The sequence below is a fragment of the Sceloporus occidentalis genome, unplaced genomic scaffold, assembly GCF_023333645.1.
Source record: "Sceloporus occidentalis isolate IW3139 unplaced genomic scaffold, rSceOcc1.0.p SCAF_59, whole genome shotgun sequence".
Taxonomy (NCBI): Eukaryota; Metazoa; Chordata; class Lepidosauria; order Squamata; family Phrynosomatidae; genus Sceloporus; species Sceloporus occidentalis.
Window position 1 is genome coordinate 4,063,934 of NW_028317039.1, and position 60,474 is coordinate 4,124,407.

At 41.7% G+C, this 60,474-nt stretch overlaps 2 protein-coding genes across 3 annotated transcripts; one reads left to right on the plus strand and one right to left on the minus strand.

Moving 5' to 3' along the window:
* Positions 1-25,478: 25,478 nt before the first annotated feature.
* LOC149287572 (ribosome biogenesis protein wdr12) lies at positions 25,479-40,883 on the minus strand. 2 transcript variants are annotated; one of them, XM_089492687.1, is made up of 13 exons: positions 40,843-40,883; positions 39,543-39,637; positions 38,839-38,933; positions 38,254-38,360; positions 38,015-38,130; positions 37,269-37,423; positions 36,507-36,552; positions 35,177-35,262; positions 27,542-27,682; positions 26,789-26,894; positions 26,503-26,635; positions 25,944-26,016; positions 25,479-25,556 (listed from the first exon to the last, which is right to left on the minus strand). In XM_089492687.1, exons 1-13 carry the CDS (start codon positions 40,881-40,883, stop codon positions 25,479-25,481), a joined length of 1,272 nt encoding a protein of 423 aa, XP_089348813.1. The 2 variants fall into 2 exon arrangements, with proteins under 2 accessions (XP_089348813.1, XP_089348814.1); XM_089492688.1 differs by lacking the exons at positions 38,015-38,130; positions 38,839-38,933; positions 39,543-39,637; positions 40,843-40,883 and having other exon boundaries at positions 38,254-38,293.
* Positions 40,884-45,111: 4,228 nt separating this feature from the next.
* Positions 45,112-59,780, plus strand: CARF (calcium responsive transcription factor). Its single transcript, XM_089492767.1, has 14 exons — positions 45,112-45,195; positions 48,158-48,269; positions 49,520-49,643; positions 49,973-50,057; positions 50,388-50,577; positions 52,135-52,255; positions 52,723-52,866; positions 53,334-53,564; positions 53,797-53,959; positions 54,757-54,847; positions 55,588-55,697; positions 58,901-59,018; positions 59,064-59,285; positions 59,659-59,780. The coding sequence occupies exons 1-14, from the start codon at positions 45,193-45,195 to the stop codon at positions 59,778-59,780; spliced, it is 1,836 nt and encodes a 611-aa protein (XP_089348893.1). The 5' UTR covers positions 45,112-45,192.
* Positions 59,781-60,474: the final 694 nt, after the last annotated feature.

Genomic DNA, 60,474 nt, shown 5'->3' on the forward strand with positions numbered 1-60,474 from the left:
TTGTTTGGGATTTGTTTTAAAACACATTTATTAAACAGGTTTACTTGTTTATTTAATTGCCTGATTTGGAAACCACACTATACCTCTATGTCATTTTAATTTATTTTAGTTTGCAATTTTTCTTAAGAAATAAAACCATAGACCTAACCCTATCTAACAAATTCCCAACTAATTACAAAATATTAAAAAAAATATAAATAATTATATATATATATATATATATATATAAATATATAAAATAACCCCTTAGGGTAAAATAAACATAAAATGCATTTTTTTCCTGGGCCTCGGTACTCTCTAGCTCATGATCACAGTGAGAAGGAGAGAGACAAAGGAAAGAGACAAATGCAGTCATGTCACTATATTTGTGCACGTGGTTGGTTGCAGAAATGATCATGTGCAAAGAAGTGCAGGAGATCTGCTGTAGATCAACCACTCGGGTCACGGAGTGGTCAGGATCAGCTGTGTCCCCATGAACAAAGCATTGTAGTAGCATTTTTAAACTGCCCCCCCCTCCAGCTCCTAGGCTTGCAGGAGATGCAGCTTGGTACTTTGAAAGCTCCACCTATTTCCGGGTGGTAAATAAATGGAACAGAATCCCAGCAGAAGTGGTAAAAGACAATACAGAGTTCCCAGGTATGCTTATATGACATTAATAAAAAAAGCACATTGCAGCACCCCCCAAACCAAGGCCTTAATCAGACAATTCAAAGATGCCATGTGTCAAGAAGAGTACTGTTTTGTTGCAAAGAGATGCAGCAAGTGTGCCAAGAAATCTTTTTTGCTAACCTCTTTTATCCAGCATTCCAGTGGTGAAATGTATTAGTAGGATGGACAATAGCAGCCTTTGAATACCCATCAGCAGCTGTCATGTTTACACCACCCCTCATGCATAAATGATTAACCATTATGTTGTTGAATCTCCATCACAATGACCAAACCATCAAACTTGCCAGATTTAAAGCATAGTAATCAAAGGTACAAAAAGTGTCAGTGAAAGTTAATCTTACATACAGGCATTTAGGGCAATACATATCACAAAACCTTCTATTGCTTATTCATGGTGGTAATTACCATAAACCCTGTGATATGTAAATATTGACTAGAAAATTCCTAATTCTAAAGAAAATGGCCAACTCTTGGCAACGTGTGGGACACTATCATCCTGCAGTAGCCACAGCCAAAACAGCCGTATTTGTTTGAATGAATAGACCTTAGACATCAGTATACAGTATTTGTGATCAAGCAAATCAAGCAGTATTTGTGATCAAGCAAGGTCTTTAAAATGGCACTAACTGAAAAAGAAGTAGAGACAGAGCTTGCCTTTGTCTCAAGATGGCCGCGTTTTGATAAAGCTCTCACCACCAGGCCCACAAACAACGCCCAGATCAAAATCATTTCTCTAACTTGAATGAACTTAGGAATCATATCAGGAAAGTTATGTTTGAGGGGATATCGAAGGCAATACTTTTGGACTAAACAGCTTTGGTATGACAAAGCAAATAAGTCATACTCTCTACTCGGACAGGACACATAAATACGGATCCTACAGTCATATTGGACATATTCCAAAACTATTGCCATACAAACACCCTCCGGATACACACTATGCTAATACTCAATTAAAGTCGGCTATAAACAACTAAAATCAATCTCCCCGTTCTCTCAGGCGAGGCACAAGAACTCTTGAACAGGGACCTCACTTAGGAAAAAAAATAGATGTAGATCTTAAAAAACCTGTTGCTCCGGAAGGCCCAACCCCCCTTTATGCTTCGGGAATCTTAAGGTTGTCATGGCCAATCGTGGCCTTTTGCCCAACTTTTGACGGCTTTTAAGGCGTCTGAACGGCCCCGTTGGATGGAACTGGAGTCTGCCTTCTTGGTACCTTACCATCTCACTGAACTGCTGTGGTTTCCTCCTTCCATGATCCCTAAGTTGCCGTTGGCTCTCCCTAGCACTAAATGGTCCCTACGACTGTGGAGGGATATTATGTCTAGATTGTTACCTTTCCCATCTGCCCTTCCTAGTGCCCCTTTATCGATATTGGCTCATTTTTCTAGAAATCTCCCACTTCAGTCTTGGATTCGCAGGGGTATCTATACGGTCAAGCACCTCATGGCAAAAACTAGATTATACACATTTCCAGAACTCCAAACTCGCTATGGTCTTCCTCTTTCAGACGAATATACTTATTTCAGAATCTCTAGCATTTTACATAAAGTTTTTTCCAATCCAGATCTGGGGGGAGATCGTAGGCTCCTTACCTTTCTGCGATCTGCGAGATCTCCCAGGCACGCTATTTCAATTTGTTATGAATCCTTGATTACCCTTTCTTGTCCAGATAAGTTACCGTATATGAGGGCATGGGAGAGGGAGCTAGGTACAGAATTTTCAAGCCATTTGTGGTCAGTCGCGATATCTAACTTTATTGGTATTTCTCGTTGCTCCAATCATTTTGAGGCAAATAGGAAGGTATTATTTAGGTGGTACATGGTCCCGGCGAAGCTGGCCGCTATTTTCCCAACCTGCCCCATTGTATGCTGGAGATGTTTGAAAGCCCCTGGGACGATGAGTCACATATGGTGGCATTGTCCTGTTCTTCAGCGGTTTTGGAGGATGGTTTTTGCTCTTCTCAACTCATTTATAGTCCCCGGATTACTCCCATCCATCCAGATAGGTTTACTAGACATGCTACCTAAGAGCGCTACCCCCTGCTCTAAACCTCTGGTCTTACACATTCTTGCCTCAGCAAAACGGCTTATAGCACGTCATTGGAAATCCGCTAGCTCCCCATCTATATCACAACTTAAAGAAGATTTGCTCTTCGTGGAAACTATGGAAGCCATGTTTTACGAACGCTGTAACCGCTTAACAACTCACATGAAAATGTGGTCACTCTGGCGCCTCACTGCTTTGCCATTCTTGAATGAGTCGTTACTGGGGCTTGACTAGGTTCGTTATTCCATGGTACTCCACGATATTTCTGTGTTTGCTATTTCATCTATGCCCTGGAGTCACCACTTGGGTCGATGACGGGAGGCGCCGGGGGTGGAGATGACACTTTCGCCCTGACACATATGTAGCGCTTCATATTTGTTTTTTTTCGTTTTTTTCTTTCTTGTTTTGTTTTATTATTGTTTTGATGTTCTATGCACCTACACGAACTGATATTTTGTATGGAGACTTTCTACACTACCATTCCACAACTTTACATACTTGCTATGTCTCTAACCGCGTTTCTCTCTGCTCCTGGTATCTGTATATTTTGTTGCAGGGCAACCTGCTGCACCTCACCCAGAACATTACATATATTGATATGTATATTTTGAATGTATGCAGAATAGGTTGCGCATTTTCTAACTGCGTTCTTCTCCTTTGTTTCTGTTTTTGATTCCTATTAACATGCACAGGGACATTTCACGGTCAGCCTAGTGTATGACATTGTCGCCTGAATCCCCACATATTGATCTGTTTTAAGCTCTTGGGTGAGCTTTTTTTTCTTTTCTTTTTGTTTTCTGTTTCTGTTACACTTTGTGAAAATGGTGGTCTACTTAATTGTACATTTATGTGCTGACTTCAATAAACACCCTTTAACACACAAAAAAAAAAAAAAAACAAAAAACCTGTTGCTGATGGCTTCTCTGCTCTGTACTAAAATGCACTCTTATTCCTTACCTAGGTTCAATGCTCCAATACATACTGAAGAGAGGTACATTCCCCAGAGATATGGTGCCTACCAATTTCGTAAGTGCTATTAATACCTTGTGTGTCCCCTTTCTCTTTGAAAACACACAATAGGATCAGACAGGGATGTCCTCTGTCCCCTCTTCTGTTTGTGATCTGTCTCAAACCCCTACTACAATCTGTGAATATCTGGAGCTCTGTAAGGTTGTGGTGAAAGTAAAAAGTTGCAACACATTCGGATAGTACATGTTGACTCTTACCTGTTCCCTCACTTCTCTCTCCAACCTCTTTAAAATCATAGGGGAATACTCAGGTTTCAAAATAACTTTTCCCCAGTCTAAAGCCCTTCCTATCCACTTCGCTACACATCGGATAAAATTGCTTTTCCTTCCTTGGATCACTTTTAATAGGTACTGGCCGCTGCAGACCAGGAACACCCCATAAGAGCTGCAAATTTGGAAATGCCCTGACCCAGTCGTCTAGCCATCACTATTTGGCCCTTGTCAAAGTCGCTCAGATCCTTACTCTTGCCCATTTTTCCTGCTTCTAACACAAATCAACTTTGAGCAAAATGTTTACTTGCTGCCTAACATATCCCACCTACTGACAGGTGCCATGATAACAAGATTATATATACATGTTTGGTGGTCCTGCCCTAAGATTATAACGCTGTGGTGTTCAGTTAATTCACTGATATCCAGTTTACTAGGGAAACCTGTTTCCTGGTCCTACTTACTACCTAAACCCATTTCTGTGCACACTCTCTTGGCAACAACCATGAGTTTTCCTGACATATTGCAATATTTGATCTCCCCATGGCATTGTACTTCTATTTATTGGATTTGTGTATTTTCCTTTGAATTGCATAAGATTGAAGATTTGTCATTGTATCATCATATTCTTACAAAAATTAAACAATCAAAAAAGGGTGCTAACTGCATTAAACACGCTTCTCAAATCTAAAAATAATTTTTACTATGCTATTTCTTGTTAGAAAAAGTATTTCAGTATATTAAATGCCAGCAGGACAATAACCCACCACATATAAAGAAATACACAAAATTGCTTATTCCTAGAGCTGCCCATCTCAGCCTCAGAAGAATCACAGCCGTCAATCACATTATTAAGGTGTGATCTCATGAACAGAACCAATTGAAAGGTCGCAGCCTTCAGTTAGCATTAAAATGATGTCAACCTATCAGGCATTTACTGTATCTTCACTTTAGATGAAGGCTACTGCTTAATTGTGGCTGCTATTGCTAAATATGGAAACCCTGCAGCCCAAACGTTAGCATTAGCCTATATGGCAATATACACATAAGATTAACACAATGAGCCCAATGAAACATGCAGAATATAAAATGCAAGCAATTAAGTAAAATCAGTGAAAACAATAATTACCTTACATAAGAAACTGCATGTGTAGGCACGTTTTTTTATTTAACAGAACTCTAATAAAGCGAGTTTAAATAGATGTTCTTATTGTTGCAGTTCATTGCTATTTAACCAGAAATAAACAAAACACCAGATGCTGGTTAACGAAAAACTGCTTTTACATCACATCCCTGCTTCTTTAGCAGTTACCATGACAACAAAAAATGTACCAGCCGCTGGTGGACGCTGGCAGTTGCTGATAAAACAGCACAAGCACGGGGGGGTCGTACCTGGATAAACCGGAGGGAGAAGGTCAGGGGGCCGCGGCACGATTCAGCTATCACAGTAAGGGCAAAGGAGGACCAAGCAATGGACCAGTGTAGTGCGCATGCGCAAAGCTTATCACGCAGCCATTTTTTTTTCAAAGCAGGAAGTATCGTAACCCATAGCAACAGGAAGGCGCCGTATCTTTTGAGAGGAGGGGCTGTAGACTATAATTTCCTGTGACCACCGCCTTCTTTATGTCCCTGCAAAATTATACTATATGCACAAGAGTCATATTCAATCATTTAGCATGTTTTTATATATAATTACATATAAAGTACAGTGAAATGAGAATGATTTAAGTGTAATTATTTGTAATAAGCAACTTTTATTGGATGGGTTAGGATAGGTGCTCTGTACACTAGACTTGCTTAGACAGTTAGCTTTAAATATATGGAAGGAAAAAACATGGGGGCTGAATGTACGGTGGCATCACAACCATGTGATGTGGAAGGAGGGTCAGACCACAACAATGGATGCTGTCCATGTATTGCTGTTTGGTACTGTTCTACACAATAGGTTAGTATTCAAACTGAAAGAAATTGGTCTGGATGCAAATTATTGTTCTTGGGTAGAACGTTGGCTTAGAGATAGAGTACAGAGAGTTGTCATAAATGGAACGTTTTCAAGCTGGACAGAAGTGGTAAGTGGTGTCCCTCAGGGTTCTTTTCTGAGACAAATTTTATTCAACATATTTATAAACGACCTCGCAATAGTCGTTGAAAGTCATGTTTCCGTGTTTGCAGATGACACTAAACTGTAAAGTAGTAAAATGTGAGCAGGATATTACTTTGCTGCAGAGGGATTTAGATAGACTGGGGGACTGGGTACACAAATGACAGATGAAAAGTTATGCACTGGGTTAGGAATGCACAAGCAATTTATAGCCTAAAAAGTAGTGAATTAGGGATAACAACAAATGAGAAGGGTTTGGGAATTGTTATAGACAACAAACTAGGAAACAATGTGCAATGTCCGTAAGCAGTTGCCAAGGCCAGTAAGGTATTGTCATGTATAAAAAGGGGCATCAACTCACGAGATAAAAATATAATTTTGCCCCTTTATAAATCAATGGTAAGACCACAACTTGAATATGCTGTGCAATTTTGGGCACCTATTGTAAGGGTCCCGGGGTTTGGCACCTACCGGGACGCCCGCCCGTCCGGTCCGGCAGGCCCTCCTCCTCCATTCGCGGTACGCCATCTGCTAGACGCGCGGGCGCATCACAACAAAACTTTATGCGTCTGAGTGATGTCACGCACGTAGGCGAGGTGTTCATGAGCGGGCAATTCAAAAACTGAGCACTGAGACTCATTCAGTGCTCAGTTATTGTGCTGTGCAGTTGGTGAGTTTCTCTCCTTTCGTTCCTGATTTAACCTTTCGTGTACCAGACCCGGCTTGTTCAAGATTAACCATTTGTGTACCAGACCCGGCTTTGTATGAGATTGACCCTTTGTGTACCAGACCCGGCTTGTATGAGATTGACCCTTTGTTTACCAGACCCGGCCTGTTCAAGATTAACCCTTAGTGTACCAGACCCGGCTCCTGTTCCTCAGCCTGCTTCCTGCGTTCCTCCACCTGTATTTTTTGAGGAATTCCTCTAGGGTTCCCTACACCTATTCTTAAGAAGGATATTATAGCACTGGAAAAGGTGCAGAGGCAGGCTACAAAAATAATAAAAGGAATGGAACACTTTAGTTATGAAGAAAGGTTAATTAATTTAAATCTCTTTAGTTTAGAAAAACTGCACCTCAGAGGGGATATGATAGCATTATACAAATATATTCGGGGCCAATACAAACCATTGTGTGGAAATCTATTCATAAACAGGACTATGCATAGGACACGTGGTCACGCATTTAGACTGGAAGAAAGGAGATTTAGTCTAAGGCGAAGGAAAGGGAAATATAAAGATGTGAAAGTATCTGCCTGCAGAGGTAGTTTTTTTGGATGAATACTTGCAAAAAACATAATATTCAGGGATACAATATTTAAATTATGGGGAAACAACTTCTTGAGCCAAGAAGAGATCTGACTGCCATTCTGGGGTCAAGAAGGATTTTTTTTCCCTAGTTTGTGTTTTTTTTTGCCTTCTTTTGGATCAACAGCAAGAAATAAGCAGATATGGGAAAGGCTGAACTTGATGGACCATGTCTTTTTTCAGCCTAACTACAGATGGGTTAGCATGTTAATGGTTATAGCAACTTAACTAGTAAAATACAAGTAGCGGGGTGCAAAGCAACTGGTGCCCTCAAATTTAAAACTAAAGAAATTATTTTTAAGAGGGACATAATAAAAAAAAGGGGAGGTCATTAGTGATGGGTTAGTCAAACCTCAACCCTAACATGGTGCTCTATGCAAACATCTAATCTACCTATCCATAAGATGCAAGAATGTATTTCATTTTTATTAAAAATCCTTATGACTGATAGTCAAGTTAAATGTGTAATATGTAAACCCTTCAGTGCCAGGTCTATGGGTTTTATAGATGTCCAATTCACTAATTCTTCTTTCAACTGAAAGGGTTGTCATGCAGCTTGCCCACCATTCTGTCAAGATTTACATATTTATTTAAAAGTGAGGATTCCCTTATACTATCCCTTTGTCTATTTTAAATTGGTATTGCAGTTACTATCAGCCCTGGTACTACTGGCGACAGTGACAGGCTTATCCAGCTAGGACCACATAGACCTGGAGAGTAACCCCAGCCCTGCACAGCTGTTCCTCATTCGTAAACCATTTTTGCTTTGTGGTATGTAAGGTTTCCCAGCAGAACATTGCCCAAAGCACACTGGTTCCACTGCCTTGCCTTCTTCCCATAGTGCATCCTGGTGCCATGTGTTGTCCAGGTAAGCAACGCACACAGCCATCCACGTGATGTAAAAGATACTGTGATTCATCAAACCAGGCCGACTTCTTCCATTGTAGGCACTTTCAGCAGCGGACAAAGGTCAGCATGGGCACCCCGATTGGTCTGCGGCTACGCAGCCCCATATGCAGCAAACTGTGATGCACTGTGTATTCCAACACCTTTTTATCAGAACCAGCATTAACTTTTTCAGCAATTTGAGCTACAGTAGCTCATCTGTTGGATTTGACCACATGGGCCAGTCCTCTCTCCCCATGTGCATCAATGAGCTTTGGCCGCCCATGGCCCTGTCGCCGGTTCTGTCAGGACTCAGGTGATCAGGTCGGGTAGGAGCCCATGCGCAGGGGATACTTGGGGTTCAGTCTGTAACCCATGGTGCATGATTATGCAAACAAAGACACCACAAGCAGAAATCCAGGTAATGCAGTGTAATATATAATATATATATATGTCACAGGACCAGCAAATAAGGGTAATACACTAAGCAAGAAACCGGACGTACGGCAAAATAAAATACCGGTAATAAGTCTTTTGGCAGGGAGCCCGCTTGGAAGGGTACGAAAGGCACACAGCCCGCTTGGAAGGACACAAAGCAGGGAGTCCACTTGGAAGGATCGAAAGCAGGGAACCAGGAACAGTGCAGGTGCAGGTGCAGGTGCAGGTGCAGGTGCAGGTGCAGGTGCAGGTGCAGGTGCAGGTGCAGGTGCAGGTGCAGGTGCAGGTGCAGGTGCAGAGCCACAGCAGGAAGGTCAATACAAAGACCCTGACTGAAAGGCAGGGCAGGTTCATAAAGGCAGGGTAATCCAGGTAACAAGGCCCAGCTGGATGTATTGACGAGGGCTCAACCCAGGTAACAAGGCACACCTGAGTTCTGAGTGCTCCGGAGGGCGGCCACTAGTGGTAGCAGATTTAAACGCCACAGGTATAAAAAAGCCATGGTTCAGGCAACGAAAAAGTGGTTCCTGACAGGTTCACTGCTTTTCCTTCCTTGGATCACTTTTAATAGGTATTGGCCACTGCAGACAAGGAACACCCCATAAGAGCTGCAAATTTGGAGATGCCCTGACCCAGTCATCTAGCCATCACTATTTGGCCCTTGTCAAAGTCGCTCAGATCCTTACTCTTGCCCATTTTTCCTGCTTCTAACACAAATCAACTTTGAGCAAAATTTTTACTTGCTGCCTAACATATCCCACCTACTGACAGGTGCCATGATAACAAGATTATACCTGGTCATACCATAGGTCACCGGTAGGGCTGCAACTAACGATTATTTTAATAATCGATTAGTTGGCCGATTATTTTTTCGATTAATCGATTAATCGGATAAAAAAAACAATATGCAAATTTTTAGTTTATTTTAAATAATTTCATGAATTGGATGTTAAAAAACAACTTAAAATTACATTAACATTCTTATTTTGTTATGATGTAATAAAAAAACAATATTTTCAAAGTACAAAAACCCAAACACAATATTTATGAAACAAAATAACCCCAAACATTCTGACTATTACTGTTCAAGAAACTTTGCCCCAGCCCTGGCACTTTGCACCCAGCACTTTGCACCCAGCCCTGGCACTTTGCACCCAGAACTTTGCACCCAGCCCTGGCACTTTGCACCCAGCACTGGCACTTTGCACCCAGAACTTTGCACCCAGCCCTGGCACTTTGCACCCAGCACTTTGCCCCACCCCTGGCACTTTGCACCCAGCACTTTGCACCCGGCACTTTGCACCCAGTCCTGGCACTTTGCACTCAGCACTTTGCCGCAGCCCTGGCACTTTGCACCCAGCACTTTGCACCCAGCCCTGGCACTTTGCACCCAGAACTTTGCACCCAGCCCTGGCACTTTGCACCCAGCCCTGGCACTTTGCACCCAGCCCTGGCACTTTGCACCCAGCACTGTGCCCCTGCACCCAGTCTCCAACTCTGCCCTGCACCCAGCCCTGCCCCCACATTCTGCCCTGCCCCCACACTCACACCCTGCACCCACTCTGCCCTGCACCCACACTCACACCCTGCCCTGCATCCACACCCCCACTCTGCCCTGCACCCAGTCTCCCACTCTGCCCTGCACCCCCACCCCCGCCCTGCACCCAGTCTCCTGCCCTGCCCCCACACTCACACCCTGCCCTGCATCCCCACCCCCACTCTGCCCTGCACTCAGTCTCCTACCCTGGCCTGCCCCCCCACCCCCACTCTGCCCTGCATCCCCTGAAACCCCACCCCCACCCCCGCGAACCGCTCTGTGCGAACGGAGCCACTCGCACAGAGCGATTCGCACAGACATGAAGAATATTTACCTCCGGAACGCGTCACATCCGTCACGGAACTAAAAGAAGGCGGAGAGTGCAGAGCGTGTAGCGGAAGCGGGGAACGCTCGCGGAGGTAAGTAAAAGGAGCCAACAACGAATCGATCACTCGATTAATTGATAACGGAAATCGTCGACAACGATTTCCGTTATCGATTATTATCGATTTTATCGATTCGTTGTTTCAGCTCTAGTCACCGGTAGACCCGGACGTACCAGGTACGTCGCCGCCAATAAGCGGTCCCGTGTCACACTGGAATCGTGAAGGGCTGGCTGCTGCTGACCGCTGGGCGACCCCAACGATCGTGTAGCAGTCAATCGCCGTCATTGCTTTAAAAGCGAATCACTTGCATGCTTTTGAATATTGACAGATACAATGTTTGTAAACATTGTATCTGCCTATATTACCCTGTCTCCCTCCTCCTCACTCGTGGTTGTGAGTTGGAGAGAGACAGAAAACATTGTTGAAGAGTGTGCTGAGCGATTTGTGTTAAAAAAAAAAATATTTATTTTTTTTCACTGGTGATCATTGTTCTGATCAGCAGTATTTGACCCTAAGGGGTTAATTCTTTTTTTTTCTCTTAAAATTGTGGGTGGGTGGCTGTGGGTAGGTTAGTTAGTGGAAATTTATCAGTTAGTGGGGAATTGATTAGGTAGGGATTAGGGTTAGGGTCTAGGGTTAGGTAGGGCTAAAAAAAAATATATGTATATTTTTTTAAAATGGATAGGTTTTATACGGTGGAAGAGGCATATAAAATGTTGGCGTCAGACTCTGCCACTGACACTGCGTCAGATTTTGATGTGGGCCAGTTTACCAGTAGCTCTGATGATGATGCTGTACCCCCAGTTAAAAGGAGCCGTGTTGCTTCTACTACTCCTGATCCCTCTGATGAGTGGATCCCTGCAGCTGGCACTTTTCCAGATGTTCCCCCCCTTCACTGCCAATTCTGGCATTCATCCTGATGTCACAAAATTTACCCCATGCCAGTTTATGGAGCTGTTCATGGGCAATTACTTTTGGGAGGCGTTAGCTTACCAAACTAACTTGTACGCTGCCCAGGAATTTAGCAATAAAGCCAAAGCAAACAAGCAAAAGGCATGGACTCCCACTGATGTGTGCGAGTTAAAAACATTCTGGGCACTCACCATGATAATGGGGATAATAAAAAAGCCCACTTTAAAGTCCTACTGGAGCACAGACCCCATTATTTCAACCCCAATTTTCTCCAACACCATAAACAGGGGAAGGTATGCACTCCTCTGCTTTTTACATTCCAGTGACAATACCCAGTGCATTCCCAAAGATGACCCCAAATATGACATGCTTTTTAAAATTCGCCCCCTTATTTCTCACTTCCAAACCAAATTTGCTGCAGTTTATACCGCCAAGCGAGAAATTAGTATTGATGAGTCCCTAATGAAATTTAAAGGCCGGTTAGGGTTCAAGCAATATATTCCCTCTAAACGCTCCCGGTATGGGGTAAAATTTTATATATTATGTGAGAGCAGTAGTGGCTACACATATTCCTTCCTGGTTTATGAGGGGAAAGATGCCAAGCTTGACCTACCAGGTTGCTCAGGTGAACCTTGTTTGCCCCTTACTGAACAAAGGGTTCCACTTGTACATGGACAACTATTACACAAGTGTCCCATTGTTCAAGTTGTTGTTTTGCATGGACACCTTGGCCTGTGGGACCATAAGGCAGAACAGAATAGGGCTCCCAAAACAGATTAGGGAAACCAAATTAAAAATTGGGGCATCCTTAGCTTTACGCCAAGAAGAACTTTTGGCTGTAAAATATAGGGACAAGAAGGATGTGTGCATGTAAAGCACAATTTATGATGATGCTCCTGTTCCTGTCCGGGGCAAAACACAGGTCCAGAGAAAGATTTATTTAATGCAGATTGCAACTCACAATGCCTTCTTACTTTTTTAAAAAAAATACACCCTGCCAAAAAAACACATTTTTATCTTTTCAGTTTATGTTACTCAAGGAAATCTTGGCTCCAGCTGAACAAGGCCCTTCAGTGATAATTCAGGAAGAACATTTTCCTTTTAAATTTCCTCCAACCTCCAAAAAATGTAAAACGCAGAAACGGTGCAGGGTGTGTTATGCCAAAGGACACAGGAAGGACACAGTATTTTACTGTTCTGGTTGCCCTGATAAGCCGGTCTGTGCATTGGCAACTGTTTTAAGGAATTTCATACAGTTGCCAGTTACAAAAAATAATTTCATTTTTTCTTAATCTTAATCTTTCTTAATCGTTCTTAATCTTTCTTAATCTACTGTTCATAAATATATACTATTATGGGGTAATTTACATTGGGGGGCTTCCAAAATGTCCCAAATGGTATATGGGCCCAGTAAACCAATTTCTGAAAATTTGTGCATGTTCCAGTTATGGCCTCATGGCTTCCTTAAAAAATGCATGAATGTGGTGTTTTCTTCCACTGTTGCACTTATGGTGTGCAAGAAATTCAATGCAGGGGGCGGGGCCGGCGCCGATCCAAGATGGCTGCATAAGACCGCAGCTCCGTCCACCGTCTCGGGACTAGCCGCATTTAATTTACGCTGCCGCGACCATGGGGAAGTCGAATCGCTCGGCCGGCACTCCTAAAGCCCCCAGCACTCGGGAGGGACCACTGGCGCCTTCGGTGAGGCACTTCTTTCAGGGCTCCCAAGACTCCGAATCTCGAGGCCATGCGTCCAAGATGGCGCCCTCTCCCTCGAGTCGGGCGAGCGAATGCTCCGACGACGCCTCGCTAGACCAGGACGCCACGCTTCCAGATCCTCCGGCGGTGTCACTTACCTGGCAAGACGCCCTGAAGCAGCTGCCCACGAAGGCGGATCTGGTCTCGGTGATCGATGCCGCCTTGGACCAGGCCTTACAAGGTGTTCGGGCTGATCTCACCGCGATCAAGCAAGATGTTCAACATATTGGTGACCGTGTTGCTACGCTGGAGGAAGACCATATCAAGACCTGCGAGGCGGTCGATGCCTTGTCTGCTATGCACCGAGATCACTCGGAACTTTTTACTTTTGTGTAAGAAACGCATTATTCTGCTAACAGGGAATTCCCTCTTTCAAATAGACACCTCATTCACTCATTTCTTTCCAGCTCCCCTTCCTCCAAAACCAAGGGGGTGGCTATCCTCATACATAAGGGCATTCGCTTCCGACCCTCCGAGACGTGGAAGGATGCTGAGGGAAGGGCTATCTTTGTTAAGGGCTTTGTGGGCTCTCATAAAGTCACTATGGCAAATATATATGCCCCTAATAGTAACCAAGCACGTTTTGTTACCTCGATCCTGTCCAAACTGGCTGATTTCCAGGAGGGTATTACCATCTTGGGGGGAGACTTTAATATGGTGTTGGACCCTAAAATTGACACTTCCTCAGGGAGCTCCCATGTTCCTTTTTCAATGATTCGTAAAGTGAACCACCAATTGCGATTAAACCAGATGGTGGATGCGTGGAGAGCCCTCCATCCTACTGTGAGGGATTATACCTATTTTTCCCCTAGCCACTGTAAATATTCGCGCATAGACGCCTTTTTTCTGTCCCACTTCCATTTGTCGCTCCTGCGTTCGGCTAGCATTGGTGTGGCTACAGTTAGCGATCATGCTCCGGTTTTCATGAAACTTACTCTCTCGGGCCTCCCCAGGACCAATTGGCATTGGCGTCTCAATGAGAATTTATTGAGTGACCCCCACCACGTCTCCCAACTGTCCTCTCACATTAAACATTATTTTGCAGAGAACGTCACCCCCGACGTTTCGCAACCGATGATTTGGGAAGCCCATAAGGCGGTCTTGCGGGGCCACCTGATAAAGTTGGGCGCTTCCGTTAAAAGGAACCGCGTGGCCACTATCTTAGATCTTACGCAACAAATAGCACGTCTGGATGCCCGCCACAAGTTAACCCTCCTTCCCTCCACCCAGGTGGAGCTCTCTGCCTTACGCACGTGGTTGGCGGCCCTCCTAGATGATAGGACTAAGCGTAACTATCTTTTGGTACGGCGTCAGTTCTACGAATTTGGTGACAAACCCGGCAGGCTCCTAGCTCGGGCGCTGAGGGCGAAGAGGGCACAAACCAATATTCCACGTATTAGGGACCCTGCGGGTTGACTTCGCTTCCGTTCGGAGGAGGTTGCTGACTGTTTTCGACAGTATTATACTTCCTTGTATAATTTGCTGCGCCCGGGGACTCCCCCCTCTGAGTCGGAGGAGGCCCTCACAGTTTATTTATCGGAATTCATCACCAAAACTCTGCCACCCGACGCCAGGGCTCTCCTCGACCAACCAATCTCCTTGGCTGAGGTTGCTGAGGTCGTGAAAACTTCCCCAGCCGGCAAGAGTCCCGGCCCGGATGGTTTTACCATTTCCTATTATAAGAAGTTCCTTTCTGTTCTTGGCCCTCACATGGTTTCGTTTTTTAATGCAATCGCCCAAGGTGCTCCATTTGCCCCGCAGGCTTTGTCCGCGCATATCGTGGTCATCCCTAAACCAGACAAAAACTTAGATTTATGTAGTAGTTTTCGCCCTATTTCTCTGATCAATGTTGATTTGAAGTTATTCTCCAAAATTTTAGCGAATCACCTGTTGCCCTTTTTGTCCCATCTTATACATTCCGATCAGGTGGGGTTCGTCCCCGGGCGCGAGGCCAGAGACAACACTATCAAGGTAGTCAACATAATAGCCCATGCCCAGTCTCGTAGCCTTCCGTTGATCGTGGCCTTGATGGATGCCGAGAAGGCGTTCGACCGGGTGTCCTGGTCCTTTCTTTTTGGGGTGCTCTCAAGAATTGGTGTCGGTCTTCGCTTCTTAAGGCTTTATATGACTCTCCGACCGCACGGGTGGCCGTTAATGGTTTGTTGTCTGATCCGTTCACGTTGGCGAACGGTACGCGGCAGGGATGCCCCCTTTCCCCCCTTTTGTTTCTTTTAGTACTCGAACCCTTTGCGAATGCCATCCGGGCCCACCCGGATATTGCAGGAGTCCAGATTGGACCCCGTTCTTACGCTTTATCGTTATTTGTGGATGACATCCTCTTGACTAACCCGGTTCGGTCTCTCTCGGCTGTCCTGTCGGAGCTTGCCAGGTTCCAGGAATTTTCCAATTATAAAATTAATTTATCCAAATCGGAGATCCTGGGGTTTCACATTCCGGCGCAAATTTGTAACCACATTCGGACTGGGTTCCCCTTTAAATGGAGGGATGATTCTATTAAATATCTGGGTCTGCTTATTCCCGCGGATCTCTCGAAGTTGCGTACTCTTAATTTTGAGCCCCTGTTGTCTACTCTAGAATCGGACTTACGTAAATGGGCATATCCTTATATATCCTGGTTTGGGAGGGTGGGGGTCATAAAGATGAATCTTCTCCCCAGATTCCTTTACTTTTTTCAGACGCTGCCCATAGCTCTACCGAGGTCTTTTTTCCAGAGATGCCAGAGGACCTTCTTGCGCTATGTCTGGAGGAGTAGGCCGTCCCGCTTGGCGTTCTCCTACCTGATTAGGCGGCGTTTACAGGGGGGGGGTAGGTCTCCCGAGTTTGGAGCTTTATTGGCAGGCGTCTCACTTGCGCCGCGTTATCGAATGGTCTGTCGACTCGGCTAAGCAATGGGTATCTGTGGAGGGGTCCTTCCTGACGTGCCTGGTGTCTGCGCTACCGTGGATTCGCGACCCTGCGGGTTGCGTCACGTTTTCTGCCCACCCTTTCCTTCTACCTACCCTGCGGGTCTTTCGTAGACTGCTGCGGGATGGTACAGTTGCTAGGGTTCCCGGCCCACTGACTCCCTTGGTGGGGAACCCGGACTTTCCCCCGGGCCGCTCGGGTGGTGGTTTGCAGGCTTTTCTCCAACCAGGGATGCGCACCTTGCGCCTGTGCCATGTGGTTACTGGGGCAGCTCTGAAGCCTTTAGAGGCCCTGTCGGGTCCGGGACCCTGCCCCTTTTCCCTCCAGTTCCTTTACCATCAACTTAGGCATTTCGTGTCTTCCTTTGCGGTCCTGCCGCATATGGAACGACCGCTTTCACAATTGGAGAGGTTTTGCCTTGAACTGAAGGAGCCACCCCATCTCTTATCTAAATTGTATGCGCTATTGCTTTCCCCTGAGCCGGTTGCCAAGCCATATTATTTTAACCTATGGGAGAGGGACCTGGCCTGCTCGTTCGAACCGGAGGACTGGTCCAAGATCCTCTCTATCGTCCACAAGGGATCGGTGTCTAGTCGAATGCAGGAGACATCTTTCAAGATACTTACGAGATGGTACAGAGCTCCCCTTGACATTCACAGATTCGCCCCCCAGGTACCCCCAACCTGCTGGAGGTGCGGTGCCCATCCCGGCTCCCTGTTGCATATTTGGTGGTCCTGTCCAGATATTAGACCCTTTTGGGATTCCGTTACGACGGTGATCCGTGATGTAGCCAATCCCGATTTCCTGGCTTCTCCTGAGGCCATTCTGCTCCATCACACACAGACTTCTTTTTCTAGCTACAAGCGGTCCTTGACGTTTCATCTGAGTAATGCAGCCAACACGGTCCTCCCCCGCCACTGGAAGTCAGCCACCCCTCCCTCTTTTATGGCCTGGGTTAATCAGGTCGAATTCATTTACCAGATGGAAGTTCTAGTGTGGTCAGCTAGGGGTGCGGGTCATAAAGTTGAACTTAAGTGGTTTCACTGGAGGTCGTTTGTCACGTCCCTGGAACATCGTCCTTTACCTGTTTCCTTCTAGGTGTCCCTGCTACTCTCCTACTGGGTGTATAGTCCTCGAGACGGTTCTTTCCCGCGTCTCTTTCTGTTTACTTTTATGTTAGTACCTTTGGTTGGTATGACTATGTAGTGGAGCTACCTGCTGGACCCTGGGACAGACATGTTTTATTCTGTTTTTGTTTCCTTTTGTTTTACACATTGTTTTATGGCACTGTAATATTGGGTACCTTTCTGCCTACCTGCCTCATTCCGTCCTCCCCCCTAGAGGGTGGCTTTATTCCATAGATCTACCTGATTTGTTTCACTAATGTTCTCAATGTCTTATGTTTTCTCTGCTATTTCGATCTGTATTTAATTTTTTCGTGTGCAGTATCCTCCTATGCTGTATTTGTAAACTGATCAGATGATGTGACTCTGTACTCGATACTTTGTGCCCTGTCTATGTTAACATACGTGAAATAAACTGAGAATTGAGAAAAAAAAAAAAGAAATTCAATGCAACATTGAAATTTATGTGTTAAAAACGCAATAAAGGGGCGTGGTTTGTCGGAGCTTGAAGATGGTCGTACATTTGTAGAGCTCCGTAGTCTCCGTGATCACTCAGCGGCTTCTTTAGCTGCCAACCGCTCGTTTCGTATAACGGACATACTTACCTCCTAGGTGAATCATCCCTGTGTCCGAAATATGACATCCCGGGCCGCGAGGAAGCAGGACCGACAAGACAAACAAGAAGGCGGGAACTGCCTAGTTCTGAAGAAGCGTCGCCGGCCTCTGATACCCATACTGAGGATCCTGAAGTAAGTCTCCAAATCTCGGAAAAATGTATTAAATCTATGCTGCGAGATTTACGTAATTCCTTGCAACTTGACCTGAAAGAATTGGCTAAGGAAATCAAAACTGACATACAAAATTTGGGTGAGAGGACTTCTCACCTGGAAAATAAAATGGAGGACTTTAGCAGTGCACATAATGATCTAGTGGACCGTTTTAATGCCTTGGAAGAAGACCATGATGCTCTTAAACTTAAACTAGCTGGTCTGGAGGAGAGAAGCCGGCGCAACAACGTTAGAGTACGAGGTATTGCTGAATCTGTGACACTTCAACAACTTCCAGATTTCTTAACAGGCTATTTTAGGGCCCTGGTTCCTGAATTATCCGATCTGGATGTTACCCTGGACCGGGCTCATCGCTTGCCCAAACCCAAATCTCTCTCCATCTACCTCGCGGGTCCACTTTTTTAGAACCAAGGAAAAGATTATGCTGGCTGCACGTGCCTCTACTGATGTTCCTGAGGCCTTCAAGGGCCTATCCATTTTTGCTGACCTGTCTGCTCTAACCCTCAACCAGAGGCGGTCGTTCCAACCAGTTACCTCTCAACCCTGAGACACCATAACATCAACTATAGATGGGGCTTCCCCACTAAACTGCTCGTCCATCGAAACGGCGTCTTGCAGATGATACACACTCCTGAAGAGTGCCAGCGGCTGCTGGCGGGTTGGAACCTCTCGCCTCCACCTCACCTCGGGGACCCGCTGTCCGTCTACCTAAAGAATGGTCTAAAAAATAAGCTACCCATGCTTCCCTGGCCACCTTTCGGAGATGTCATCATGGTGAAACGTTTATTGAACTGGCACTTTGAATACTTTTTTTTTTTTCAGCAAATCTGAACCTCGCTCTTCTTAGTTGAAGATTACTACCACGTATCATTTTTTTTTTTTTATGGCAGACCTGATGTACATCCGCAGCCTTACACTATGCCATTGTATGCACCTCTACACTCTACCTGATGGGGTCGTCGACACTTCACCTCTACAACCTTTCCATACGGACTTTGGAACACGAATCTTATACTTACCACTCTGATCTCACGATTACCCCATTTTGATCCCAAGAATATCTTATTATGATCTTACGACTCTACTATATATATATATATATATATATGTATTTTTATTTTATTTTTCCTTTCTCTCGCCGAATGTTTATTCATTTATTGCCTGTAACCGTTTCGATCCGTTTCGCATGTATAGCTATATGGTTACCTGTTGCTGATTTCTGGTGATCTTTGACGTCCAATACACCCCCCCGCCTACTTTGTAGGTTATGTTTGGTGCTCCCATTCTCTTAGAGGTGGGACCACCGACACATAAAGGTTTCCTAAACCTTCGTTTTTTCTGTTTATTTTGGTTCCTTTTGAAGTGCTACTGTTCATATTTTCTGTTGTCTTGCCCCCGGTGGTATCTCTCCACTGATAGTGTTATGTCGGCCTTGACCTGGCCCTTACCCTTTGTCCCCCTCTCTTGGATGGTGGGGGGTGGCCTGTGGCGGCTGGGAGCCCAGAAATTCTCCCTGCTGGGGTCTACGTGGCAGACTTTCCTCCTAGATCTGTGGCAATCTGGACTACAGATGCAGCTACAGGAAGGGTGAGAAGGCAGACTCCAGTGACTCCACGTATTTCTATGGGGTAGGACCCTCGTTCATTTTTTCCTTCCATTTATTTTATGTTCCTATGCTTTTAGCGGCTCCTATATTTCTATTTACTCACTCCATGTCTCTCACTATCTTGTCTCTTAACGGCAAGGGATTGAATTCCCCCTATAAGCGTAAATTAGCGTTACAAGAGGCATCTGGTGCCACTATAGTGTGCTTTCAAGAAACCCACTTTATGGCAACAAAGGCCCCCAAATTGTTTTCCCCGGCCTTTCCCACCCATTACTCGGCTATGACGGATAATAAGACTAGGGGAGTCTCCATACTTTTTAGTAAAGACTGTTCCTTTGATTTACTGCACAAATATTCAGACCCTAGTGGTCGACTATTAATACTTACTGGATCCCTTGATGGAACTCTTATCACAATAGCTAACCTTTATGCCTAAATGAATCCCTACTCCTGAAACCTGATGTCCACCAAACGCTTCAAACTGAAATTCAACACTTTTTTTTGACGAACACGACTCCAGACATCCCAATTCCTACAATATGGCTAGCACACAAGGCCTTTGTGAGGGGCCTCTTTATACAACAGGGCGCTCAACTTAAGAAACTATATACTGCTAAACTTACGGACCTTACAATCCAACTATGTTCCTTAAATGCCCTGAATAAACTGCAACTGACATGAGCATTAGCGCACCAATTAACAGTTGTCCAGACACAATATCGCCAGCTTTTACGTACCCAATCAGCTACCGCTTTGCGGAACACCAAACAGCTTTTTTACTCCAAGGGCAATAAGGCCGACAGGTTGTTAGCCCGTAAACTCAAAAAGAGACAGGCTGCTTCTAGAATTCCCTTCCTTTCCTCCCAGGACGGCACAATCCTTAGGAACCCTAAACACATTGCCAACGCCTTTGCCCGCTACTACGCTAGCCTTTACAACTTAAGAGATGACACAGAGGTCTTTCAACCCTCCCAGTCCTCTATAGACGGTTTTCTGGCCTCTGTTCCACTACCGCAACTTCCTCTGGGCTCGCAATCAGCGCTTTCAGACCCCATTACTCCTCTTGAGATTAAGTCAGCTATTAAACCTCATAAATCCCCGGGCCCAGATGGTCTCCCTAACTCCTATTACTCTGCTTTTGCCGAGGTCCTTCTCCCTCAGTTGACTGACCTTTTTAACTTTTTTTTTCGGACTGGTAAAACTCCCCAGGAAATGTTAGAAGCCCTTATAATAACGATACCTAAGCCAGGCAAGCCTACAGACAAATGCTCTAACTTTCGTCCTATTTCCCTATTGAACACTGACGTAAAACTCTATGCTAAGATATTGGCTAACCGTCTCAACACCTATCTACCCACTCTTATTCATAAGGATCAGGTGGGTTTTGTCCCCGGACGACAGGCCACAGATAATACCAGACTTCTTATTGACATTGTAGCCACTTCTGAATCCTCACGAACCGACTTGTTACTTCTTTCCCTTGATGCCGAGAAGGCGTTTGACCGCTTACACTGGGCCTATATGATAGCCACTCTTAAAGCATTCTGCATCCCTGATATCTTTATCACTGCTATCTGTGCCTTGTATGACTCCCCATCATCGAAGGTTTTTTACTCTGGATTTTACTCCGACAGCTTTTCTATCACTAATGGTACCCGTCAAGGCTGCCCCCTATCCCCTCTCATTTTTGTGTTGGCGCTCGAGCCCCTAGCGGTTATGATTCGGCACCACACTCTTATTCACGGATTTGTCTTTGAGGATCACACTTATAAAATTAGTTTATTCGCAGACGACATTCTCTTAGTTCTTTCTCAGCCTTTGCAGTCCCTCCCCCCTCTCCTGCACCTTCTACAAGAATATGGCAAACTCTCTTACTATAAGAATAATGCTAGCAAAACACAAGCACTCTCTCTCAATATGTCCCCTACTGCCCTTCTATCCCTGCGACAGCTCTATCGATTTGACTGGAGGACTGACTACCTTACCTACTTGGGCATTAAACTTACCAAACGCTTTTCCTCACTGTTTCATACTAATTTTGCCGCACTATGGCCGTCGATCAAGAGGGATATACAGACATGGACTAAATTTGAGATTTCCTGGCTTGGTTGTATAGCAGCTGCGAAAATGGCAGCCCTCCCACGATTAATGTATCTATTCCGTGCACTACCAATCCCTGTTCCCACTGCCACATTACGACACTATCAAGCAACGTTCACTTCTTTCATCTGGATGGGCAAAAGGCCACGGCTAGCTATGGCTACCTTACGACTCCCGAAGCGTAAAGGGGGGTTTGGTCTCCCGGACCTTCACTCATACTACAAAGCGACGATGGTTGCCCAGCTTTTGACGGCTTTTAAGGCGTCTGAACGGCCTCGCTGGATGGAACTGGAGTCTGCCTTCTTAGAACCTTATCATCTTTCTGAACTCCTATGGCTTCCTCCTTCCATGATTCCCAAATTGTCATCCGCCCTCCCTAGCACTAAATGGTCCTTACGAATATGGAGGGACATTATGTCTAAATTGTTACCTTTTCCATCTGCCTTTCCTAGCGCCCCCTTATCAATATTAGCTAATTTTTCTAGGAACCTCTCACTTCAGTCTTGGATTCGCAGGGGTATCCATACAATCAGCCACCTAAGGGCGAAAACTAGATTATGCACCTTTCCAGAGCTCCAAACACGCTATGGTCTACCTCTCTCTGAAAACTAATTATTTCAGAATCTCTAGCATTCTACATAAAGTGTTTTCCAATCCAGACCAGGGGGCGATCGTGGACTGCTCGCCTTCCTACGATCTTCGAGGTCTCCCAAGCACCCTATTTCAATATGTTATGAGTCTTTGGTTACCCTTGCTTATCCAGCTAAGTTGCCATATATGGTGGCGTGGGAGAGGGAGCTAGGTACAGAATTTTCAAGTCAATCGTGGTCAGTCGCGATTTCTAACTTTATTGGTATCTCTCGCTGCTCCAACCATTTTGAGGCAAATAGGAAGGTTTTATTTAGGTGGTACATGGTCCCGGCGAAATGGGCCGCTATCTTCCCAACCTGCCCCAATGTATGCTGGAGATGTCTAAGAGCTCCTGGGTCGATGAGTCACATCTGGTGGCATTGTCCTGTTCTTCAGCAGTTCTGGAGGAAGATTTTTGCTCTTCTTAACTCGTTTATAGTCCCCGGCTTGCTCCCCTCCATTCAGATAGGTTTACTAGACATGCTACCTAAAAGCGCTACTCCCTGCTCCAAACCTCTGGCCTTACACATTTTGGCCTCGGCAAAACGTCTTATAGCACGTCATTGGAAATCCACTAGCTCTCCATCTATCTTGCACCTTAAAGAGGATTTACTCTTTGTGGAAACTATGGAGGCCATGTCTTACAAAACCTGTAACCGCTTAGCGACTCACACGAAATTGTGGTCACTCTGGCACCTCACTGCTTTGCCATACTTGAATGAGTCGTTACTAGAGTTGGGCTAGCCGGGTGGAGGTTGCTCCTAACGATAGGGGCCTGAGATACTCTACGAACTCTGAAGGCTCTAATTGTCTCCTTCTCCCATACTACTCTATGCTATCCATAAGTCTGTCCTTCTGGCTGTGCCCTAGAGTCACCATTTGGGTCGCTGACCGGAGACACTGGGGGCGGAGATAACACTTTTTCCTTGACAAATATGTAGCACTTCACACTTGTTTCCTTTTGATTTGTTTTTTTTTTTAATTGTTTTGTTGCTCTGATGTTTTATACATCCCCATGAATTGATATTTTTGTGTGGGGGCTCTACCACTCCTGTATCTCATAACTACATATGCTGGCTTTGTCTCTACTCACGTTTTTTTTTTTTTCCATGTCCTTGGTGTAAGTATGTTTTGCTGAAAGGCAACTTGCTCCACCTCGGCCAGGACGTTACTTATAATACTATACATACTATGAGAGCATGTTGGATAGGTTGAGCGTTCCCTACTTGCGTTCTTCTTTTCAGTTTTTGTTTTAGTCTTTGTTTAGCATTACCATGCACATGGTAGTTTACCAGTCAGCCCAGTATGACACTACCACCGGAGTTCCCATATTTTGCTCTGGCTTCAGTTCCTGGGTGAGCATTCTTTACTTCATACCATTTGAATGTTGACCTTTGTGAAGCTGTCGGTTTTTATGATTGTACACCTGTGTGCTGACTTCAATAAAAACATTTTAAACTGGGGGAAAAAAAAAAAAAACACGCAATAAAATAATTTCCCTGTGAAGTTTGGCAGACATCAGTGAAGAAATGGCTGGCTGAAAACTGTCAAAACTACCCTAGTTGAACATCTTGATTTGTCTACTGTTCATAAATACTTTTATGGGGTAATTTACAGTGGAGGGCTTCCAAAATGTCCCAAACGGGATATGGGCCCAGGAAACCAATTTCTGAAAATTTAAAATTTTGAAAACTAAAACGCACATGTTCCAGTTTTGCCCTCGTAGCTTCCTCAAAAAATGCATGAACCATGCATGTGAGGCCTTGTTGGAATCAGGGGATGTTGGTGAACAAAATGTGGTGTTTTCTTCCAGTGTTACACACATGGTGTGCAAGAAATAAATTGCAACATTGAAATGTATGTGTTAAAAATACAATAAAATAAATTTTACGTGAACTTTTGCAGACATCAATGAAGAAATGGCTGCCTGAAAACTGTCAAAATTACCCTAGTTAAACACCTTGACTTGTCTGCTGTTCATAAATATATACTTTTATGGGGTAATTTACAGTGGGGGGCTTCCAAAATGTCCCAAATGGGATATGGGCCCAATAAACCAATTTCTGAAAAATGTGAAAACTAAAATGCGCATGTTCCAGTTTTGCCCTCATAGCTTCCTCAAAAAATGCATGAACCATGCATGTGAGGCCTTGTTGGAACCGGGGGATGTTGGTGAACACAATTTGGTGTTTTTTCTGCAGTTGCACATGTTCTATACACAATATAATATGAAATCTAAAGCAACATTGCAACATATGCAAAAAAACAATAAAATCCCTGTTTGAAAAGTGTCAAAATGACCCTAGTTGTACACCTTGACTTATCTACTGTTCATAAACATATAATAATGTATCTGTATAATAATCAGTATCTGTGACAACTATTGCAGTTAAGACTACCATACCAAATTTGAAAAAAAACTACATTTTAAAAACGTGATGCATGCCTTGCAGTATTTGCCCTATACTGGTCAAAATAGATGAAAATCCTGGCCATGTTGGGTGGTTTCCAAATCAGGACAAGTTAATGAATATATTTTGAATAATTTTTTCCCATTGGTTCAATGTGTGTACAATTTGTATGTATACAAAAGCCCTACTTGTGCTGAAAAAAAAACAATATATGATTTGTGTGGGTGCACTAATTGATAAGAGAGAAATTACAGTTGAAGAAAGACATAGCAAAAACACAAAAACGGCTCCGGTCCTTTAGCGACACCTTAGTATCAAAATCCCGGTCCTGAAGGGGTAAATCCTTAACTTTGTAGTTTTAGAATATTGATGTAAAAGTGATGTTATTTGACAATGCACAAATATAAATCCTTCAAATCCACAAGTAACACAATATTAAAATAAAACATTGTTTAATTCCAAACAGAGCAGCAAAGATCCAACAATGCCATGGGATAAATATGTATGACCCATTGATAAATGGGTGACAAGATTGTAAAGTGGGTTTTCTCCCAAAACAGTTCAGGTGATAGACAAAATATCTGAAAGTCATTGCAAATGATAAATGTTCGTTATTCATGCTCCCACATCTGATGCTGATGTTGTATACTTGTATGAATAAAGCTTGTTGTCCGCCCCTCCACTCAGGATCAGCTGTGGGAAAAAAGAAAACGCATGGTTTATATACTGGTAACACCACATAGCACATTCATTTTTACCATTATTATACTACAAGCCATTATGCCTTTTCCTTGTCAAATTAGCAATAGAATAAATAGGGAACCACAGGGTTCATAGCTGTACCCACTCACTAATATTGTAAATGTATATGCAGATATCAAACAGACTAAGTAAACAAGTCGTGCTTTTCAATGAAACACTTTTTGGACTCCAGAGTCAGTAATTACCTCATGGACCAAAAAAAATAAATGAAATACTCTTTAGCCACCTTGCTTAATTAGAACAAATAAAACAATATTCATCCACAAATACAACATAATGCCATATATAAAAAAGTGGGGTTAAATAAATTGTCCTTACCCCTGCTTCTGTCCATTCAACACTGAGTACTTTATCCTCATGAGCAGCCAAGTCATAAAGTGGTGCTTTAGGACTAATAAATAAAAAATAAAATAAATAAAAATTTAATTCATGGGGGAAGTACTGCATATAAATCATATTAGAACATGCATTTCGTCGTGTTAACATGCAAAAAAGTTAATACATAAAAAATGTTCAAGCTTGCAAAAGCTATTTAAAAAAAAATATATATATATGTTTTAACTTACACAGAACTTTAACACACAGACACATATATATGTATGTGGGTGTGTCTTCACAATTCTGTATTAACTGTATCTTGTAAAACACTCTTATCCCTTTGGTCTATACACAACATGTAAAGGAGAAGGTACACAGTTTGGACTAGGAAAATATTGTTTTGACAACCCCAATTGCCATTGCATCCACTTTTACACCGTACTTACGTAATGTATATTTAAAGGGAATGCGGAGAATATACCAGATGAATCCAAACAGGAAAGCATGCATTTATTTATAGACAAATTCAGTCACAAACTCTTGTTCCCAACTGTAATACCTTCTGGTGTCCCACAATTTGACTATATTGTCAAGAGATCCAGAAACAAGCTGATGTTCATGAAAAGGAGACCATTTTACCGCTGTGACCCATCCTGTGTGCGAAGTCAGAGAAAGCAAAACCAGGGACCCATCTACAAGATAAAAATTTTAAAATTTAGAACCTCACGAATGCCGTTTTAAAATTGGACTACAGAATGTTTATGACTTTATGTGGGACTGCAAGTAGGCATACGATATTAAAAAAATTGCATTATATCGTGCTTCCAAGCATCTAGTGAACAGACCTTTGGACCGTGGATCCCAGAGGCGGATATGCCTGTCCGTGCTTCCAGATGCGAGGCGTTTGCAAAGTGGCGAGTAAGAAATGCAGTTAAATACCTTATTTCCTGTCTGAAACAAAATAAAAATAGATCTTTTATAGATGCGGAAACCAAAAAGTCTGCTGTACAAAACCCTGGTCATTTGTTTTAAAACAGCAATAGAAGCAATTTTCTCTTACAAATATAGCCCCGTTAATGACCAACAACTTACTAGGCATGGCACATAAAACTGCCTCCAGAACCAGGGACCTAAATTGTACTTAAAACTGGCACTGCAGTGCAGATTGCTCAGGGGACTGAATGACACATGGCAAAAGATGCCCTGGTAGGTTCCACGACACCCCAGTTACATGACATGCAAGAGATTTTGTCAAACCTATCCACTGCCTACTGATGCTACAAGCCAGATTTGGCTTAAGTGGGATTTTCCAGGGGTTTAATAAGACCTCCGAGCAAATGCACAGAAAGCACATCCACTTATATCAATGGTAGAGGTTTCCTATGAAGGCAAACAAGATCAATATATCACAGGTTTCTGTAATTAATCCTAGGCTTGAGGAATTTTGTGTTTCATCCAGCCAGGAACACAAGCTTTCTACTTACACAAATAGTTTTAAAATTACAGTTTCGGAGACATTTGCTACAATTTGGTTTTTTTACCCACTTAACCACAACAGAGAAATATAACATGTAATGCATACCACAGAAAAACCTTACCAAGGAGGCTTTAGAAGTACTGGTTTCAACATCCCAGATCTTAATTGTGTGATCCCATGATGAACTGCAAATCTCATCTGCGTCAGACCACAGCACAGAAGAAATGGCCTCGGTGTGGCCTGAGACTGTAACAATAGGAGTCTGGGAAAACAAACAGATGGATGCTTAACACCTTAAAAGAAATTTTAGTCAGAACTGAGGCACTGTGTGTTCTATGGTTTTACATTTTTAGGACATAATAATCTGTTCTTTAGTAAATACAACCGCCGATAAACTGTCAGATATTTTATCATAGAAAACATGTATTCCATATATTCTGTACTTTACATGAACACAAAATGGAGTCAGATCCATTTTATTTTACTTAATCATGTAGCGATGATTTCTTTTTGTCCTTGTTCCCTCTATAATAGATAACAAAGGAGTATTCATGTATAATGATGTTTCAGCGTATATATGATACAATTAATGTTATCTTCCGTGAGAAAGTTAAGGAGTAGACGCTGCATATCTTTAGAAATGTAACTTGGAATGGGGGATACATGGTAAGACTACCAAGGCCTGAGTTACTATCTAGGAGATAACACCTGGCGATTAGGGTGACCAAGGATAAATTCCAAACACATATGTAATGGTTTTAAGTTAATTCTTAGACCAGAGCGTCTCTCACAGGTAAATTAAGAAATTACAACGGTGTAAATATGAGTAGAAATCCTAATTTTAATGGGTAAAACCCACCGTTATGATTGGAGAATTCCAATCAAGAGGTGGAGGCTATGATAATAAGCTCTGTTTTTAAGCTTATGTCTTGGATAATTAAAAAAAAAAAAAAGAAAAAGGAAAAGGACGGACTTATTCACCAAATTTACCCCAGAGAATTGGAATCTTAAGATTCTGGCACCATATTTCACTCTTGGAGTTACTTTGAGTTCTAACCTATATAACTGGTAGAAAGTTATATTCTTTCCCACTTAATTTCTTGCCACTGAACCTGGATTAATTTCTACAAGGACCAGTTGGACAACAGCAACAAGTGTTGGTAATTATAATTGTTTTATTATTCTGAATAGAGATGAATTTTGTCTTCTTCATATAGAATTCCCTGTTTCTGGGAAATAATATAGTGCATTATTGTATATGGCGGCTTGTGAGACTGCAGCTTATAACCCGTGATAATAACAATAATGAAAAGGTATTTTTACCTATAGCTGAAGTTTGACATCATTTGCATCTATTAGGAATTTCACTAATACTCGTAGACATTATTAAATTATTTTTAATTTGTCATATTAGTTAAACTAATATAAGAGAAATAGTGATATCTTTATTACTGCCCTGATTATCATCAATTTTTGGTTGCTGAGTGGACTGGAAATTAATTGTGTGTTAGACTCATATAGTACTAATTCATATTGATAACTATCGATAATATATTGTATTTAAATTGATTCAATTTTGACATGTTTTAAGAACGTTGTGTTTTATATTATGCACTTTGTGACTCATATATAGATTTGATAAATTGTATTCACAATAAATAAATATTTTTGATTGACTATCGTGGCAATATCTATCTAATTTGAATTATAATTTTCGGCGATCTGAAAGAATTTAGGATCGGAGATAAAATATAGGGTATCTCCTTAAATTCATATTGTGGATGTGGTACTACAATATTTGATAGCGTCGTTATTTTGCGTATGTGATAAAATATTGGTTTTGCCTATTTTGTCTCATTAATATCCCTAACAAAACGACAACACATGACTATTACACTGTGTCATGATTTGTTGAACAATAAAGCCAAACTGGAGAAGCCATGTGTAAAAAACTAAACACACCCTTACTGCTTCCATAGGAATTAAAATGCTAAGTAGCGGAGAGGTACTGCTAATTAATTACTATTTAGATATCTTACTTATCCCCAAAATCATAAACACCTTTGATGAAAAGGAAGAATTATATAATGCAAAGAAAGAATTCTTACCTGGGAATTCCTTTTCCTTGTCCATTTCCAAGGTGGCACATGAGAAGAGAAGGCTCCGCCTACCAGGTAGGGCAGGAAACACTATAAAAAAAGGAGACCTCCCCCTTCCTCCCCAGTGTGGTTAAAAAGAAAGACTCAGACAAATAATAGCCAAACAAAAGTAAATTTAATGGGTGGGAGAAAAAGTGTGCCACCTTGGAAATGGACAAGGAAAAGGAATTCCCAGGTAAGAATTCTTTCTTTCCTTGCCATTCCAGGTGGCACATGAGAAGAACTAGCAAGATGGGGAGGGAAGGATTCCAGTCTGCAGGACACGACGACCAAATTGAGACTCGTCTGAGGGATGAAGATTCAGCCTGTAGTGCCTTACGACCTCCAGGTTGCTGCCTTGCAAATGAGAGACGGAGACACCCCGGAGAGTTCAGCCCAGGAAGTCGAGACGGATCTGGTCGAGTGTGCCTTCAGGCCGGAGGGAGGTACTCTTCCCGCGGAGATGTAACATAAAGAGATTGCGTCCTTAAGCCACCGGCCCACGGAAGCCCTGGATACTGATCTGCCCTTGCGGGTCCCCGCAAAGGACAGAAAGAGCGAATTGGATTTCTTCCAGGCAGACGTACGTGAGAGATAAGACAGGATACACCTCCGCAGGTCTAGCGAGTGGAGTTCCAGCTCTTTGGGATTCTTGGGATCCGGACAGAAAGTAGGTAGGACGATCTCCTGATCCGAGTGGAAAGGAGAGACTACTTTAGGGAGAAACTCTGGTGGCAAACGAAGGATAATGCAGTCCGGCAGGATCCTGAGAAAAGGTTCCACTCTGGAGAGAGCCTGGAGCTCGCTCACCCTCCTAGCGGAGGTGAGGGCTACTAGGAGGACAACCTTGTAGGTGAGCAGCTTTAGAGAGGTATCCCCTAGAGGCTCAAAAGGAGACGTGGTGAGTTGGTGCAACACGAGGTTAAGGTCCCAAGGAGGAACCGACGGACGGAGCCTAGGGCGAAGTCTACACATCCCCTTAGAAAATCTGGAGATCCAGGGATGGGAAGCCAGATTGGAGTCCAAGAAGTTGCTCAGTGCCGAAATCTGCACCTTGATAGTAGCAGGTTGTAAACCTTTATCAAAGCAGTCTTGAAGAAAATGCAACACCTCACAGATGGACGGAGAGGATACTTCATGCACATTGCACCAGGTGATGAACATTTCCCAAACCTTCTGGTACTTAGCAGCCGTAGTATTTTTGCGGCTGGAGAGAATAGTGTCCACCACTGATGAAGCTAATCCTTTAGAGGTCAGGATCTCCCTTTCAGAAGCCATGCTGAGAGGTTGAACCGGGAGGGATCTGGGTGGAGAACAGGACCTTGAACGAGAACATCCTTCACCTGAGGAAGAAGCATGGGCTTGTCTATGGACAAGCTGGTAAGGTCCGAGAACCAGATTCTTCGAGGCCAGAAAGGAACCACCAGGATGACTTTTTGAGGGTTTTCCCGAATCTTCCGGAGCACTCTGGAGATAAGGGGAAGCGGAGGAAAAACGTATGCGAGATCGAAATCCCAGGTCTGCGAGAGTGCTTCCAGGGCTCGGGGACGGCCGACTGGTGAAAGAGAAAAAAAAACTCCTTTACCTGTGTGTTCAGATGCGTGGCCATTAGGTCTATCTGAGGAGTACCCCATTTGCTCGTGATGAAGGCGAAGACCCTTTTGCTTAAGGACCATTCTCCCGAAGATACCGAGTTCCTGCTGAGGTAATCCGCCTCCTGATTCAGTGAACCCTTGATATGAACCGCGGAGAGAGTGCAGTGACTGAACTCCGCCCATCGGCAGATCTGAGCAGTCAGGGTCTGCAGGCATCTGCTTCTGGTGCCACCTTGCTTGGAAAGGTAGGCCACCACGGTAACGTTGTCCGAAAGGATCCTGATGGACTTGTGCCGCAGGATTGGAGACCAGAACCTTAGAGCCCTCCAGACCGCTAGCAGTTCTAGAAGATTGACGTGCAGGCGTGATTCTTGAGGAGACCAGGTTCCCTGGGTAATATAGCTTCCCATGACAGCACCCCAGCCTGTCAAACTGGCGTCGGTGGAGATTACCACCCAATCTTTTGTCTGCCAAGAGAGTCCCTGTGAAAGATTCTTGGCTGACAGCCACCAACGGAGAGACTCCCGAACGAAGGGAGAAAGCCGGACCTTCTTGTGTAGGGACGTCCTGGAGCGATCCCAGTGATCCAGTAAGAACTGTTGGAGAGGTCTTGCGTGAGCCAGTGCCCAGGGAACCGCCGAGATAGAGGAGGTCATTAGACCGAGCAATGACATGATGGATCTGAGGGACACTGACTTGTCCTGTAGGACCGTGTGCGTGAATTCCCTTAATCTGAGGATCTTGTCCCGCGGGAGAAAAGTCTTCCGTAGTTGTGAATCGAGGATCATTCCCAGAAAGGTCCGACGTCTGTTTGGAAGTAACTGTGACTTTAGTAAGTTTACTAGCCATCCTAGGTTGTGGAGGGTCCTGAGGGAAAACTCTAGATGGGATTGGAGCAATGATGCCGAGGCCGCTATCAGGAGCCAATCGTCGAGATATGGGACCACCTTTATGCCTTTTTGCCTCAGGAAGGCCACAACCACTGACATGAGCTTCGTGAAGATCCGTGGTGCTGAAGCAATTCCAAAGGGAAGAGCCCGAAACTGAAGATGCCGAACACCTTGAGGCAATGGAACGGCCAGACGGAGGAATCTTTGGTGGTCCTCCCTGATGAGGACATGTAGATAGGCATCCCGCAGGTCTATAGTGACCATGAAGTCCCCCGATGAAATAATCTCTGTGGCGGACTTCAGGGATTCCATCCGGAACCTGTTGTATCTTATACAGGCGTTTACCAACTGTAGGTTGATTATTAGCCTGAATTTCCCGGATGGTTTTGGCACGACAAAGACATGGGAATAGGTTCCCTCTCCTATTTCTTGATGAGGCACCGGGACTAGAGCCTTTTCGTGAATTAAGTTGTTGAGTGTGGAGAAGAATCCCGCTCTTTTCCAAGGATCTGCGGGAGGCATGGACAGCAGGAATTTCTGGGCAGGTAGGTGAGTAAACTCCGGTGCATAGCCTTGATTGATGATGCGAAGGACCCAGGGGTCTGAGGTGATCTCTTCCCAGGCATGAATGAAACCGGTTAACCTGCCCCCTACCTGAAGCCTGCTGGCGTCAGAACCTTCCTGCTTTACCGTCCCTGCCTCTGCCTCTCTGGAATCTACCTCTTGCATAGGGTTTACCCCTAAAGGACTGGTAATCTTGATTGGAGGTTGAGGGCCTGTAAGACTCCCTGTCTCTTGGAGCTCTGTAATAATTAGACCTGAAACGAGGTGGTCCTTTCCTCTGAGGTAACCAGTGCTTGTCGCCCGTGGTGGATTCTAGAATCGTGTCGAGGTCGCTGCCGAAGAGGTGGTTCCCCTGGAACGGAATGCTACACAGCTTGTGTTTTGAGGCATTATCTGCAGACCACGATTTAAGCCAGAGAGCTCGTCTAGAAACCGCTGAAAGCGCCGTAGCTTTAGCAGATGCACGGACAGATTCAAAGGAGGCATCGGCGATGAAGTCAATTGCTAAGCAGGTGTCGGACAGGTTTCTTGCGACCTGCTCAGTCCCTGGAATAGCTGCAAGGTCTTCCACCGCCTGTTGGAGCCAGATTTTAATGGCTCTAGAAGTTGACGCCATCGCAATAGCTGGACGAAAGTTCGCCGCTGCTGCTTCAAAAGCCCTTTTGGCGGCATTCTCAGCCCGCCGGATCTGGTTTTGAGACTGGTATGTCATCCTGTAGATTCAAAGTAGATCTGACTGCAGAGATGAGCTTCCCTGTTTCTTCGACTGGGAAGAAAAAGGTTTCCTCTTTAATTTCCCCGTCCTCATGCGAAGACTGGGGGTCATTCGACTGGTAGTCGTATTCAGAAAAAGGAGCCGAATAATCTTCCAGGGTATCTGGAAGAACATTTGGTGGACCCTGCTGGTAAGGTTGATGCTGAGGCACCGGCGCCTGAGTGGAGCTTGCCATGGCTCGAAAACAGTCAAAGGTAGACTGAAGTTCCCCCTTCAACCAGGAGGTAAATTCGGTTGTGGAAGCTTCTTTAGGCCGAGAGCAGGAGCTGCACATTTTGGCCGTAGGGTCGTGTAGGGTCTTTTTACAGGATGAACAGGCTTTGTGTTTCGTTTTTCCCACAGACTTCCTATGTGGGGAGGCCTCAGGAGCGATGTCTGGATTTTTGTCTGACATGACTGAGGAGAAAAAACACAAAGATGTAACCACAGACAGAAATGGAATAGGTAAACGAAATCTCCCTTCAAACCAAGAGGGAAACACCTACTTGAAACAGCAATATACAATCCTCAGGCACAATAGAGGAGTAGAAAAACCAATAATATAGCACAGGAACGAAGAGCAAGGAAAGATCTTACCCATTCTGGCGTTTTTATAGAGGCATTTAGGCGCCCAGGCCCGGAAACATCAAATCCGGAAATTCCCCGTCAACTGACCTCTCATGACCCCGGACGCGTGCCGGAAGTGATGCGGAGAGGAGATTATGAAAAACAGCTGCCGTGAAACCGGCACAGCCGGCTATGGAATCCTGCTCATAGCCCTGTTATCCGGAGCACTCTCCTGCCATGCCTCACGCTGAGGAATCCCCGGGACGGAGAGAACCGGAGCCCGGGGACGCACATCCCAGTGAGCCCCCTGGGCTGTGGGCAGCGCTTAACGAGGGCTGAGCCTCGTGTTGCCGCGATGACCGCGGAGTTACAGCCTCCGAGGCTGCCGCATAACCCTGGATCCACCGGGACCACTACCGGGTATCGGAGAGAGGACGCCCCCCCGGGGCTCCGAGAAAACAAAAAAAGAGAAGGTAAGCTTCAGCCTAACCGCTACCTGAGTAGGGCAGGAAACAACACTGGGGAGGAAGGGGGAGGTCTCCTTTTTTTTATAGTGTTTCCTGCCCTACCTGGTAGGCGGAGCCTTCTCTTCTCATGTGCCACCTGGAATGGCAAGGAAAAACCAGACTCTTTTAAAAAAAAAAAAGAAAAAGTGATAAAATCTCCGATGGGAGAAAAAAAGTAATTATAACCCCTTCAGTCCCCTATAGACGTACCGGTACGTCCATAAAATGCACCTAAAGAAACACATACGGACATATCCCTGCCACTACACGGGAGATCCGGCTGACATTTGACAGCCTGGACCCACCCTGTCAGCAGAAGCCAGCATCCTACCCTATAGAGTACTATATGAGCAATGCAGAAGTGTTGGTGAAAAAAAAAATTAAATAAATAATAATAAAAAAAAAAAAAATCGCAGTAAATAATTTCTGCGCCCACCTTTGACAGTGATTGGTGGCCAAACAGCTGTTGTCTGCTTTACAGAAATATATAATAATTATATAATGCCTAATGTAAAAATTCTATGAATAAATGTACACCTATATGTGTGTTCCCTATAAGTGCTGGGAAAGTATGGAAATTTTATACAAATTAGGTATTCCTGAAATCAGGATACCTGAATTGATAAACTTGGAGGCGATTTTTTTTTTTCAAACTTTTGCTAGTTTTTACTAAATTTGTCATCCTGATTTCAGCTAATTATCTAACTACGGCATCAAAAGAAAGCTCTATATTTGGACATACCCTTGTCAGACCGAGCTTTTCTGTTTTCTGTTTCTTCCTAGGCCGATCTGGTGTTTCTTCAATTTCATCTTCCTCTTCTGTGGGGACTAAGGGACAATAACATGTCAGTAAGTACACTTGTTAGTTAATAACAGCTTTAATCCCTTCTTTACCGGTGACGTACCTGGTACTTCCTGGTTGGGTGTCACCCACAGACAGGGACGTACCAGGTACGTCATCGATGTGTCCTCAGCGATCCGTAGCAGGCACTCCCCCTCAATTCCGTGCATGTGATCGACTTGAAGCGAATCACGAGCAAGGAATTAAAATATTTAAATAAAACGGCGGTCTTCAAGGGAAGACGCAGTAAGAGAACGCCGGTACGGAAGGGGTTAAATGAAGTTAGTGTTGCTGCACCACTTCCTGGTGATTCTAATATACATTTTGGGCCAGTTTTCATTTGGTTAGTCTTTTTACTGGACCCATTTGTTTAACATGGGTTATGGCTGAAGAAAATGTTCAACATAATCAGAAAAGCACATTGTTTACACATATGTACACTGTTGTTTTTAAGTTTATTACTGGAAATTGCAAATCGATTTTGTTAAATCTTTTTGTGATGTGTATCTTAGATGATTGTCGCTGCTGCTATCTTAGATGGTGTCGCTGCTCTCACCTTCGTCCCTCACTAACTAAATCCTGCTGACTTATCCTAAAAAACATCTGCCAAATCCACCCATTGCTCTGACAGCAAACAACCAAAATATTAATCCACTTCCTTGTGACTAATGCAACTTCCTAATAACTTGTCTCCGCCAATCAATCCTCAACACTGCAGATTAACTAATCTTTCTCTGTCACCGTTCCTCATTATGCCAATCACTAACCTGGCTCCCCATACCCTTCAGAATGACACTAACTTCTGAACCTGACCTACGGAGCCTTTAACTCCACACACCCCTATATCTCTATCCTCCTATCCAAATACACCCCTCTTTGTTCCTTCCATAACCTGCATCTATCTTTTTTCTGTCATTACCTCTTCTCACTCCAGTATTTTAAAACCAGCTTGCATAGAAGTTATGTTTTAAATCTGAGATAATTTACAGTGGTGTCAGGTCCAGAGTTATTGAGATTTGACAAACCAACAAAAAATGGTTAAAAAGGGTGTCGGTGATCAACCCCTGCAGACCAATAGTTATTACATAAATACCGAGTATTCGATTCAGAGAATCAAACCTTTATACTATCCAGTCAAGTTGGAAGGTACAGAGATTCAGATATGCAAGATTATTATAACATCAGCAGATGATCACTCAACTGCTGTGGTTTGTGTGAAACAAACACTAACCTGCTGACCATATCTTCAGCATCTTGTCCCATGATCCACTGCAAAACTAAAGCAAAAGACAAGCATGTGTTAGATTTCAAGTAAAATATTGTATTACGGCACACAATTTTTTTTAAAAAAACATCAGAACGTAAATCTGCCATAATGCCAGTTAAAAATGCACTTTAAGAATGCTTACTCGCATGCCATTTGACACATCTATCTCTTTTATCAGTAAGATTGATCATTTTTACTGACATTTTATGACTACTGATGTGAAAGCAGTTAATTTTACACAATCCAGCTGCACAATGCCTACCATGAAATTTGGTGGAGGAGGGATAACGGTCTAGGACTGTTTTTTCATTGTTTGGGTTAGGCTCTTTAGTTCCAGCGCAGGGTAATGTTAATGCTACAGAATACAATGATATTTTGTGACAACTCTACTTTCCAACTTTGTTGGGTCAGTTTGGGGAAAGCACTTTCCTGTTCCAACATGGCATGGTTTGACAAGTTTGGTGTGGAGGAACTCCAGTGGCCTGCATAGAGCCCTGACCTTAACCGCAACTGAAGATCTTTGGGATGAATTTAAACGCTGATTGTGAGGGAAGGCCTTCTTGTCCAGGCCTGATCGCACAAATGTGCTTTTGGCTGGATTACCTGACAATGCCATATAAAATCCTACAAATTTAGAATATGATGTCCAACAAGTTCATATAGGTGTGTCCACATACTTTTGGTCATATTGCCTTTGCACTATATAAATCATAACACTCAGCTCACTTTGGTTCTTGATCCATCCACAGCGATTGTGTCCACACTGCCAGCGTGACCTCTACAACAATGGAGGGCCTTTACTTTGTTCCGTTCCGCATTCCATTCCCACAAAATAATAGTTTGGTCCATTGATGCACTTAGCAGCAGACATGACAGGCTATCTGCATTGAGGTTTATAAGAACATGTATAACACAATAGTCAGTTCTGTGATTCTTTAATGATAAATAAAGTGGCCTATGAACAGTCATTCTAATTACCCTTCAATCTCCAATATGTAGACCGTTTTATGCATATGATAGATAAGTGCCCATTTTAAATATCTGCTTGGTCCTCTTTGTAAATGCATGAAGGGATTTCTACAGAATATGCTTCCTAACCCCAGTTCCTAACCCCAGTTCTGCAGGAGAAGTTTGCCCAAACTGCCATGCATGAAAACCTTATATAGCAACACAACACATTTACAACAATTTTATCTTGTGTAATGGGGAGATTGCCTTTTCTTGCTATCCCATCTTATGTGAGATGGAATTTAAACAATGCAGGGTTGATTGCAAATCATTCGGTTTTTGCTTTTCAAAAGTTTGTGGGATTGCAGCGGTCACATAAAAAAATTAAAATAAAACAAAAATGCCACAGTCTACAATACACCAGTGGACAATACTATGCCTATTCAATGTAACAATGCAATGCCTTACACTGTATTGTTACTAATAAAGCACCAACATATTGTGTAGTTGTGCAATGCACTTACCTTTTTTCACCCAGGCCACATCCTTAACAACCTCACTGTGACCAGCAATAGTCATAATAGGCTTTCCTTCCAGCGACCAAATCCTAGCAGTCTTGTCATAAGAACCCGTCAGAATCCTAGTAGTAAAAACATATTAAACAGTCTAGTTGCCAGAATCCATTTTTTCAATTTTTGAAATGGTGTAGCGCTACCTGCTTAAGTAATAATAATAATAATAATAATAATAATGACAGTCTAACCATTCTTCTGCTCCTGCAATAGAACTGATCCAGTCATCATGAAGCATGCACTCTTCGGGCTGAGGTGCCGTGAACTTTTCCACGTATTCAATTTCAACTACCTCTTCCTAGAGGAAATAAAGATGACAAAAAAAAATCAACACCATTTGTATTTAGTGGAAAAGGAAAACTTGTTAGTTGGCATGTCATCTACTGTGAAGATAAGAAAGAACATAAAAAACAGATGAAACCAAGCACATTAAAAAAAAAAAAAGTACACAACCTCACAATAAATGTAAAAGGCTCACAACAGGTCTTTCTACACAGCACATTTACTTATATAACCTAGTGGTTTCTGCTGGCACAGTCCAGCTGTTAATGCTGGGCCTGAACCCATCACATCAGTAACAGGTTCTTTTTTTGTCCCAGCAGACACACAACTGACAGGAGCAGTGAAATGTTTGGTCAAGGACATTCGGTGGAGGTATCTCAACCAGACTGCAATTCAAATATATCCATCTTCAAAGATGTTAAATGCAAGTGTGTGTAATAAATGAAACATTGTATGAAAGCTGTAATAAACCTGATAAATATCACGTCACCTACTGTTGAAAGCCCCTCAGCATCCATATGCTTGATGAGGGGCAAACGCAGAAATTGTCCCTTGACGAGGAAATCAAATTCCACATGTGTGTGATCATCTGAATAAATACAGGAAACATATATGAGCATCAGATCAGATTGTTAAGACAGGCTGTTTTGCATTATTAAGAAACATAGCAACATTGATGAAGAACCATTCGGCCCATGTAGAGACTTTCCATTTTTCCTGCTGTACGGACTCAAAACCTTAATCCGTCGTTGGTTTTCTCTTAGATTCAGCATAGCTATATGTCTTTTTACATGCATGTTTAAATTCCATCACTGTATAGACTCTACAACATCTGCTGGGAGGCTGTTCCACTTATCGACTTTGTATGTTGTATGCTTTTACGTATTTAGGTTTTTCTATCAAAACTCTTCTTTTCTTCTCTCATCCAAGACTATACATGTTGATATTCATTAGACTTTCCTGATAATCTTCATTGTGCAAACCATTCATCATTTAGCAGCTCTCCTCTGAATTCTGGCCAGAATATCTAACATCTTTCTGGAGATGTCCTCTCCAGAAATATACGTAGCACTCTAAGTGAATCTAGACATCTAGAAAGCGACATAGCCACCTCTCTCTTAATAACACTAGGTTTTTCCAAATACAGATTTTAATATAAAATTACTAACATATCTACAACAAACATGACATCTCTTACCATTCTTGCTTTCAAGAACTTTATTGATGACATTACTAAGATCTGTAACCTCAGCAGTAGCAGGAATGGAGAATGGAACATCATCTATTTTATACCTAAAAAGAAAGGCAGTTTGGAAGGTTTTAATTAATAATTTCAGTAGATGATGCAAAATTAACAACATAAGCACACATCAGATGTACAGGAAAAGGAGAAGGGGTAATGTCATGCCCATTTTCTCTTTCAGCATCAGTGAACCAAACAATATGCTCTTCAGTGGCAACCTTCCTCTGAAGTAAGGCAGTCAAATGTCACACACCTTAATTAGTCAGGGGGGTCCTTCTCAGTGTTGTGATAAACAGTAGGTGGTCTCAGACTTTTATCATTTATTATCAATGTTAGTGTGTTTGCCTAGTAAACTCCACTTTCTCATTTTATGTCCAGTCATCCACCCAAAATCAAGATGCTTTCACCTGTGAAATCTCTATCAAGCTTCAAAATTCCATCAAATACAAACACAATACAAGATCTACTCTACTCCAAGTTGTTGAATACATCAGAAATGAACATAGCATATAAAATAGATTTTAGACGTACAAGCTCTATCAATACACAATGCAAACAGCAACTACTATATTTTATATGCAGAAAAACATAGGCATATTATAAACCATTTAACACCATTTTAATTAAAGAAAATCATATTGATCATTTCCCTGCGCACTGAATTTAAACAGGGTGTAGAGCTAAATAGTTATGTGTTAGACCGGAATGGCATGTTCTTAAACACTTGAGCCACATGTAAATGACTGAATGTAGAAGTGGAATAAAGTTTGGAAGTATTTTCATTTTATAGGAGTGCTGTTCCTTTAACTATTTAGTGACACCGGGCACAGAAGCACCAAACTCCGCAGAAACTTGTTGATTGTGGGTATCCGCTTTACTTTTATTTTAAAAAAAAAATCTTAAAACCAAAAGACAAATTAAAGAACTGCGGTCTAGTAATATTAATATTGTAATCCTCGGGTCTCTTAGTCAACTAATCACAGAATCAGCGGCCGACAACAACCAGGTTGTATATTTGACCAACAGTGGTTTACAGCAATAATTGTCCGTAACAGGCTAAATTTACATTAACAGCATAAATCGGTATTAAAATAACATTAAACGTGAATCAATGGCCACGCTAAAAAGGTTTTATATAAGGGAAGCATTCACATAGGCCGCTTTATCTAACCAGGACACCGATCACGTTTAAATAAATCGGCGATTTACGACAATACGAATAATATTGAAAACAGGGGTTTTGTCCAAAACTTACTTTAGATTTTGGGTGAAGAACCGTGCCTGGATCTGTGACATAACTAAGAAAATACCTCGACTCGTGCGATTAACAGAAATAAATGTGACAAGAAACTCTATGCGCGATGCTGGCTCTGCAAGCCAACCACGTGTCTGATCGGAGCAGCCCTGCTATCAGAGTTCATCGAACTTCAGCCACTAGTTATGCCTGGTCTTAAAAGGACAGCCATATATTATAAACACATTTTAGAAACATATTCACCTAATTTCAAAAATCGTAAACATAACATTATATCAGCAATGATGGCGTTTCTGTGCCAGTGCTTTAAGTTTAAATATATAACTTATTTTCCAACGAGTCTGTGACCATCTTAAAAACTATCACATTTACAAGGTTACTATGATTTTGATAAGGTATTTATCTAAATATATATTTTATTTTCTTCTAAACCTCCAATACTGGGGCGCTAATAAATCACGGTTTGTGGGTTGTTTTGTCTGCGCTTCCCGGTTGCGACCCTTCTACGGTATCCGGCTGGGACCAAGTTTGTGCGATCTGGCAGTTCGATGCGCATGTATTGTACAGTATTCCGGTCTCCATGGTGGTGTTCGCGAAAGCCAAGACGAGGTTGAGTAGACTCGTTTTGATTTCTCTCTGCTTGGGCGGCTGGGTGAGCTCCCCTCCCCCAGAGCCCATTGGGGCTGGGTAGAGATGTGGTTTACGTTATTACCCGTGGGGTGCCGCACTATGGAAATGACAAAGTCTTGGGTTCACCTTGCATTTTTATTAGTGTTATTGTTCAGTTTTCTGCAAATATGGCGGGCTCTTCCTGGTGTACGGTGAATGTTGTTGTATACGCAGCTTCTTGAATTATTTATTTTAAGGACAGGTATATTTTTTAAACACTTGAGGACTAAGGGTATTATATTTTCAAACATAAACATGGGTCCGTGTCTTTGTACATGTGTTGGGGTGGGTTTGTGTGTGAGGAAACTTTAACATTTTTTTAGTGTTTAAGCTAATAAACCGTCCAATCGTGGCGTTTGATCGTTCTTACGTCTGTTTACGAAAATTAGTTTGTTGGTAAACCATAAAGATGAATCTTGTTGCGCTGAACGTTACTTAATCGCCAAGTACGAATTCGTACAGCATAGGACATTAGTACAGAGTATGCGATCTACTCACTGGTGTGCATGAGGTGCCATCCGCATCACAGCTCAGAGACATTGCATACAGTGCTGCAGACTCTCTGCTCATAGTCTCTGTTGTATATGTCTCTATTCTGGCTGGACCTAATAGACTGCGTCTTCAAACATGGCTAGAGCACATGCAGTAGCCACACCTGGGGTTAAGGACGATAATCTCGCATAGTATGGACTCATTCATACTCTACACAGATCTGATGATCCCTAATCCCCCAAATTAGTGCATTTGTTACTAGTACGTCATAAATGATATCACTACTTGAATGCATTTGACTAAAATAAGTGCATCTCTGAAAACTGACAAATCGCTACATAAAATTTTCTCAATGGGATATTAAAGTGTTAATATTTAGAGTCTCTGGGTGAGCTTATTTCGAAAGTTCCCAGGTATAATGATAGTCAGCGCAGCGTTGGGAGAAATAATTGCACGCTCTCCGTGCATCTTATTGCTTGAGGAGCCATGTTTGTGTTTGAAAATACAATACCCATAGTCCTTAAGTGTTTAAAAAAAAAAAACCACAGTCCTTAAAAGAAAAAAATGTTTTCTATTGCGTATTTTGCAGCACTGTACAAGTGGTAAGCAGGACCTGAAAAGTAGTACATAACAATAACAATTTGACTTACGGGAACAAGAATACCCCTCTCTGTACAGGGATTTTTTATTCACTGTGTATTATAAAGGGCCATTCCTGGCAAATTCCTCCACAAAATAATACATAGTTCAAACATCTTAAATACAGGGGGGGGGGGTGACTTATGAACCCTTAGCATGTGCACAAAGTGCTCCAAATTGTTTAAATGAAAATTATTTTATGTCACTGGGTGGCTGCTCCATGAACAGTGGCACAGGACAACAGACCATGGGACGTTCAGCTGCATAAGGTAAAGGGATTTTTTTGTAGGTTGAATGCATATGAACAAAATACTTTCATGTGCATTCATGGTTCAGGAGCAGTAGTGTACCTTAAAGGGGGCGGTATACCCTTGGGTGTCACTCAGGGGTGGCCTGACGGGCACCTTATGTGGGCTGAAAGCTTATGGCTGTTGAGCTTGCACGCTGTGCAAGGAAACTCTTTTCCAGCCCAGGTCCTGCTTCCCCTGCGCAGGCAAAGAATTTCATCACGCAGTGTGCGGGCGCCACAGCCGTAAGCTGTGGACTCGCTTTAGGCGGCAGCCGGGGCCACGTAGAGGTTTGAAATCTGCAAGAGAGGTAAGCTTGTGCTGGAGAGTGTATGGGTGAATGTTCAGTTGCAGAAATGGGACAGGCAGGCTGATTGGGGGTAGAGGTGGTCCAAGCAGGCTATTTCAGGGGAAGAGGTTGCAAAAGCATTCTGTTTCAGGGGCAGAGGTGGGCTGTTATAGGGGGCAGAAGCCTATTACGTCACAGTCTTAGTGTTTAGTGATGTGAGTTATGCTGTACCACCATCAGTGTCTGGCTCAGTATATGACAGCGTTATGCTGTTCCATATCTGTTCAGTAAATGTTAATTATGTAAACTAATTTTGTTTTTTTAGATTTGTAGTTTTTTCCAGTTGACATACATTTTGCAAATTTGGGAAATTAATATTCTTGCCAACATTAATTTTTTGTGTGTGGGGGGTGCCAAATACTCTAGGTACGCCCCTGTTCAGAAGGCCTCCTGTGACACTGGAGTGTCCCTATTAACTCAGTATGCTGAAATTGCAAACTCTCCTGCCAACGCTGCCTTAGTGAATAAATCACATAGGGTGCTCAAGGGCCTTGAAAATGCAAGTACGTGCACACTGCAGATGCCCTAGCCCCTCAGCGTTGACCACTCGGAGTCTAAAAAGTTTTTCAGTGGCAAGTAACCCAACTAGAATCTGAATCCTGTGTATTGTTTATTTTTATAGAAATACAATAAAAGGTTGGTTGGGTAGATAGAGTGCCTTAATTTCACAATATCATACAATGGCACCAATGGAATTTCCAAACAGTGAAAGAAAGAAAGAAAAAAACTCAAGACTAGTGAGGGGGCCACCAGCTGGACATCAGTGCTTAGAAAAAATATTTACACCTGATATTTAAGTGGAGAGAAAAAATAACTTATAAAGACGTTCTATGAACAATGAAAAGTAATTGCTCTTTATGTTGAAAGAATCCCAAGAAAAGAGAGAGGGGGAACAAGTTTCCTGCATGTTTATTTTTTTAAGAGCATTCTGATGTGGGCTTTTAAACCCTTTTATCAAGTAGGCAATGTCTCCCTGGTAATTTGACCTTTGTTTACATGTTTTTTGTATTCTGGATGCATGAGTACTAAAGCTACATTTGCATTAAATGACTACATCAATTCAAAATACCATTACCATTACATGAAACAGTAATGGAGATCCTGAATTCTCTCCTATACCAGGACATACAGAAATGGAGAACAATGAAATACAGCAGAATGCAGTGTCACCTCCCACAGACTTGTTGATAACATGCAGCAATACAGAGGTAAATTCATCAGTGGACCTGGAATCAGGAAAACCAGGGTTTCATAGGACTGCGTAATATATACTGTGCTAAGATTATTCAGAGTATCAAAACTGGACCACGCCAGATATGCTACTTACTTGTATTGTATTTTGTATGATCCACAAGCATGCAGGTTATATTCTAATTCTAATAATTGTGTAGTTGTCTTTTTTCAAATAATTAGACCTCTAAAAGGCTGCATGTTTCCTTCTATCTTCATCTTATCTATTAAAAAGCAGCCAACAACATTGTGATATTCTAGCATTGCTATTAATTATCTTAATATTACTGTAATAATTTCCAGATATCTATTCTGCTAACCACAACTTGCATAAAACATACAAAATGACATTGATTATCCTACAGACAGTCTTTAAATTGTGCCACCTCCATTGTTAACTTCATTGCCATTCAATAGAAAGCGAAGAAAGCTCTTTCTGTTAAAAGTGAAAATATATTAAAATAAAGTAATTGACACCAAACTATAAAACAGACTGGGCTAAATGCCAACATTTCTCCTGTTACTTTTTTCCATCTGATGAATGTAACTAATCATCAGGTTGCACCACTTCAGGATGCTGCAAACCAGCAGGTATCAACCTTGACTGAGGAGTACCATTTTATAGACCAAGATGGGCAATCCATCCATTATGAGATTCAGGGCCTTCATAGCACCAGCCCTCAGATGGTAAGTAGCTGATTCAATGCATAGAATTCCTAGAATATCTAAGTACCTTGTTTTGATTTAACACAAATTGCATACTTCAGGTTAAAATAATTCAAGTGTATGTGAAATGTGAAAAATAGGAAACAAGTTTACTAGTTATATATTCTTCGATGCTCATTTAGAAGCATGTGAGTCATGGAGTAAACTTCTCCCCTTTCTTAGACAGGGAACGCTTAGAAAATTGTCCTTTTTTTTCGCCTTTAAAGGAGCAGTCATGTCAAGTGTTTTTTTTTTTTGTTTTGTTTTTTTACATGACTGCTCCTTTATGTTTGTTCTAATTGCTACTTGACCTTGCACTCTTTTATTGTAGACTAACACTGGCACTGATACATGTGACCAAAAAAAAACAGGCCTTGCTGCCCTTTGGCATTTATTCAAATAGCTAATTAACCCTTTCTCATCAGTGGACCTTATTACTATTATTTTTATTTCAGTTTTCTTGGGACAGGTTATCTGATATGATATATATACATATATTTTAAAATAAAAAAAAATTTGTCTGCCAGTGTTAAAGAAATATACGCTGCTCGGTAATGTCAAATATAGCCAAACAAGGAAAAGGAGCTATTTTTTCTTTTGTCCAATCTTGATTGGTAATTGGGAGAGTTATGGGGACATTTTGCGTGATCCTTTCAAATATGCCCATTGGTGTATTCTGTGTCAGTGGGCAAATGTTGGATTTACACAATCATAGCACACTCTAGTATTCCTTGCACTATGTGACCCTCTGAGGTCCCCTAATACAATAAATACATTTCTCTTTTATCTGACATCTGTTGGATTCCTCTTCAAGAAAGATTGAACTTGATGTACTTATGCCTTTTTCAGCCTAAATTACTATGTTGCCATACTTCATAAGAAATGTACAGTGCCAGATCATTTTTAGATATGGTCACCAAGTGATTCGGAGAAGTTCCTTTAAATATATACTGCAATGTTAACAAGTTAACCCAGAAATCTGTGGCATTGACATTTGAAATTTCCGTCATGGTTTGCAAACGGAATGTGTAATTAATACAGAATTCTGTAGTACAATAGAATCCAATAATTGCAGACTTCCATAACATTGCAATGTTATACACTGTTTTACTATATGTAATGAATAGTCAGTTTAAGTATGATGCTTTTACCAACTGTTTTTCATAATTTACCTGTTCACTGATTTTTTTTTTTTTTAACTACTTCCTATATTATTTACATATATTACTTTTTAGTCAATTAGGGGAATCACTTGTCAGATTTCTATACACTTGACATGACAATGACATTTCCACTCGTTCTTCTTATTCTTGTTTATTATTAAACGGATGTGCCAATTATCATATGCACTTTAATGTATATGATAGCCCCGTGATCCCTTTAGGTTTTCATGTGGTCCGTTTTGCAAATGCATGGGAATATGCTGCAGAATATTCACGTGATGCACTCAACTCCAGTCAGCTCCAGTGTTGGCTCAGGGAATGCTGCAGGTGGGGAGCCCTGATTGTGGCAGTGGCAAGAATGGTCAAATCATGGAGGAGGAGGGCTACTGCTGCATCAGGGCAGACTATTCTGTGTCAAGGGCTTTTTACAGAGTACTTTAATATGCATTATTCCATAGTGAGGGCATCAGGATCATTATACTATCTCTTTATAACAGGGCTTGACAAATTTTTTGAATCTAGGCGCCAGCTAAAAAAGTTAGGAGCCAGGATTTTTTTAAAACCAACAGTTGGTCAGGAGTGATCTGATCATCATCAGCCCACTTAATAAACGCACAGCATTTGACCTGGAAGCACCCTGGACTTTCAGGTCAGTGCTGTTTTATTATTTTCTTGATTTATTTTTTTTAAACTCTTTCAATGTTGATGTTCCATTGGAGCACAGCATTGACTGATATTTAGTCCCCACAAGCTTGTGGGGACATGTTAACCCCTGCAATGCCACGAATGTGTCATACACAATTGTGGCATTGAAGGGGTTAACGCTGCACTGTCGCTCTCAGGGAGCGATCAGGCAGCAGGGGAGGGTTGGGGCTGGTGTCCACACTCATGTGGAGACCAAAGAACCCTCTCCCCCTGTCCCTGAAGCTGCCTCTGGCAGCTGGGACGCAATTGCTGGTCTATAGACCAGCCATTGCAGGGGGGAGTCTCTTTGATGACTGCTGTAGGCTTCCATGCCTACAGGAATCATCAAAGGGCTTGTGGGGGCTCGTTTTTGCTGTTGCTGGTAGAGCACCAGCAGCAGAGCCCCTTACAAAACGGGAATTAACCCCTAAATGCCGCAATCGCGGCATTGAAGGGGTTAACGCTGCACTGTCGCTCTCATGGAGCGATCAGGCAGCAGGGGGATGTTGTGTCAGGTCCCCACACAACACTCAACCACAATCAATCAACACTCAACCACCTTCCCTGAAGCTGCCTGTGGCAGCTGAAAACACGATTGCTGGTTTTCCTGCAACCGCGTTTTCAGCCTACAGGATCACTGTGGGAGTGATCTCAGGCTCGGGGGCGGGCTCTGAGTGGCTGTGCTGTTTGCCCAGACTCTTGGGCAGACAGCAGCAGCAGCGCCCCCGCGTGGCAATTTTTTGTGGCTGTAACAGGCTGACAAACACCTAGGCGCCAGGACAAAATTCTCTGTCGCCTGGGATTTGTCGAGCCCTGCTTTATAATATTAGGAAATGCAAAGGAAAACAAAACACTATTGTCCATCATGTAGATGGACACAGGAAAGCACTTTACTGAAGGCATTGTTTAGTAAGTATGATGTAGTAGACAATCATGCTTCTATTATGTTGCTTTCAATTTAGTTTACATTTTCTGGATTATATATTTGATAATACTAGCGTAATATATTTACTATTCAATAGCCATCTTGTGAGATATTTCTGTACATAAAGTTAAACTAACAGTTCTTGAAGCCTGTTTCTTTTTGATTGTTTAAGATGATCTTGACCAGCGAATCAGAAAATGGACAAGTGTTCCATGTCATTCCTTCCAGCCAATCAGGAACAGCTCAGCTGATTATTCCTCATGGGCAGATACAGGGCTTCCAGGGTGAGTGAACTCTGCCTATTATAATATCATTTGATATTAGGTTTTATGATCTGATTACTATTGTGGGTTAAAATATATGGAACTGAAAGCAGAGGATGAAAGCTTTGCAGTGGAGATGCACACACAACTGCTCATAGATGTAGCTTTAAAAACCACCAGACCTTCACACAAATGTGTAGAACAAGATCATAACTAGAAGGTAGTACATGTTTATGTACATTGTATAAACGATACAAATGTAAGTGTTTGTCTTTGATACATAATTAAGGTATAATACATATTAATCCTTTTGTCATAGATATACACTCACACACTTGCACAAATTAACAATTGGGCATACAAAAAGACAAGACACAGCGCTCGCAAACCTACAACACACAAAATAATAAAATAAAAGAATAAAAACATCTAATTGCCCTAGATCAACATCTAAAAGGTATAACCCCCTGCCCTGTTCACAACCCCCAAACCCATAAAGCCATAAGTATGAAAAATACTACCCTATAGAGTACTATATATAAGGGATCGATATGGCCCTCTAGAAAGAAAGAATTAAAAAAAAAAAAAAAAAAAAAGGATGTGGGGTATTTCCATAATCAGGAGATGCAGCTAAACAATTTTGGCTGGGTTTCTCTGCTGTAACACATACCCTGTGCAAAAAATCTAAGCAATGCAGAAGTGTTGCTGAAAAAAGGCAGGGAATTTTTTACTAAATGTCTCATGCTTATTTTTCAGCTAATTAACTATAAAAGATCAGAGGTTGCTAGCTGACACCAAGGAATAGAGAGGAAGCATCCATTGTAAAATATATCAAAATTTAATCAAGTCCATAGACCATAAAATCAAAACGAGGTACATAGAAACACTGTCTAGACGCTTAACGCGTTTCGCACGAGGAAGTGCTTAATCATAAGCCGCCAACTAATTATTTAACTATGGTATCAAAAGAAAGCCCTCTCTCTGCTTGAAATAATATATTGTTTACACAGGCACACTATTCGCCGCAAAGGGGAATAATGGCTAATAGTTATATTTATAATAATAGTTGCCATATGTCCAGGGCCCAGTTTCTAGGTAAGACACACTAGATGTCTCAATAGTTTGCCAGTGCATATGAGGAGCTTATAAAGAGTGACCTAGAGACTATAAGTTGGTTGGTATTCCTTTTTTTTTTAATTTATTTATTTATTTTTTTAATTTATTACTGGGTTTGTCACTTTTTTTATTCTGGTTTTTTTTAATGACTGAAGACCACTTAGAACAAAGCAACGAGCACCAGCAGTGTCCAGCAGACAATGCAGTGCTGGAGAACACTGGCAGCTTTATTATCCACTCAAGCACACCACTGACCATGTCAAAGAAGGCTCCCAATGGGTAAGTATTTCCTACTATGTCTTCATCGTTGTAACATTTCACATGTATTAAATATCTGTATGGCAATTTCGTTCTTCGTTTTTAGGGATTGTTCTTCTTTTACATATTATCTGTGTGTGAGTGGGTAAGATTAACACTGAGAAACGTTCCAGTTATAAAGAGAAGCAAAATAATTAGGAACCAGATGTTTTGTGAAAACTGTGTAAAACTTTAAAAAAATTATGTTTTTAAAACAATAATTAACACAATACTTGACAAGACTTATGTTCATACTCTTGCTTCAATAGATACATGTAAGTTCCACGTTTGTTTACTTTTTAACTTGTTAGGTCTCCAACAGACCTGTTTCAGAGGCCACTGCCACCATTGCCACCAAATATCCCTGTCTGGGCTCGTCGACTTCGGGATTGTGAGGTAAAGTCTTGTCATCACGCAATAAAATGAGCACATCCAGCATTTTATGGATAAAGTACAGGCTTAATTAAGAAATCTGAAAATAACATAGAAAGTTACCATTCGGCCCATCTAGTCTGTCCAACATAAGCCCAAACTAAGCTAAGACACTACTGTATCTTTACCACAAAGATAAGCCACTGAATAAGCAGATACAAGCCTCCAGAAACCTATGCAGGAAATCACTCTCAATAACAGTTAAAGCTATATTAAGTGGTTGAAATTTAGCATGTTGATACAAATCAGACGATGGCTTTCACTCTAACTCTCTTGCTGTCATTATGCATTCAGAGAATAGGAGACTCTTTCCGAGGTTATTGTCTAAGCGAGGCTGAGCTGAGAAGTATATTAGCACAGCACAAACAGCAAACACAGAGCGTCTGGGGAACACGCCAATCTCCGAGTCCAGCCAAACTAGCCACTCGGCTAATGTGGAAGTCGCAGTATGTCCCATATGATGGAATTCCTTTTGTTAATGCAGGTAACCCAGTGTATATTAAATCTATCATATAACTTACCTCGGTACTGTAGTACTGTCTATTATGGCTTGTAGAAATACCGTATTGGCTCGGATATAGGCCGCCCCCGTGTATAGGCCGCGCCCTAAAAGTTTGGTGCTTTTTTAAAGAAAATTATTTTTTTAATAGACATGCTGCCACTCTGTCCCCCCCCACGAGATATGCTGCCACTCTCCCCCACCCGAGATATGCTGCCACTGTCCTCCTCCTCCCCCCGAGATATGCTGCCACTATCCTCCTCCCCCCCGAGATATGCTGCCACTCTGCCCCCCCCCCCCGAATTACCAGAGCAGACTCCCGGGTGTCTTGCGGGGCCGGCGGGGGACATCTACGCAATACGCATATACAACTTCCGGTGCCGGGACTCAGCGGATGTGCCGGCACCGGAAGTTGTATACGTGTATTGCGTAGGTGTCCCCCGCCGGCCCCGCAAGACACCCGGGAGTCTGCTCTGGTAAGTCTTGGGGGCAGAGGTAAAACGCATCGTGCGGACGGTCACCGCTGCCGGTGAACGTCTGCACGATGCGCTTAGACAGTGTCCCGTGCCAGCACTCCCCCCGTGGGAAGTGCTGGCAGGGGAGGCTGTCTGAGCGTATCAGAGAGTAGGATACGGGTCCCCTGCACCGCTGCGGGGGATCTGTATCCTAACCCTGCTGCCTGCCCGGCGCCCGGAACTGCATGTCACGGGCGTCGGGCGCTAGACCCCGAATATAGGCCGCACCCCCACTTTAAAGACTTAAAGTGTGGGAAAAAAGTGCGGCCTATATTCGAGCCAATACGGTAAGTGTGTGTATGTATGTATGTATGTGTGTATATATATATATATATATATATATATATATATAATTGAAAATTCAGTTCATATCATTTTCAGTATTATAATTTTCCAGTTTCTCTCAGGTGTGGAAATATATTTCATTATCTGTACATTGGTCATAATTATTATCCATAGGTCACTTAAAGGGGTTTTAAGTGGCAGTTTTATTTCTTTGGTAACTTCATTTTTTATTTATATTGCCTCAGTGTGTTATATTCTTCTCTGGTTACATTAATGATGAGTTTAATTGTTTAAGAAGAACATAAAACAGACCTTTCCAGAGAGAGTAGAACATTAAATACAACACCTGTTATGGCATCACTTATACCATTTCTAAAAAATAAAAAAAATCATAATGAGTATAATCTGGAGGAGAATCCATTTGAAAAGTATTTTAACTTAATCATAAATAACGTGAATGATAAAGAACGACAGGTCCAGCAGATGGAAATCCCTATGCTTTTCTGGATTCTACAGAATTCATGTGTTAAATGTATCCAGCTTCGTCTTATGTATATTTACCAACAAAAATATTTCAGCTTTGTCTCTAATATCCATATGTTTTTGAGAAACCCAACAGTAGTATTTTAACATCATACAGAGTATAACTTATTCCTAATCAGAATTTATATATGTGTCAGATGAGCCATGTCTGCTTCTGATCTATTTCATTACTCTTGACGTTTGGCTGTTACATTTTCAGGAAGTAGAGCGATTGTTATGGAATGCCAGTATGGGCCAAGAAGAAAAGGAACACAGCCTAAAAAAAATGGGGAGAGTGAAAGTTTATCAGGGCAGATCTACAAAGCAACGTGTCCAGCAAGGTAATCATTGTCTGCTACTCAAAATATTAGAAAGCACTTTAAAGGAACGATACATGTATAGAGCTTTGACATATTATGTTTAGCACAACAAAGCAAAAACAGATTAAAAATGCAAAATTACTATTTGTGTAAAGGCAACTGATATCTGGAGTTAGTGTTTATTAAATCTGTAGAAAAAGGTCTAATTTGCCCGATACCCCTACTATAGAAAAATGCATATTTAAGTACTCTGAGTCTTTGACAAGTTCATGTTAATTTTTCATTGTGTAAACCTGAGACTGAGTCTAAATTTCTAAATTGTATATATAATATATGTGTGTGTATATATATATAAATGTACATATGCATGTCTAGCACCTTGCAGAATATTACAGTTGATATCTATGTGTAATGGTTTGCTGCAGTTAGAGGTTGTGATTATGTTACATCGTGAGTTGACAAATAATTGTCTTATTTTTATTTCCTAGAATATATATTAAAAAGGTAAAGAAGTTTCCTATTTATAGAGTTCCCACTGATCCCAAGATCGACAAGAAGTTGATTAGGATGGAGCAGGAAAAAGCCTTTAACATGTTGAGGAAGGATATGGATGGAATTGACGGTGTGTTAAGGTAATACATGACAGCTCATCCTTTAGCATGATCTATTACCTAATAAAAGTAAATATCCATTAATGTTTCAGTATGTTGCAGGTTTCTCATAAGGGAATTAAAATAAAACAATAATTATATTATCACAGGAAACAGTCATCCACTTGCATTATTATTACCTTTGATTTGATACAAAAGAAGACATTGAGTGGTTGCTTCCATAGAAGCTGAAAAAACTTGTTGAAATTGTGTTATTTGATTAAATGTTCAAAATAAAGAATACAAGGATAGGTTAACATTAAAGACCTAAAAAATGATATAACGTGTAACAATGAAAATATAAGGTGTATATAGGTGAAAGAATAAGGATCTGGGGTAATCTGTAATGTAATAGCTCTCCTTTCACTTAGTTTTATCACACAGCATATCCTTATTTGCCTTAACCCCACTCTAACCTAACAAGCCGTAAATTATATGTTGTTCCTTAGGTGGTATGTACAGTTACCGAATCAGGATGCGCATCAGTATCACAATCTAGAGACTGGTTGCTTTTCTCCCTCCCCGTCCCCATTCCAACAGGCTGCAGAGGAAGAGGAAGAGATTTTATGTGAAGAGAACTCTATCCAGCCCTCTCGTCTGCATCCTCGAGTGGCTGAAAAAATTCGAGAACTGGTAGCTTGCGGAATCGATGAAGTTTATTCTGTCAGGAAACAACTACGGTACCAATAAACTTAAATATATCCTTAAATAATTTAGCATGTTTCTGGGAGAGAGTTATTGCATTGGTTATGTGTAATCATTTCTAGAGAGATTTAAGAGCTTTGTATAGGAAATAAGATTCAAAGCAAGTCATCGGATAGTATATAGTTCTCATGTGTGGAAAAAAATACAATTCCCTACTATTGCTATAACATGTTTATGTAATAACTAACCTTTATTTTTCAATGTCAGGAAATTTGTGGAGAGGGAGCTTTTCAAACCAGATGAGATCCCTGAACGTCACAACGTGTCCTTCTTCCCAACAGTAAATGATCTGAAGAATCACATTCACGAAGCACAGAGATCCATGGGAAATGGAGAACTAATCTATGATTCAGACACCATTCCTGGAGCAGTGAGAGAGGTATAATAAATGTGACTTATATTGGAACATATTTAAAATACATTCCACAAATATTGTGTGTAGGTTTCTTTGTAAAAAAAAAAAAAAAAAAACATTCTAGTTTTTGCAAAATGTCTTCAGGCAGCTGCACATCACCCAGCCATACAACCTGACTAATAGACATCTACAGAGGAGCTGACTTCATTAGCATTGCCATAAGGAATCAGCTCAGTGTAGTGATTATGCAGGTAAAGTCACCGAAAATATAATAATACAGACAACAGTAGCAGCCTCCAGGTCTGCATATAAATATCATTGGGCTAAAAGCAGTTTAAACAAAGTTTAAAGACGCATTTAAATATTTGTTTGGCTTAAAAAATCTGCATGTTTCGAGCTACCATAAATAACATCACGTGGAGTGTGCCTTCATTTGCAAATGTTTCCGTTCTTAATTGTGGGAGATTCTTAGAGGTTGCCTTGCTGATATGTTATCCTTTGCATCTAGTTCTGAACCAAGCCCCTTGGACTTTACACACTGACTTACTCCAGTGTGAATGTAATGCTTAAAAAAAAAATCTGGGGACATTGCCACGCTCGAGCAGTTTAGGAGCTAGGAAGTAAAGATTAGGAGCCAGCTAACTTAAAATAGTGCACTAAAATATGTGTCAGTGTTTAAAAGTTTAGAAGCCCTGGCTGTTTGGCTCTGTAATTTTTAAAACCAATATGTAGGTATAAAGTTATATTCACAGAAGGTACATCAAGCCTCAGCTATTTTTTTTTAGATCTGAATGTTTTTCTTTCCTTTATAGTTCAACTGGACTTCAGAAAGTGGAAATGTCCTTAATGAAATGGTTACAGTTACATTTGATTCAACATCCCAGGAGGGTAAGTGTGTAGTAAGTCAAGACACTGGCACTGTAAAAATTCTGGGCCTTAAGAAACCTTAAGTATTGATCTATACCTTTGGACCCAAATCTAGCATATGACTTGCAACTGTCTAATTAGGCGACTTTTATTAAAACAAGAATAGAAATGCTAGTCTGCAAGGTCATTCACTAAAGTAATATCAAATGTAGAAAGAATGGCACAAGAATAGCATCATTTTTATTTTTGATTTAATCAACATACATACTGACAGTGACCCAGTACAGCTAATATAAATACATGTTCCTGTGGATATTTGGGCCTATTCATGTAACTTGAGTTATGCTGACATGTATTGAAATGTGCATGATACATTTAGGGTTAGCTTGTTGCAGCATAATGCATAAATAAACCATTGAGAGAACATTAGAAAATATGCCAGACCATAAGCAAGTGCATCTTGCTGCAGATGGCCCTATTATATTATTATGAAAATATCAACTCACCTTAAGTCGCAGGGTTTAGTGAATAAACCTTATGATCTACAATAAGAGCTATTGGAGAGTGTTAAAACTTTTTTTTTTCGAAATAACCATGCTCAAACGTTACTTGTCTAATATTTTGCTCCCACTTAATGCACATAAACTATGGAATCCCTTTGGACATGGATTTTTTATATTCTTCCTTCAGTATTATGTTGTCTGCAAAGGACCAAGTAACATATGATAAAGTTATTAATATCTATCCTATTTGTGCCTGTTTTACATCAGAACAAGAATCTTTGATTAAAGGTGAAGATTCTCCATCAGAAGATGTCACCCAAAACACTGTTCAGCTGATCTCATCGCTTACGTCTCTTCAGCCCAAAATTTTTGCACAGCTTCAGGTTTGTGATTTTTGAAAACCCACATGCAGTGTGCTAACATTTGAGAAACGTCCTTTTTTTAATTGTGCACTAATACTTTACAACATAAATATTGGCTCCATCTTTGATTTCCCGTGTTCTTTTTAGAGTGAGAACCACATACCCATTAAATGTTTTATCTGATACTTTCTCATATTTGAAATAGCCTCCGTCCTCCTATATGGTATTTTATCTTTTCCTGAGTTGGCTCAATAAGATGAATCACTCTCCACTAAAGACTCCGTCTTGTTGATATGCAAATAGCCTTTGCTTGCAATAAGCATTATACAAAATACTACTCTAAAACACATAATTGTTTCATCATGGCAGGTTGTCATGTTTTATCTAAATCCGATTTGCTAAATTCAATAAACTGTTTTTTAGTGATATATTTAAAGGGGTGGTGGCAAATCCCATCCTCCAAGTCCCCTAGACCCAACTAGGTACAGCATGGCCCTTTCTTATCTCTTATTACGAGAGGGCAAAACACAAAAATATTTATTTACTAAACCATTTTTATAATACATTATGAACCTCAAATAAATATATGTAAAACATATGAATTTGAATAGCTAGGTATAAAGAGATTCTGGAGAAATTTGAAAAGTAGCAGCCATATGAATAGCTGTGCTGATTGGACTGTTGCATTGGTTGCTATCATGATAAGACCACTATCAAGTAGTTACATTTTATATTTCCCAGCTTTTTGTGTTTGCCTCCATTAACCCCTTAACGACAATTGCCGGTCCTGGCACGACACGGAAAAGCATGTGCTTTACGACAATTGACGTGCCAGGACCGGCACGTCTTTAAACGGGTGCAGAAAGCAATCTGTTTTCGCTTTCTGCACCCAAAAAACGTTGCTGAATGCCTCGACCTCGAGGCATTCAGCAATGCCGCGATCGGAACGAAGGGGCCATCTCTGGCCCCTCCACGGGGCGTCAACATCCGCCATACTTTTTATGGCGGCGGACGCCCGTTTTAAAAGCGTTTAGGAGGCGATCGACGATCGCCTCCTAAACTTAAATGGTGTCGCTGGAATGCCTCGATCAGGAGGCATCCAGCGACACCAAACACTTACCTTTCGATGGGCTGTGACCGCTCCGGAGAGCGGTCACAGCCGCAGCTGCCGATGAACTTCGCCATCAAGCAAGATGGCCGCTGCCCTATAACAGGAACCAACAAATTTTAAAAGTTCGCTAGATGGTCCAGACCATCTAGAGAACTGTGGCTCCACTTGCAGGTTGAATACAGGTACTGCATTCACCATGCAAGTCAATGGAACCCAGCTTTCTAATCACAGTGTGATTAGTAAAAATAAATTACAAAATAAAATAAAATTAATAATAATTAGAAAAAAAATAGTAAAAAACTAGTAAAATGTAAAAATCATTTCCCACTGATGTCACTATCAGGGGAACCTCCAAGTTGAAAAAAAATGTTAACATTTTTTTTTTAAAAAGACAAAAAAATATATATATATATAAAAAATATATTTTTGTGAGCAAGTCCTAAAATTAGCATATTAGCTTAAAACAATTCTCGCATGGAAAGAGTTAAAATACTGGCATATTAAATGCCCGTGGGGTGTCTACTTTTAAAAAAGGTATGATTTGATGGGGTAAATTGAATTGGCCAGGTTCAACAACGTCCCAATTAACACCGGGGGAAGGATGGCCACACACCTAATTTCCAATTAGAAAAATGCACACGTACCAAATGTGGCCTTTTAGTTCCCACAAAAATGACACACCCATGCATGTGGGATATCACTGCACTCAGGAGATGTTGCTGAACACATTATGGGGTGTCGTGTGACAGCGGCATATACCAGGAGCTGTAAATTCATACATAAAGTAGGTGTGTGTGGAAAAAATACACACACAAAAATACTACTGCAAACTTTGAAAACATGCTGGTGGTAAAATGTGTGCATGCAAAGAGTTAAAATACCAGCATTTAAAATACCCTGTGGTGTCTAGTTTTGAAAAATATATGGTTTTGTTGGGCACACTGAAATGGCCCGGCTCAAAGATGTACCAAATAGGGCATGGGCAGTGGATCCCCAAATGCCAAAGTTCAACATTGAAAAATGCGCATGCCCCAAATGTGGCCCTTTTGCCCCCAAACATCCAGGCAAAATCATTCATGTGAGGTATCGCTGTACTCAGGAGATGTTGATGAACACATATTGGGGTGTTTTGTGATAGTGACATAAACGAGAACCTTTTAATTCATACCTGAAGTAAAATGTGTGTGACAAAACAAATGCAAAAAAATGACTACCACAAAGTTTGACAAAAACTGGTGGTAGATATGGTGCATGGAAATAGTTAAAATACTAGCATTTGGAATACCCTGGGCTGTCTAGTTTTCAAAAATATATGATTTGATGGGGTAAATTGCATTGGCCGGGTTCAAAGATACCCGAAATGGCACATGGGGGGAAGAATTACCAGATTTGGAAAAAATGGCTTTGAAATAGCAAAACGCTACCTGTACTTATTGCCCCATAATGGGTAGAAAAAAGCAAAAAAACATAAAAACATTGGGTATTTCTAAACTCAGGACAAATAGTAGAATCCATTTAGCAGGTTTTTTCATTACCTTTTATAGATGAGTAAAAGATTTTTCAACTAAAAGTTAGAAACAGTCATTTTTTTCTAAATTTTTCACCATATTTTATACTTTTTTTAGTAGTAAATAATATGATACAATCAAAACAATGTCATCTAAAGAAAGCCCTTCTTGTCCTGAAAAAAACAATATCTAATGTGTGTGGGTTCAGTAAACGGGAAAGAAGAAAATTACAGCTAAACACAAGCAGCGCAGAAATGTTAAAAAGGCCATTGTCACGAAGGGTACAAAAAGTAAAATCAGCCTTTGTCACGAAGGGGTTAAACAACCCAAAATGTTTTACTACTGTGTTACAGTAGTGCAGAAAGGAAGTGATGACATCTGTTAAACAGGTTTATGTAAACTAAGCGTTTGTTCCATGTTCAGTAAGTGGAATACCTGTTTGACAATGCTTCTCATATTAAAAAAAAAAATTGTCATTAAATGACAATGTTTGTTTCCTAGTGACCAGAATCCTAAGCAAGTAACAGACTCCATAGCGAGCAGCAATAAAGTAATACAATAGTCTCCCAAATGTATACCAAATAATTAGTTATCCTTCTCTGTAGGGACTTCAACTACAGCCTTCATTTACATCCCCTGATGGACAAACTGCCCTCATCACACTGAACCAGCCAGCCTCATCCTTTACTTCACCTGAGGGAACAACGGCTGTGATAACAGTGAGTCCAACGACCCCTGTTAATGCTAGTTGTCTCCTGAACAGTGGAGGGAACAGCCAGCCTCTCGTTCTTAGTCACTTGCACAGCCAGCAAAATGACTCACCTGTGTCTTCTGTGGTTACTTTGCCTGACTCGACAAACAACCTGGTCAGTATAGGACAGCTGGTAACAGTGGAGGATGGAGCTGGAGTGACAGGAGAGGTGCATCAGATTCTGCTGGGGGAGATACACTCAATTCCTATCCAGATTGTTGAGAGCCAACCTACTATAGGTGAGCTGACAAATTATCTGTTTGTAAGTGTGTGTGTATCATATACATATACATACACAATTGAGTCCAAAGGTCTGAGGGTTTTATTTAATAATGTATTACAATATTGTAAGCAGTGTATATTTATTGTTCAGGAATAGATTATGTGACACTGATAAAAAAATATTTTTTTCAGAGGGCTCAGTATATACATGAAATGTTGACATAAAAGCAGGTTGCAGTAGTGGACTCAGACTTTTGTACTCTATTGCATGTGTGTGTCATATATAATTATACCTTACAGCTTATAGGCATGCATTGTGGTATATTTGGTGTGGTTAAAATATTTTAAATATCACCAATATTTATTATATTATTTTTTCTTTTTTGGCAGTGGAAGTAAATACAGTTAATACATTTGGCACGGATCGTACAGAAAAAGTCCATAAAGAGGCCTGTGGAAAGCAGCTGTCCACTGCACATGACAAAAGTGTACAAAGTCAGGATCCTGCGTGAGCCATGCATGGACACAGCTATAGCTTTCCTCTTACTGCATCATTTATAAAAGAAGCACAGTTATGTAAGATCCCTCATATTGAGGGTTATTTCCGCATGAAACACTGGTGAACCAAAATGTGGGTACATCAATATGTTTACTCATGCTACCCAGTAACTAGCTTGGAAACCATTTGACAGGCAACACTTCAACAAAAGTAGACATTACTTTGCCCATGGATATTTCATTACTTTTGGGAAGTTGCTCACTGTACAGTTGAAAATTGCAGGTGAATGTGGAATCGCTTCTACTAAGAATAATTAGGAGTGGGACTAAATGAGAATAATATATATGCATATGCTTTTTAATGCTGAAAGAACAAGGAAATCTTTGTCTTTTTAAAAAAATTCCCATTGCACAAAGGTTCTTTTTTTCAGCAATATGATGAAATATGAAAAATATGATTTTTCTCTCATCCACTCTTTTAAGCAAAAATTAAGCAAAAAAGATGTTTTCAGGTGCATGTGCTGATTACCTTAATAGTACATTCCACGTATGACTGAGTAAAGGCACATAACTTTCCACTACAATTACGCATATCCCTTGCCTGGCTTACTAATTATTTAAATCGGTGGATTGTAAATATGTCACGTGCCAGTGGCTTTTAAATATTTCACTTTGGGAACTACTTCTCTGTTGACAGGTTTTTTTCCA

Bases quoted from the DNA above. Each gene is read 5' to 3' on its own strand.
- LOC149287572 (XM_089492687.1), bottom strand. From the start codon at position 40,883: ATGTCACAGATCCAGGCACGGTTCTTCACCCAAAATCTAAA. The intron at 39,638-40,842 runs GTAAGTTTTGGA...CTTTCTTTTTAG, and splicing joins TTCTTCACCCAAAATCTAAA to GTATAAAATAGATGATGTTC. The intron at 25,557-25,943 runs GTAAGGACAATT...TTTTTCCCACAG, and splicing joins TTGAATGGACAGAAGCAGGG to CTGATCCTGAGTGGAGGGGC.
- CARF (XM_089492767.1), top strand. The intron at 52,256-52,722 runs GTAATCATTGTC...TTTATTTCCTAG, and splicing joins AAAGCAACGTGTCCAGCAAG to AATATATATTAAAAAGGTAA. The intron at 53,960-54,756 runs GTGAGAGAGGTA...TTTCCTTTATAG, and splicing joins CAGACACCATTCCTGGAGCA to TTCAACTGGACTTCAGAAAG.